General features: G+C 37.3%; 1 pseudogene; it reads left to right on the top strand.

The window, feature by feature from the left end:
* The first annotated feature begins 29,331 nt into the window (after window positions 1-29,331).
* LOC149206385 (dynamin-related protein 3A pseudogene) lies at window positions 29,332-60,800 on the top strand (annotated as a pseudogene).
* Window positions 60,801-72,089: the final 11,289 nt, after the last annotated feature.

The following is a 72,089-nucleotide window of genomic DNA, read 5'->3' as shown; positions in this document are numbered from 1 at the left end:
TGGTTAGGAGTTGATGCCTCACAAAACCAATCCAATTATGATTCCTTATTCTAAGAAGGCTTCAAAGACTCCTATCAGATAGATTTCGAGAAACAGGGGCAGAGTGGAACCTGGAACTCTTGAGGTGCAGGAGGATGAATGTGGAAGTGATGATGGTGGTGGAGGCCATCTTCAAAGACCGACACCAAAGAAGTGAAATAAGTGTCTCCTATGACTTTTTTTTCTTTTTTGGGTGCTTTTTGTTGGAAACTATCTCTATTTCTATCAGTGCACTGTAATTCATACAGGAAGCTAATCTTTAATTTAAGTAATCTGGTATATAAACAATGCTATCTTATTCTCATAATTAGTTATAATTAAGTTTACTAGCAGTGCAAACCCTCGGTCATGTAGTACACCCCTTTAGGCATGGTTCCAAGGACTGGGCAGAAGACTGGCATCACTTAAAAGGAAATTATTAATGTAAGATGTCAAGTTTGATCTATTAAACCATGATTAGTCTCCTTGTGATAGTATGTTGTAATTTTATGTTTGAAAAGTATTTTGAGATACCACACAAGAACAAAGTTTCTGATTTTGTAGTTGGTTTAATTTGAGAATACATAGAGATGAGAGTAGGGTAAGGCCAAGCAAAAATAGATGTAAATACAAAGGTTCAAAAAATTAGCTAGCAGCCCTTACCATACCCAAACCCTTTTACTGGCACTACAGGGATAGAGAGATCCACCCAGAGGCGTGTGGAGAATAAGTAGGGATATGCATGCTCTAGATTGACTAATTGCTTGATCTAGCTCAAGTAGGCACAACAAGTAGATGGAAAGAGATTGGGAATATATATCTATTAAGTATGTATATATGAGATTCATTATGTCCCATTTTGATTTTCAAGGTGGGAGGAATGCAATGGAGAAAGGGAGATCATATTTGGCCTCTATATCCCACCTATCAGGACACTACGATAAGTCCCAATAATAAGAGTTGGGTTCGCTCATAAGTATATGATTGTAAAAGGCCATCATGAACTTTATTAAGCTAAGTCATCCTTTAGTTGAAGCTTAAAGCAAGATACTCGGCCTCTTTTGGACCCTTCAGTCTTCCTGGAATAGCTACATAATAACCGTATTCAACCCACGTTGAATTCTCTTCTTGCTGTGATCTTAAACTTCAAACTTTGACCCTTCTCCCTATAAGAGCACCCAAGAACAACACTCCAAACAACCTCTCTTTCACATGTTTTACCTACGACAAAACATAAGACTTCCACGTTGCTTATAGGGCTTCTTTCTTGCTGTCTTATGAATCCTTTTTGCAGTGGCTAGGGCCTCCCTTTGACTGTTTCTAGGGCCTCTTTGAGTGCTTCTTTAGACCTTCCTTGACTACAGCTATATGCTTCTTCTTGATGGCTGATAAGGGCCTCCCTCTTGCTACGAATTAAGGCCTCCTTTGCTATGGATAAGAGCCTTCCTTTTTCTATGTATCTAGCCTCTCTTGACTACATCTTAGGCCTCTCTCTAGATTGTGTCTTAGGCCTCTCTCTTAATGTGGCTAAGCCTCCTTTTGATTGTGGTTAGGGTTACCGTTTACTGTAGCTAGGGCTTACCTTTTAACTGTGGCTAGAGCTCCTTCAAGACTGTGTCTAGGTCTCCCTTCATGTCTGTAGCTAGGGCTTCTTTGTGACCACAACTAGGGCTCGCACTATTGCACCCTTCTAGCCTCGCGCTGCCCGAAGACTCCTACACTATAGCACTCTCTGCTGCTTCATCCGCATTTGTCTCTACCCATATCCGTCAGTCCTACTACTCTCCCTTCGGGGCTCCCGTAGCAAGGTATAATCCAAGAGGTTGGGTACCTCAATTATCTTCCCCTCATCGCTTATAGTCGTCCTGACTATAGCTCGATGTCTCCCCACCTCTTCTCTAGATGTACATGAGCACTCCCTGTAGTCCCTAGCATGCCTTGGGACACTACGGCATGAGCACTAGTCCATTAACTATGCTAAAAGGTCACTTTCTTGTTAATTTGACCATGAATATCTCTTATACAAAGCAATATTTCTTAGCTTTGTTTACGTTAGTGGTTTGATAAGAACATTTCTATAGTCTCTTCATTAAATTTCTTAAAGTTTTTACATTTATGCTTTTTGACAAAAAAGGGCTAACATTTTACTCTAGCTAAGTAAGGATTCTTTAAATAACCTTCTAGCTTGGTTCCTTTTTGTTCCATATAAGAATCTAGTCTTCTCCAAAAACAATCAAGCCAAATCTTTCATTTTGCAAATTACCTACTAGTTCTGGACATATTCTTTAAAATTTCTATGCTGAAGGTGTTGGATTTAGGTAAGTGATACAGAATGCACACCTACAGTTCTATTTTTCACCTATTAGACCAGTGAAAATTATAGGCAAAACTGGAAGGGTTGGACATGAATGTTCCAAACATACTCTTATTGCCTTGCAATACATGTATTCATAACACATACCTACAATTCTATTTTTCACCTATTCTGCTAGTGCATATTGTAGGGAAACTGTTAATGTTGGACTTCATTGTCTCAAGTTCACACACTAGCGCTAAAGATGCAACGTATTGTGTGCATCCTTAGATATGTTTGACATTGCAAGCTAATTGTTTAAATAAATGCATGTATAAAACTTCTATATTAGCAAAATAACCATCAATATTTTTTTCTAGCATTTTGGGCTGAATTCACAATAGTATGCTAAAAAGTGTCATTTCAATGTCTGGAAATTAGGATATATAAATGTGAGATATATACTCTACATCTTTGGGTTATCTCCTTTTCAAATCTAAGTTTTTTTAGGCTACATGTTAATTGTTTGAACTTTGAACTTTGAATAAATTCCTGAATGGACTTCGTAAATACTCAAATGAATGGACTTCATAAGACAGTGGTACCATAATTTTGTTATTTTAAAGATTTGACTTCCATATTTCCACAAAACACAATGTCCTCAACAAACACTTATATGTATAGATACTTATGTTTAGTATTATATATGTGTTGGAGCGGTTCTTTTATGGTTTACTATAATCCTAATGCTGACAAGCTTCGGTTAACTTATTTCATCAATTGTTCATAGAATATGCAAAATATTTCATTGTCAAAATGTGGCAAAAATTACATTTCTCCTAATTTATTTTTTATTGTTCATGACAAGATAATCATGTTGCAGGAATGAGGTATCCTACAGTCTGTTTCAATTTGTGGATATTTTTTTTCCTCCCATTTTTTTACAAGGATGTAGATTTGATTTTCATGTTGATGGTTTTTGCATGTATCTTATCTAGCCCCAAATGCTGGTAATGGAGCGGATCTTGAGAAGTAGTCGTGGAAACAGATTATCAGAGGTTAATGTTACAATACTAGTTCCACTTGGTATCAATAAAAGTTTAATGGTAAGTGACATAAAGAAGAGTTATTTAATGATAGGGTTGAAAGGAAACCTCATGTCTTAGTTATAAGCCATTTATTTATGTTTCTTAGCTCTAAGTCATCTGTTTTTGAGCTTTACAGGATCAATTATTTCACTTCCAATATGCATGGATTGTATTTCTCACTTGATGCTAGTTACTTGACATGGTTTATATAACATTCAATTCTAGGCCATTTTATCTTAACTCAAAAATTTTATTGATTAAAAGATGTTCATATTTTGATTGATTTACTTGGAGCTTGATTTAATTTTTTTTCTAAATTCCATGTGGATTTTATTTTTTGAGGGTGAGCTCTTTGCACCAATAAGGTCAGATGAGTCCTATAACATAGGTATACAACAAGAACATCTTTGGCCTTTGTTTTGTATATGTTATTCTTTATATCATTGATGGATGGTTATTGATTATGTAAAATAGAGGATGGGAAGGTCCTGCTAATTCTCTTGACAAAACAAAATAAAATGGAGCGGTAGAATTGTGTTTTAAAGGGTGAGCCAGAAATCAGGTTTTGAAAGGTAGAACTTAAGAATGGCAAGTTATCTGATCTGGATCTAGAGACACAACAGACCGTGGAAAAAAAATGATGGTATTGACGAGTCTTCCTAGAAAATAAGCTCTAATTGTTATACCATTGCCCAAATTTCAGTTATCTACAATGGAAATAGTGACTCTAGCTTTATTTGTATGAATAATGACTTTGGCCATTGTCCTATTCATTTCCTATGAATGATTTTGATTTTTAAACTCCAAATAGTTTGTTGTTAAATTAAGTAAAGCTTCGATGACAAACTTATAGTTTTCAAATCTCTTTTCTAAATCTATTTTCTTGAGAAAATTTGTCTTTTTACTTTAGGTACTATAGATTGCTACTGTGTGACATATGCTATGATATGATTGCCTGGATAAATAGACATAAGTGTTGTACAACATAGTCTTTTTTAAATCTAAAAAAACAGTATTTCCAAATACAAAGTTTATTAATTAAGAACATATTTTAGACTTATTTGTTAAGTTATGATTATATTTCGGTAGGGGATTTTGTGTATGCTAAGATTGTGTTATCTCTTTGGTTTTTGTCAGGTAACAATGGTCAATAAGGAATGTGTTCGTGAGCAGCAAGCACACATCTTATTCTACTATCAATGAGAAACTCCATGGTTTTCAGGCATGGCAACAAAAACACAGATGTTAGTGGGATATCCAAAGCCTGTGTTGGATGAATTTAATACTAGTGATGATTTTGATTCCTTTTCAGATAAAGAATGTCATGAGTCAAATTCAAATAAACAGAAGTAGCTCAAGAATGAAGGTGAATCTATTGCTTTCTTTCCAAGTCAATTTCTTTTATTTGTTGGTTGCTGTCATGTTTTGAGTGTGGACTTGTGAATTTCCAAATTGCATGTTGGTTTATGTAAAGAGGATATATATATATATATATATATATATATATATATATATATATATATATATATATATATATATATATATATATATATATATATATATTGTGATCTGTGTTACATTTGCACAGAAGTTTAGATATCATTCAAATATCTAAACACCAAAAAACAACAACATTGAGATTTTTCTTTCACTCGACCTATAACATATTGCATCTGTCTTCATCAATGTTCTTCTTCCATATGTTATTAATTTATGACATTTCCTTTGCAATATTTGGTGCATTTTCTAGTTATAGGTCATTTATATATTATAAATGTCTTCAAACTTTCACTTCTAATTGAGTATTCAACTAAACATATTGATTCTCTTATACATAATTATTTTTCCCTCCACCCACTTTTCATAACTTCCATAACCATTAAGTAGGGACCTGTAGCTTCAATGTTGCTTTGCTTGTTTAGTAAAATATTGTCAAGACTTTAATTTATTGAAAGTTGAAGAATTTACAATTTATGAAGCTTCAAGGTCTAACTTTAAAAGTCTAATTCTTTAAAGGGTGCTAGCTCAATGGAAGAGCACCTGCTTTACAAGCAGGAGGTTGGTAGTTCGATTCCATCGTGCCCTAACGTGATCCATATGGAATGAGCTTTTTACCATCACCAATGAGCTTTGGTGACATTTTTCAACCATCACCAAAATATGAAATGGTGACGGTCAATGAACGCCACCATATATATGCATCAATAGTGACAAACCTCAAAGGTCTATAACCATAAATCGTTGTTGTTGATATGAAATGGTGACAGTCGATGTCCATCATTATAGTCATTATTCATGATGGACCTTGAATGTCACCATAACACCTATACTTATGGCAATGCGGCTTTTGGTGAGGGTCAACGAACGTCACCATATATATGCACCAATAGTGATGGCCATGAAAGATCCATCACAATAAATCGTTGTTCATATGAAATGGTGACGGTCACTATCCATCATTATAATCAATATTCGTGACGGACCTTTAATGTCACCATAACACCTATACTTTTGGTGACGTTCAGTTTTTTGTGACGGAGGCTATGGTCCATCACCATTGCTCATATGAAATGGTGACGGTTGCTATCTGTCATTATAAATCATTATTGGTGACAGGTTTTGAATGTCACTACAACACATATACTTTTGGCGATGCCACCTTTGGTGACGTTCAGTTTTTGGTGACGGGGGCTATGGTCCGTCACCATTGCTCATATGAAATAGTGACAATCACTATTCGTCATTATATATCATTATTGGTGACGGACTTTGAATGCCACTAAAACTATTTGGTCAATTAGTGTCCTAAATTGCTCTACATAAATTATCAATCCGAGTATCGTAAACTGATGAAGTGTAGTGCATTATTTGTGCTAGATAACCCTTCTTACTTCATTGTTTTTGTGTTTTATGTTGTTTTTTTTTTTTTGGGGGGGGGGGGGTGTGTTTGATTTTAATTCCTAATGATTTACAATTTTATTATCAAAAACTCAAATCTAACTTTCGTAAAGACTGCTCAAAATCTAAAAATGAAAACAAAGCTTAAGAAAGAAATGAAAACAGAGCTAAGAAAGACTTGGAAGCAAAGCTTAAGCAAGAAATGAAAACAAAGTTTCTATTCCTGTTTTACCATTATTTCCAAATCATGAATTAAAATTGAAAGTGAAATTTGCAACTGATGTCTAACTAATTACAAAAATAAAACTAAATGAAATATTTAGTTACTCTGCCTCTCAATTTTGGGAGAAAGTCTCCTTGGGATGACATTTGAGGGATTTTGTACTTCATTAATCTAAGAGAAAACAAATACAGAGATACAACAATAACTCATTGCATAAATGAAATGTTCAAGCACTTAGTTAAGTTCCCTTTCCCTTTAGATAGCTTACTAATAAAATTTATATTATGAACTTTACTAATTATCCCTATATCTTTTAATATAGGTTACTATAGTCCCCATTTTGATTATTTTTAAAACAAATTTGGTTAACATTTTACTTAACCAACCATAAATATTCATATTTAGTCATTAAAATATATTATTATTAAAAATACATATATTAACTATTCTAATAATATTATTTTAACTAAATAATTTATCTAGTCAAATCTAGCTGTTCTTGGTAGATTATAGTCGTTTGTCCAGCCTGGTCCAATATAGTCGTTTTCCGGTCAAACCTAGCCATTTGAAGTTCTGCTATCCCTATTTAACATGAAGCCATGATCTGATTATTCGACTTGTCCTGACGATGAACCACACTTGCTAGTTTGAAACGCGTCAATGAAATTCTTCTGATGTGATTTTTCCAAAAATATTTCTATCATATAGATTATGGATCATAGAAGCTTAAATTGAATAAAATTATCACTATTACCACTAACTTCTTCGATCCTTTACACAGGTATTTATAAGAAAAACCATATAATTATTTGTGGAGAAAAACATGCTACAGTCAAACATGTAGAAGACAGATATGTAGAATTTCTTCCTCGGCTGCTGGAGACATAAATCCAAGACATGGTGGCTGTTGGATTCGGTTGTACAGGTGGCTGTTGGAGTCTATAAGCATAGGTAATTGTTCTGGATAATGCTTCCCATCACTGCGAAACATGTTAATTAACCATGAAACATAGTCCTGTTACCTTTGGTCTCTCTGCGTTTGACTTATCCATTGACCATCGTCTTATGCCATCTTCTTTGTCGACCTGCGCTAAGTGAATAGGACAATGTCCATATCACGATGATTTCCAAGCTACCCATGTAGCTAGTTTCTCCTTCTGACACCTAGAACCTTTTAGAGCATGAAGGTTGTTGCGAAACAACCAATTAGTTGCAGAATAGGCTGCGTTCCATAGCTAATATACAAAAATTTATTCAAACAGCAAACCAGAAAATCATAACATGTAAATCACTAAATGTCCTCCTCAAGACAGTATATACTAGTCATTGGTGATGAGAATGCATCTTTCTCATGGAAAAACAAAGAAAAGGAATGAGAAGAGTTGCTAGGGAAAGAGTAATTTTGAGGCTCAACATACCCCCACTGCAAAATCATTGCATGTCCCCATGTAGTTTTTCCAAAACTGTGAACTCTTTTTTGTATTTCATCTGCTTAGATACCTCTGCCAATACATCTAACTTCCTTCTCTTGCTCTTCTTTGAATTGACATCCGTCGTTGGTTTCTTCACGAGAAGTCTGTATTTAAGGTTAATCATTGTCTTGTTCAAGTTTCTATTCTTCCTCTTCAACTTCCTATTTTACTTGTACCATAGGCCTAAGTGCAGTATGGTATTGTCATGAATGGATTTATCCAATTTTCTTTGTTTCTTTAGGGCTTCATTTTCTTTCTTAATATGCCTGTTCAATATCTTCAACTCATAGATTTCTTGTTTGAGTGAGTCATTCAGATGATCTTGTGGATTGACAGGTTGTTTTGGATTGGCTGGGGAACCTGGATCCCTTGAGGCATTTTTCTTTTCTAGTGATTCTATGTAATCATAAATTTGTTGTTGTATTGGATCTATGCTTAGGGATCCTCTACTAGGGCTGCCTTCAAAATACTGTCTAGGAGAGTTTTGAGGACTGTATGTAAATGGAATATTTTTAGGAGATGATACTGGGGTTTCTCCTTCCAGATTGATGAACTTTGTTTCCTTTGATGATACCTTCTTTAACATTCCTTTGAGCCTAGAGCTTCTTCTAAGGGGTTTTATTTTCTCCTCCTTTGCACCCTTTTTCTCTTTTCCTATCTTTTCCTTCCCCTTGATTTGTCTCTTAATCTTTATCAATTTTTCAGAGACTGGTTGTTCATCATCTAGTTGTAATGGAGATTTAGGTGTGTTCTCAATAATTCCACAAGCTTTCTATTTTATCTTCTTCCTCTACTTGATTTGATTTCTAATCTCTGTTAATTTTTCAGAGATTGGTTCTTCTTCATCATTTTTCTGTACTGAAGGCTCAAGGTTGCTTTGAATGGTGAGATTAGTCTTATTTCTCCTACCCTTTCTCACACTATCTTTTTCAGGAGATTCTGGTGTCCCTTGGAATTGGTTTCTTATCATAAAGTTTTCCCAGGTGTCCCCTATTTTCTTTAGATGATATTCAACCAAGATTTTGACCAATCTGTGGTGGTACATGGTTGTTTCCAGAAATTCTATTTTCTTTTGTACATTTGAAGCCATTCTCCTTAGGCTATTTAGAAGGAAGAAAGGGAGGTTGATGTTTTCATTGTGTAGAAAGTTCATCAAGAAATGTATATGATAAACATATATACATCCTAATCTTCTCTTATAGGTAATAAATTTTTGTAATATCAAAAGCATGCTTCTCCATTTATTTTTGAGTGTTGAAAATAGGGATTCCTTTCCTAAACACAATGACATCCATACCTGGGTTCCTAAGGAATACCTTCCATGATTCATTGTGAAATTCTTTGTTTTTGAACCACCTCTCACCAAGTCTTGGCAGTTCTGTAGCCTCTGCTATGTAAGATTTTGTTATTGCAAACTTGATGTCCCCAATCTCCACTTTTGTACCATCAAATGATCTAGCGAAAGATTTCACGATCTCCTTGGGATATCCATCAAATTTTTCAATGAACTTGAGCAATCTAGTCTTCTACAGCATCTCCTTGAGTTGGGGGTACCCTTCCATAAATTTTGCCCCTACGGGCTCTATCCTGACAATGAGTCCCATGGTGTCTATTTTGTATAATTTACTAACCTCAAAATTACTCTCACTATCTATAAAACGGGTGCTATTTAGTAAATGGAATGACTGTGTATATAGAAAATGGAAAGACTGTGTATATGAAATGGCTGCATGAATATGAGAGAAAAACTTAAGAGTCGGCATGTAATTAATAGACAATAAGGGTTTAGAGAGTCGTAGATAGGTAGGTCACATCGTTATCTTGACCGTTAACAGGTGTAGTTGTGGAGAACCGTTTGAGTACAGGTTATGGAGTTTGAAGCAAAGATTTGTTATGAAAGAATCATTGAAACCATTTGTCATTAAAGATGGAAGATATGGCAGAGACATCGTGGCGGTCAAATCAATTGATGGTTGATTAAGGAGACATGTGATTATACATACTATACAAACTTATGTTTTCAAATTGATTTTTGAAATAAATTTTTGCATTTACTTTTGGAACTTTTACCTTTCTCTTGCAAATTATTTTTTTTATGTTGATCCACAGGTACCTTGAGCATGATTGGTCTTCAAAAATTGATTTTTCTTCAATTCCCTGCATACATGATTTTATTATGAATTGTACACTTGTGCCTAAACTGATAAACAAATCGTAGCTGCAGAATCATATTAGTTGCAGAACGTGAAACAGAAAGTGAAATATGGCTTAGGATCATGAGTGAAATGGAAATGGCTATGTAAGTGAAATGAAATGAGATGTAAGACAAAATGATAAATGAAATGGAGATGGAATGAATACTGAAAAAAGGAAAAATTTATTGATGAAATATGACAATGTGATGAAGTGAAACTATAAAAATAAAATGGAGTGAGGTGAGATGAGATGATGAATTTTGCAAAATCTAAACTACATAATGACTATAGCTTTTTGTCACTACTTATTACAAAAAGAAAATGGAAAATATAGGGTGTTAGAAACCTCTGATTTTCACCCTGTATTTTTTGTATAAGTATGCCAATCAATGATTGGTTTTCAACCTTATACAATTTATTATATATATATATATATATATATATATATATATATATATATATATATATATATATATATATATATATATATATATATATATATATATATATATATATATATATATATATATATATCTGTATCTATTCATAGGAAAAATAAAGACTAAGTTAGTGGAGAAGAAGGATTCTTCTTCACTAACTTCATTTCAGAATTGTCTTGGAAAATGTTGATGAACTCCTCTTTTGAAATTGGTATCTGATATATCTTTAATATATGACCATTCACAAGAAGAGGAGTTTTACTTTCATCTATTGTTCTTATTCTCACTGCTCCATTACAAAAGACTTTTTCAATCTCATATGGCCCAAGCCAATGAGTTTGAAACTTCCCTTGAAAATAATTAAACTTTGAATCAAATAACAGCTCCCAATCTCCCACTTGAAACCTCTTATCCTTGATATATTTGTCATGCCATTTCGCCCTCTATTGTTGGACTATACCATTCCTTTGAACTGCCTCTTGCCTGATTTCATCAATTTCATTTAATTTCTCCAGCCTATGCTTTTGTGCCTCTAATAAATCTAGTCCCAATTGGACTGCCATCTTGGAAGTTCTGATTTGGAACTCTATAGGGAACAGGACTTGTTTCCCATAAACAAATTCATAGGGTGTATGTCCCGTTGTGTTCCTCCATGTAGTTCTATAGGCCCATAAGGCTTCAAAGCCTTTCTGCCCAATCCCTTCTACGTAGATGCACAGTCTTGGTGAGGATTCCTTCAATCAATTTATTTGTAGATTCCACTTGACCATTTGCTTGTGAATGATAAGGAGTAGATTTCCAATGTTTGATCTTGTATTCTCCCACAAGCCCATCCACCAGATTAGATGTAAATTGAGGTCCCTGATTTGTCACAATTTCTCTTGGAACACCAAAGCGAGTAAATATGTCCGCAAAAAAGAAATTAACTACAAATTTTTCATTAGCGAAAGGTAATGCTTTCGCCTCTACCCAGTTAGTGACATAATCAATGCATACCAATATATACTTTTTCTGCTTAAATGGAGGATTAATTGGCCCAACAAAATCTAAGGCCCACTTTTCAAAAGGTTCGATGAGTACCTGAGTTTGTAATGGCATTTCATTTGAGGGAGTAGGTTTCCCTACCCTTTGGCAGCTGCTACATCTCTTGACATATTCCTTAGAATCCTTGAAAATGGATGGCCAATAATATCCTAAAGATAGGATTTTATAGGTTGTCCTTTTGTCAGCAAAGTGGCCACCACATGGCTCATCATGACATGCCTTAGGAATCTCGGAAATTTCATCTTTCCTGACACACATTTTTATAAGATCTGGACCTGTTTTATACAATTCGTTAGTGATCCATGAATATCTTGCACTTACCTGAATAATTTTTCTTTTTTCTCTAGGAAACAAATGTGAAGGTAACTTCCCTGTGACTAAATAGTTAGCAATATCTGCAAACCAAGGAGTTTGAGTAGTTACTACAAAAAGATATTTATCAGGAAACTTATCTTCAACTAGAGAATCTTCTTTGATATTCTGAATCCTAGACAAGAAATCAGCAACTGTGTTTTGTTTTCCAGGCCTATCTAGCACAGTAATGTTGAATTCTTACAAAAGTAAAAGCCATCTTGTAACTCTGCCATTAGTAATAGGTTTATTCATCAAATATATAATTTCAAAGTGATCTATATGAACAAAGGTTTCATAGCCTGTTATATAGTGTCTGAACTTGTTAATTGCATGAACAACAACTAAAAATTTCATTTCAGTCACAGTATAATTCAACTCAATGGGAGTCAAATTATTACTTGTATAGTAAATGGCATAAGGAATCAATTCTTTTTGTCCCAATACACCTCCTAGAGCTGTATTTGAAGCATCTGTTGAAATATGGAAAGGGAGTTTCTAATTTGGACCTCTTAAAATGGGTACTTCAGAAATTTTTGTTTTCAAGGTTTCAAATGCCAACTGGAAATCATAATTCCAATTGAATTCACAATCTTTGGTAATCAATTTGAAGAGTGGGAATGCTATTTTAGTGAAGTTTTATATAAATATTCTATAGTATCCTATAAATCCCAGAAAACTTCTAACATCCTTTTGGCAATTTGGAATTGATAATTTAGAGATGACTTCAACTTTAGATTTGTCAACTTTAATCCCATCTCCTAAAATGTGATGTCCTAAAATAATACCTTCTGTAAGAATCATAAAACATTTTTCATGGCTTAGTGAAAGGTTCATTTCCTTACATTTTTTAATAACTTTTTCCAAATTTTCCAAAGCTTCTTCAAATGTATTTCCATAGACTATAAAATCATCCATATATACCTCTACACAATTATGTATCAGATCATAAACAATTCCTAGTACTACTTTTTGGAATATTGCAGGTGCATTACATAACCCAAAAGGAAGTACTCGATAGGCATAATTTCCCCATGTACAAGTAAATGTGGTCTTATCCTGATCTTCAGGTGCTACCTGAATTTGATTATAACCACTAAAACCATCTAAGAATGAGAAATATTCCTTACCTGCTAATGTATCTAACACTTGATCTATAAAAAGCAAACAAAAATGATCTTTAAGGGTTGCTTTATTCAATTCTTGGTAACCAATGCACACCCTCCATTTACCATTCTTTTTAGGCACAATTACCAAAGGAGAAACCCATTTGCTATCTGAAATTGGGTAAATGAAGTTTACATTCAATAATTTTTAGAGCTCTTCTTTCACAATCTCTCTAAGATTTGGAATCATCCTTCTCTGAGGTTGTCTAATAGGTGTACAATTTTCCTCAATATAGATGTGATGGATACAAGTCTTAGGATCAATGTCTTTCATGTCAGTGTATTCCCATGCAAATGCAACAGAATGTTTTTGTAATGTTTAGATTAGCTCTTCTTGTTGTAGTTTCTCCGAGTTTTTATTTATGTTCAATGTCCTACCTGGAAAAATTTCAATTGTAGAGCTCCCAAACTCTTCCATAGAATAGAGAGACATCTACCTAGATGACAAATATTCAACATTAGATTTTTCTTGAAATTTCTCATGGTCATATTCTGAAGATGATTCAAAATTTTCCAATGTATTCAAAATTTGACTATCTTCACTAATTTCTGAAATAGTAAAGAGATGCTGAATATCATATTCATCATCAATCAATTCTTTGTCATCTATTTCTGTAATTTCTTTTGTTGGAGGATATAGAGTAAATTTCTTTGTTGAATTACCATCAGAAATATACATGTCACCAAATCTACAGCTAATAAAAGCATCAGTTGTGGCCAGCCAAGGTCTTCTTAATATGAGTGGATGTCCTCCTAGATTGTTCTTGGGAGTTAAGATCATGAAATCAACATGATATTCCCAAGAATCTAAGGATACTGAAATATCTTCTAGCACACCATCTGGTTTGATTACTGATCTATCTGCTAGTTGCAGTAAGGTAGGTGTGTAGAGAAGATTAGGAAGTTTAAGCTGCTCCATAGTTTGTTTACTCATTATGTTTATTTCTACTCCTAAGTCAATCAATGTATTTGTAATTTCAACTCCATTGATATGTGTTTTTACAATTGGACTTCCTAGATCCACATATTTTTGTATGGCAATTTTTCCCATCATCATGTCTGTTATTTTTCCTACTAGGTGAATTCTTTTTGTTTATTTTGCTTTCTTTCCTGGTTTTTTATGCTCATCTCCTTTATTGTTTTGGCTAGAATTGGAATTTCTCTAATGGCTTGTAGCAAAGGAATTTTGATACAGACATTCTTCAATTGATTTAGAAAATCATAGTTGGGCAACAAGATCTGTTTTTCTACCCCTCTATCAATTTGTAGTCTTTCAGAGAGGTGCAGAAGTAGATGTTGGTTTCTCACTGATAGGAGTTGTGTTCACTGACTCTTTTTGTTTTTCTTTTCTGATGTTTTGGTTTTTGAGGGATGTTCCCTCAAAAATTTTATTGAGTTTTAGAGAATCTTCGTCAAAACAGTCTTGTTCCTGAATAACTACAGAAGGTCTTTCCTTTTCTAATATCCTTTCAGATCTTAGTTGAACATCATTAAGATCTAGAGGAGTAATCATGTAAGTTGGAAATTGTTGTCCTTCTACCATGTAAGCATTCTGAGGGTTTTTATTATTGGGGTTTTGTAATGGTTGGGCAGATAGTTGATTTGGTTTCTTCTGAAATGGCAGTAAGAGTTGAGGATTTTGGTTTTGTTATGGAGGTTGTTGTGGAAATGGCAATGAAAGTTGAGGATTCTAATTTTGAAGTTGTGGTTGTTGATTTTGTTGTTGAATGTATGGGGGAGGATAATTCTGATATGATGGAGGATATTGATAATATTGAGAAAATATCGCATAAGGATTTTGCACTCCTTGTGCCCACGGTTGAGATTGAGATTGAGGTTGACGCCAAGGTTGCTACCAAGAATTCAAATTTAGTGGGGGCTGAAGATACATTTGATTGTTAAATCCCTAATTTTGTGGCCCCTGCCAAGGTTTTCTAGCAAAAAAACAAAGAGGTTCTGCAGAATTTGGGACTGTTTCCTCTTGAAATACAGTATTAAGACCTGGGATTGAAGGAAAACCTTTGGTCTCATGACTTTCTGAGCAAATCATACAAGTTTATAGTATTTTTGCATCTAAAGGGCATTCCCTTAGAGCCTGTTTTTTTCTACATTTTGGACAAAATATGGCTAAAGCATCAGCCTCAGTTTTTTGCTTGTTTTTTATTTTAAGGGTGTCTAATTAGTCACTAAGGCTCCCTAGAATGTCAGTTTTAAATTCATCAAGCATATTACCAATTTCTGCCCTACTTACAGATCCAGTTGCAGATTTGTTTACTCTAACAAGAGAAGGATCTCTTAGCCCTTTCCTTGTTTTAGATTTCCCTCTTGGGAGATGAACACACAATTCTCTTATATCATTTAATGGAAGTTGAGAGATATCTCCCTTCCCCATCATGTTAAGGATATCTATCCACTCATCTCTAATGGCTTTTAATAAAAGAGCTTTCAAGGTTTCTTCATCTAAATTGTTCATCTTTTCTCTTTTCAAAATATAGTTGAATTTCTCAATCAAATCTTCTAAGTTTTCATCCTCTCTCTGCATCATTTTGAACACTTCATCTTTGTGATTGGTCGACATGCAATAATCCAAATACCTATCCAAAAACGTTTTTTTCATGTCATTCCATGTTCTAATGGACTGAGTGACTAACCCCATGAACCATTTCAAAGCAGCTCCTTTCAGTGTTGAAGGAAACAATTTAAGTTTTTGAGAGTCTTCTAGATAGTCATAAGTTCTGCACAAGACTTCAAACTCAAACAAAAATGTTTCAGGATCCTCACTTTTCAACCCATAGAAGTTTGGGAGGATAAAAGGTGAGATATTTTTCATTGTGGCATTTGTATCCTCATCCACTATAGGGAATCCAAAATAATTATTTATTTCCCTATTTCCTCCACCTTCTCCATTATTTCCTCCACCTTCTTCATTATTTCCTCTACCTCCTCCATTAGTTCCTCTACCTCTCCCTCTACCCCCTCCTCCAAACAGTGAGAATTCTCCATCTTGTTCTTCTTCTACCATTATACTTTCTTCAGAGTCAGTATATGGTTCAACCTGCAAGGTTACTTCCTCCTCCTCTATTTCTTCTATTAATGGAATATGGGAGAAAGGTTCTACTTCTTCTTCCTTGCTAGGTATTCCTAATTCTTCAACTACAATGTGTTCCCCTATGGAGGTGAAAAAGGTTATTCCTGTTGTTGGAGATTCGAAATTTTTCTCCCCTAGGACTGACTTGGTAGATGAAGTAGGAGATTCTTTTGATTGGATTTCTGCCCCTAGAATTCCAGGAGTCCTATGGCTGGGAGTATGAGTTTGGGATGGAGGTGTGTCTTTTCTTGTTCTTGGTGGAGTAGGTGGTGTTGTAGGAATTTAACTTCTGCCCCTAGCTATAAATCTACCCCTAGAGTCTCTTTCTCTATGCATGCCATTTTTTTTTAATGTAAGAGATAAGGCTACCTAGTTACACTTCTCTGGCAACGACACCAAAATGTTTGGTCAATTTAGTGTCCTAAATTGTTCTACATAAATTGTCAATCTGGGTATCATAAACTGATGAAGTGTAGTGCACTATTTGTGCTAGATAACCCTTCTTACTTCGTTGTTTTTGTGTTTTATGTTGTTTTGGGGGGGTTTTGGTCTTTTAATTCCTAATGATTTACAATGTAATTATCAAAAACTCAAATCTAACTTTCATAAATACTGCTCAAAATAAATAGAGCTTAAGAAAGAAATGAAAAAAGAGCTAAGAAATACTTGGAAGCAAAGCTTAAGCAAGGAATGAAAACAAACTTTCTATTCCTATTTTACCATTATTTCGAAATCATGAATTATAACTGAAAGTGAAATTTGCAACTAATGTCTAACTAACTACAGAAATAAAACTAAATGAAATACTTAGTTACTTTGTCTCTCAATTCTAGGAGAAAGTCTCCTTGGGATGACATTTGAGGAATTATGTACTTCATTAATCTAAGAGAAAACAAATACAGAGATACAACAATAACTCATTGCATAAATGAAATGTTCAACCACTTAGTTAAGGATGAATTATCAACTTGAAGGGTTTTTCATAAACATTCATTAACACCATGAGTCAGTAAACTAAAAATAAAATGGAAAAAATAGTAAATGGCACTGATCAGTCTAATTGAGAATTTAAAGACTAGCAAAACAGTGAATGAAGTAAACTAGATTACATTGCTGAGTTCCATCTTCTATATTACTAATAAAAACTAAAAGAGATCAAGCAAATGGAAGCTACTCTAAATTATGAACACTATTAATAAGAAAATGATGGAAATTGCATTATAAACATTGTTAGTAAGAAAATGATTATAAACACTGTGAAAGAAAATGATGAATTTACAGTTAACAAGAAGAAGAAAAATAAAATGAAATGAAACCTTCTTCAGTGCAGGGGCCCTCTGCAACTGATTAGGTTATGCTTGCTCAATCAACTCCAAGAAAACTCCTTCAGATTTTCATAAAACATGTAGTCTTCATATTAAAAACAGGGACACAAAATGCCCAGAAATTACAGAGTTTAGAACTTCGATTTCACAATAAAACTATCACTATTACCACTAACTTCTTCGATCCTTTACACAGGTATTTATAATAAAAACCATATAACCGTTTGTGGAGAAAAACATGCTAAAGTCAAACACGTAGAAGATAGATATGCAGAATTTCTTCCTCTGCTGCTAGAGACATAAATCCAAGACATGGTGGCTGTTGGATTCGGTTGTACAAGTGGTTGTTGGAGACTGTAGGTACAGGTAGTTGTTCCGGATAATTCTTCCCATCATTTTGAAACGTGTTAATTAACCATGGAATAGAGTCATGTTACCTTCGGTCTCTCTGCGTTTGACTTATCCATTGACCGTAGTCTTATGCCATCTTCTTTGTCAACCTGGGCTACGTGAATAGGACAGGGTCCATATCACGATGATTTCCAAGCTGTCCATGTTGCTAGTTTCTCCTTCTGACACCTAGGACCTATTAGAGCATGAAGGTAGTTGCAGAATAGCCGATTAGTTGTAGAATAGGCTGTGTTCCATAGCTAATATACAAAAATTTATTCAAGCAGCAAAACATAAAAGCATACCATGTAAATCACTAAATGTCCTCCTCAAGATAGTATATACCGGTCATTGGTGATGAGAATGCATCTTTCTCATGGAGAAACACAAAGAAAAGGAAGGGGAAGAGTTGCTAGGGAAAGAGTAATTTTGAGGCTCAACAACAACACCTATACTTTTGGCGACGCCACTTTTGGTGACGTTCAGTTTTTGGTGACAAAGGTTCTTTTGACCGTCACCAATGAGCTTATGGTGACATTTTTTGCCCCTCACCAATGTCCTTCTTTCTTGTAGTGTTTTCTTTGGGACTTCCTTAATAGGTGGGTGGAGATAGGAAAATTCCTCTAGGTATGGTGAAGAAATCCTAATGCATCCAAGCTTGTGTTATTTTTGGTGATCTCTAGACCAGTTTAGATAATATTACTGTAGCTTGAGGGTTGAGGTGGTTTAACCTCTCGAGTCTATGTTTGAATATGTTTTGGTTTATCCCATGAGATCCCACATTCATGCTTGGAATAAGGCATGAGGGTGATTGGGCTAAAATAAAGATTTTCTTTAGTCCCAATCTATGGTCAGGTGGTACGTGGAATTCTTTGACTTGGTTGGCTTTAGATATGTTATTATGTGTTGATTCTTCTTGAGGTTAATGAACACAAGTACTAGTTTAATGTATTATTTTATGATTGGTTTGTAATGGTTCCATTCTAGTTAAATGTTGGTTACATGCATGGTATATTTCTCATTATATGATTTTCTCTTGTATTGGATCCATTCTGTTGTAACTCATTCAGGCACAGCTAAAATGTAAAGATTTTAAAAAGTGGATTCTAGTAAGGAACCAAATTTGCAGGAAAAGGATCTATGCTTCACATATTTTAAAAATCAAAGGAAGATATGAAGGTTTCATGATAGCATTGCTCCTATCACTAAGGCATGTGAGAAAAGTTACCATTTGAGAATTATTTTTCAATACTATTCCCAATTGAAAATGCCAAGCCTAGTATAAGAATAAACAATAGTATTCTAGAGGCTTGGCCACATTGTGCTAGAGAGACATTTTTGAAGGAGAAGGGATTTTATACTAATAATAAACAAGGAACTATGGGACTATGTTCTGAAAATATATGGAGATCTTGAGGCTTACAATGCTCAAACATGAACAAATATTCAAGAAGCAGTCCAAGAAGGCTCATTTCCAAATCACAATCGGTTAGAAATTCTGAAATTGGATGGAAAGGGTAACATTTGGGCTGCTCTTAATGTTCCTATTACTAATAAAGACAAAAAAATCAGCAACATCATAATTTAGGTGTAGAATACATGCAAAACTACAGATCTGATTTGTTTGAAAAGATGCAACAAATGGGTTTGAGTCAATAGGAAGTCAAGAAAATTCTGAGGGATGTTTACAACCAGCAACCTGATAGAGCTACATGACTAATATTTGACCTTAAATAATCTGTTGATGTATATATGGATGCTGAAATAACCAATCAAAATAATGAAGAGAACTCTAATAGAGGAGAACTTAAAAATGGTGTTGAGGCAGAAAGTGATTTGTAACTTTCGTCAAATATTGGATGTGAAAAGGCTACAAATGATCTGATAATGAGATCTTAGACAATTATTAAGGTATTACACACTCATGTGCATGGATTTTCCTATGTTACTTTGTGCAATGGATCGATAAGATTGTGAAATACATAGACAACAAAGCAGTTAAAGAACATAATATACAAACACACATAAACACAGCAAGTTTAATAAGGAGTTCACCCAACACTCTTGGGCTACGTCTCCTGGTCAAGCCTTCAGTGGTGACCTCTCTATTACGTCTTCAGAAGCAGGGTTTTTACAAAATTGAGCTCAATTTGAGTCTAACACAATAGATACAAAACAACAAGGCTTTACTTGGATCCCCCAAGTCTTCTAAGTACATAGACTCTCCTCACTAAATCTTTGTCTCTGTTTTCTCTCTATCTTAGCACTCCCTGTCTCTGTTTCTATCAGTCAGTGGCTTTAAAGCCAATCGGCGTTGTCTATTCGTTTCTCCTTCTTGGACTCTCTGGCTTCCTGGCCTCTGTCTGCTCAGATCCCCCTTGAGCCTTTGCAATCATTGCTAAACGCTTTCAGGGATGGTGGCCTCCTGTTCTGTAACGGAATGGGTCATCGGGACTTTGAAATCCCCAGAAACAGTTTTCTATGTGTTCACAGAGAAATACACTAAAAACACAAGAAATTCACCAAACTACCATTTATCGGATTCGAAATACCATAAATTCCCCTTATAACTCATATCGAGTCTGCCTTTATGTCGCTTATCGCATCTTCACCATTGATCTAGAAGATCTAGATCCAACGGTTGTGGTTCATTTCGTGCGGCTCATTCGTACAGGGGTTAACTACCCGAAAAGGATAGTTTTCTCTCTCTAGGGCCTGGACATGTGGTAGCCAGTGTATGGGCTCGGGCGGAGCCCGGCCAAAACCACTTACTGCCTACGGCCACCTGAAATCCCACTTGTTTCCTTTGTATTAAAAAAATTCATTAAACACTGAAAAACCCTGTAAAATGGATTTAGACAGACTTGAAATATTATGCATATGCATTCATAAACCCTTTCAGGTCCGGTTTCATCGCATCGACGCTTTTCCTTCATATTTCGTTTATTTAACGAAAAATGCAAATACAAAGGAAAATGTTGTTTTACGAAACTCAAAATATATATGTTTTTATTTATAATCCCATCAGGTCTGGCTATCGTAGTCACATGAATCGGCCCCACTCCTCTATAATCACTGATTGCGATATCATGATTCAACTTGGGTCGTCAATCTGCGCACTTGATTGATAGTGCTCATTGACCCCACTAATCGTTGTCGCATATACCATGTGGTCTCCACTGATAGCCTCCACTTGCTACCGCCAATTGTGATTTGAGGATCGGATCTGGACCATTGATCGACCAGATCCGACGGCTCCCATGCAAAGTAGTCTTAAGCCGTCGATACTCTGTTTTTCAATGTTTTCTCTATGTTTTTGCCTCTCGATAGTGTAATCTGACTTTTTAAAAGGCTCTTCTTTTGTGATAGTCTTGAATGTTTAGAAGACTTTGAAGACTTAGAGGGTTTTCTAGGATCCATTTGGATCATGCCTTCCCACTGAGAAAGCTTTTAGACCACCAAAAGTTGGTTTTTAAGCATCAATCAAGTGAGGATACAACTTCCTCACTTGTCCAATCTCTATCCATCTTGAACTGCTTGGTTTTGAACCTTTGAGTCCGATTCTGAGGTACTCAACATCCCCTCTATGCATAGTTCTCACCTTCCTGTCCATAATTATATCTTCCTGCAACTCATTGAGATATTCAAGCAACAAATCATCAATAGGAGGCAACTGAATTTTCTCTTTGGGACCTTCAATTAATGAAGGTTCAAATAGTCTCAAGTTCTCTGCATTAACTACTGAATAGATGTGCATGTAAGCTGGTAAATCAAGGCGAAAAGCGTTCTCGCCAATTTTCTCAAGTATCTTGAAAGGCCCATACCTTATTGGCTTCAGCTTCTTACCTTCACCTTGCATTTTGTCTTTGCTGATGTACAGCTAGACTTGATCACCAACTTGGAAGCTATGCTCAATTCGATGCTTATCATGCCTTACCTTTTATTTGGCTTGGCTCTTTTCTAGTTGTTCCTGCGCTGCCTAGTGGATCTGTTCAATGAACTTGGTTGCTTTGTCCACATCACTGTGTCCATCAACTGTTATGTATTTACTAAAGACAAAATCCAAGGGAGACCTTGGTATAAAACCAAAACAAGTCTCAAAAAGAGATCTCTGTGTAGAAGAGTGTTTAACACAGTTGTAAGCATGTTGCACATAACACAAATGTTCATCCCAAAGCTTGGGATGCTTGCTGCAATAGCCTCTAAGCAACTGCATCATCGTCCTGTTGACCACCTCTGTTTGGCGATCTGTTTGTGGATGAAAGGATGTGCTCTTCTTCATCCTGGTGTCCATTAACTCCCATATACTTGACCAAAACTTCCCAACAAATCGGGAATCTCGATCAGAGAAAATAGAAGTGGGTAACCCAAAATGAACCCATACATGCTAAAAGAACAACTTTGTTGTTTGTTCAGTTGTAATCTGCTTGTTACAAGGTATTACAATACACATTTTGATGAACCTGTCCATAATAGCATATAAATAGTCATGACCTTTTCTAGATTTTGGCAATCCCCCAACAAAGTCCGTGGAAACACTTTCCCAAGGACGAGAAGGAACTAGAAATGGAGTGTACAAGCCTAGTTTTCGATTGCTGGGCTTGCTTTTAGCAAACATGGTACACCCTTTAATATATCTAGAAACTATTTCATGCATTCTTGGCCAATAGCATAATCTTTGCAGTTGTGCAACTATTTTACTTACACCAAAATGACCTGATATCAGAGAAGTATGTGCTTCTCGATTTATATTAACTCTTTCATTTTGAGGAATGAATAGCTTTCCCAAATGATATAAGAGTTTGTCCTTAACATGATAATCCAATTCTTATACTTGTTTTCCCTTACTTAAAGTTTCATATACATATTTAAAATCTACATCTTGAGCATATTGTTCAATGTAGTTTTCATGCATTATTGAGTTATGCTTAAGTATAGTAGATGCATTTATGATTGGTCTGTGTAGGTTTTAACCCCGTATAGAAATTACCTACATACGAATTCTAAAACACATAAAATAAACAATGCGAGAGAATAGCACATAAAACACATATACACAGAGATTTTCCCCTGGATCCCAAAACCAGGACTACCAGCTTGATTTTTCATCATGTTCCTTTCAATGTTACAATACATATTTATACATGCTGAAGCATCCAATACCATGGACTAAAAACCATCGCATCCAAAGCCATGAACCAAAAACCATTGCGTCCAAAAACATGTGCAAAAATCATGCACAAAACCATAGGTGGGTCCACCCAACCTAATATAGGTTCCAAAACCAAAATTTTCAGGGTGCTGCCCCAGACCCCATAGAGTGCCTGCACTCCTCAAACCCCTTGTGGCCCCCCACCTAACCCCCCAATTAACAATGTGGGCTAGTCGTGGAAAGAATATAACACAACCCAACATTCTCCCACTTATTGTTTTCTTTCCACAAGGGGCCACAAGAGAGCTTAGTCATTTATCTAGCCCTGCAATGCCCATTGTTTCTCTACACCAAGAGAATTTCTCAGAGCTCACAGATTTTGTCAATGAATCTACAATATTCTTCAAAGTGTCCACCTTTACTAGCAACACCTTTTTGTCTTCTATCATATCCCTCACAAAGTGATACTGAACATCGATGTGCTTTGTCTTTGAATGATATGCAGGGTTCTTTGCCAAGAAAATTTCACTTTAGCTGTCACAATCTATCCTTATAGATTCTTGTACTAACCCCATACTTGAATACAATATTTGCAACGAAACTGCTTCCTTGCTTGCATGAGTGGCTACCATGTATTCTGCCTATGCAGTTGATAGTGCCACTACAGATTGTTTCTTACTCGTCCAACTGACTGCACCTCCAAATAGGTTAAACACATACCCACTTGTATATCTTTTTTGATCAAGATCTCTAGTCCAGTCTGCATCAACAAAGCCATGAATATCCAACACTCTGTCCAATCCTGATCTTCCTTAGTAACACAAACCATATTCACTAGTGCCACGCAAATACCTGAAAACCCTCTTCGATGTTGTCCAATGCTCCTTTCCTAGTTTTGACATAAACCTGATCAACACTCCCACTGCATATGCAATGTATGGTCTAGTATAGACCATTGCATACATCAGGCTATCGACTGCACTTGCATATGGAACACGGGACATGTCCTCTTCCTCTTCTTGTGTGTTGGGATAGTGTTCAACAGATAACTTTACACCTACAGGAATAGGAACCTTGATTGGTTTACTATCCTGCATATTAAATCTATGCAATATTGTCTCGACATACTTCCTCTTGTTTAACCAGAGCTTCGTCTTTGCCCGATCTCTTTTAATTTCCATGCCCAAAATATAGTTTGCAGCACCAAGATCTTTCATGTCAAATTTGGAGGACAATTGGGTCTTCAAATCCTGAATAATTTCTTTGTCATTTCCAACCAACAACATATCATCCACATACAAGATCAAATAAATAACATGGTCACCAATTAATTTAAAATACACACAGTAATCTGCTTTGCTTCTGGTGAAGTCAAGTCCCCATATAAATGTATCGAATTTTTGATACCACATCCTTGGTGATTGTTTTAACCCATACAGAGACTTCTTTAAATTGCATACTAGTTCTTTCTTACCCTTCACCGCAAAGCCTTCAGGTTGCTTCATGTAAATTTCCTCTTCTGGATCCTCATGAAGAAATGTTGTCTTCACATCCATCTGTTCTACCTCAAAATCAAAAGAAATAGCAACATATAAAAGTAATCTAATAGAAGTTACCTTGGAAACAGGAGAAAAAATATCACCAAAATCAATTCTAGACTCTTGGGAATAACCTTTTGCTACCAAACAAACTTTGTATTTCTCCACCTTTCCTTCTGCATTTGTCTTCTTCTTGAACACCCATTTGCTACCAATGGGTTTCCTTCCAGCCGACAACTCCACCAAATCCCAAGCCTCATTTTTGTGCAAAGATGTCATTTCATCAACCATGTCCTCTTTCCAGAGTTTTCCATCCTCTGAATCTGCTACTTCCTTCACAATTCTGGGATCATCATCAATAATAGATAAAGCAAAATTTGAACAAAATGCAGATGGACTATACCTTTCTGGCTCCCTTCTTTCTCGAACTGATCTTCTCACACCCGGAGTTTGTGGCTCTTCATCTTCTAATTCCTCCTCTGTTGTAGAGTCTTATTCTTCCTCCTTTAGCTCAATCTCTATCTTCTCAGGTTTCTTAGGTTCCTTTGGTTGGACTTCATGTTTAATTACATCTTTCACCTCTCTTAACACCACATCTCAGTTGTACACAACCTTCCTTGTTACTGGGTTCCAAAGCTTATAACCCTTTAAACCATCCTTATACCCAATAAAGATGCACTTTTCAGATCTACTATCCAACTTGGTTCCTTTCTCCTTTGGAACATGTACATATGCATCACATCCAAATACCCTCAGATGTGAAAGAGAGGATTTCTTACTAGTCCATACCTCTTGTGGAGTCTTATCCTCCAATGCTGATGAAGGTGATCTATTGACCAGGTAACATGTTGTCTCCACCACCTCTGCCCAAAATTTTTGTCCTAACCCGACACCACTAAGCATGCTTCTTGTCCTTTCCATCAACGTCTTGCTCATTCTTTCTACAACTCCATTTTTCTGAGGTGTATATGGAGTAGTCTTCTGCCATGCTATACCACACTTCTTACAGAATTCTTCTATTTCCTTACTGCAAAACTCTCCACCGTTATCTGTCCTCAGCACCTTTATCTTCTTCTCTATATGGTTTTCCACCAAAGCCTTAAATTCTTTAAACTTGTCAAATACTTCAGATTTATTCTTAAGGAAATATATCCATGTATTCCTTGAGAAGTCATCTATAAATGATACATAATACATAGACTTACCCAGTGATGGAACCTTCACAGGTCCAAACATATCACTATGCACAAACTCTAATATTTGTTTCGCCCTCTTACCACCAGAGGGGAAACTCACCTGATTCTACTTCCCATATAAACAATTTTCACAGAAATCAAAATCCAGAGAGCTATTACTCATACCATCTATCATACCTTTACCATGAAGTATTCATAGGCCCTTCTCTCCAATATGTCCAAGCCTTTGATGCCACAACATGGTTTTCTCTCCAGAGACCACTAAATTTTCTACTCCACTTTCAGAAACCACAGAGTTGTTGTACCCATCAACAACAGTGATACCTTGCACCTTATATAGAGTTCCAATCTAAACTCCCCACATCAATACCAGTTCTCCCGAATCATCTTGCAGGTATCCTTCTCAAACACTGTTTTTACACCTGCATCATTCAACTTGCTTACACATATCAAATTTTTGGCCAATGCAAGAATATGCAGAACACCTGGAAGTGTTCTAACCCTTCCACCTTGCAAATTCAATTTTACTTTTCCATGACTAACAATTCTAGCCTTCCTATCATCCCCTAAGAAGACATCACCACCATCATATTTCTCATACTCACAGAACCACTCTCTATGGGGAGTGAAGTGAAAGGATGCACCTGAGTCAATCAACCAATCCTCATGATCTACATGTGTACTTGAAGAAGCCAAGTACACATCCCCACCTTCATTTGAGGTGGTTTTCACCTCTCCAGAAGGAGCATCATCAGATCCCTTTCCTTTATCAGGAGCTTTAGATTTATAGTCCCTTTTGTAGTGCCCTTCCTTTCCACATTTCCAGCACACCACTTTTACAGATTTTCCTGGAGATTTAGATCTCTATCTAGATTTAGATCTCTCACTTGATGACTTATTTTTGTTTCTGTTTTGGGACCATCCTAGTATAGACAAGGCATCACCATTCTGGCTCTCCATATTTTTCTGTCTCATCTCCTCCGTCAGCAAGGATGAGACTATTTCATCAAACTGCAAGGCAGTTGCATTGCTACTTATTGCAATAACTAGACTATCCCATGAATTTGGTAGAGAACACAACAAACTGATGCACTTAACTTCATCTGAAATTTTAATATCAACAGATGCTAACTGACTTACCACAGTATTAAATGCATTTAGATGCTCTGTCACCAAGTCTCCATCTTTCATCCTTAGGTTATACAGCTTTTTTCGCAGGAATAGTTTATTCACCAGAGACTTAGATTAGTACAAAGTCCCTAACTTGTCCCACAAAGCCTTTGTTGTAGCTTCCCCTGACACATTTAGCAATACTGAATCTAAGACACACAATCATATTGTGCTCTTTGCCTTCTGATCCAACTTCTTCCATTCTTCATCGAACACTCCCATTGGTTTACTACCTGGATTTACTGCAATCCACTAATCTTATCCACCAACAGATCCTCCATCTTGAGTTTCCACAACTCAAAACTCTGATCATTAAATTTCTCGATCTCTATCTTTCCACTGCTCGCTATCTTCTTTCACCACCATAATCGATCTCGCAGATCTTCCACTGAATAGGGTCTACCACAGGCCCGAGTGAAATCCCTCAGCAACAAAGGCATCCCCTTGAAGGCAAAACAACTCTGATACCAAATGTAGGTTTTAACCCTGTACAGAAATTACCTGCATATGAATTCTAAAACACATAAAATAAACAATGCAAGAGCATAACGCATAAAACACATATACACAGAGATTTCCCCTGGATCCCAAAACCGAGACTACCAGCATGATTTTTCATTATGTTCCTTTCAATGTTACAATATATATTTATACATGTTGAAGCATCCAATACCATGGAGAGAAAACCATCACATCCAAAACCATGGACCAAAAACCATCGCGTCCAAACACATGTGCGTAAATCATGCACAAAACCATAGGTGGGTTTGCCCAACCTAACATAGGGTCCAAAACAAAAAAAATTCAGGGAACTACCCCAAACCACATAGAGTGGGTTACCTGCACCCCTCAAACCCCTTGTGACTTCCCCCCCCACCCCACGCAATCAGCGCAACAAAGGGGGCCTCCGCCCCCCTCCTAACCCCCAAGTTAACTACGTGGGTAGTTGTAGAATGAATATAACACAACCCAACAATTTGGACAACATATATGCAACTTTATTGTGTATTCCCTTCTTATATCTAATGACTAGATGAAACTATTGTAGAAAACTCATCCACCTATAGTGTCTTGATTGCTGCAATCTAGTTTGTGAGTGCAAATACTGAAGTGGTTGATGGTCTGTATGGATGATTGTTTCCTAGCCCATTGATTGAAAACCTCCATGAGGCGGTCAATGGGTTAAAAAGAAAAGAAAAGAAAAAAGGGAATAAGATCCCTGGGTGAAAACCTCCCTTGGAGGCGTCCAGGGCAGGCAATTAAGGTGAAAACCTCCATGAGGCACCCTAGTTGTTTTCAAAAAAAAGAGAAAAAGAAAAAAAGAAAAATGAATTTCCAGTTGTATTGCAGGTTTGCAGAACTTCAGGAAGTAGTAGCAAGTGCCAAGAAAGCTCTAAAACCAATAACAACACCTATCCTACCTTCCCTCACCCTTCTCTATCATTCTTGACATCCTTTCCACCTCACTGTTCTTCTTTTCTGAAAACTATGTTTTCTACAAGAGAATCCTGTAGAAATTATAGAGAGCTAGAAATAGACTTCAAAATCAGTTTGAGAAAGAGGGAAGCTTCATAAAGGGTTTATAAATCCTCCTACAGTCTTCAAACCCCTCTTCCATCATTTCCATGTCTGCATTACAGCCCAAGCTCATTTTTCTTACTGTCCAAAAAAACTGCAGAATGCTCTGATACAAAAATACATAGAGTAGAAATTTGTTTTTTCCCTAGCTTGAAAACCGTGCATCCATTTAAAAAATTGTTTCATGGGGAGTTGTATAGGGATGATGGAAACATGCCCAAGTAATTTCAGCCAATTCCAGTGCACGGTTTCCAAGAAATCAGCCTCCATCACCTTCAGCCATTTTTGCATTTTCTCCATATCCATCCATCCATTTAAAAACCTGTTTCATGGGGAGATGCACATGGGTGATAGTAACCTGCCTAAGCAATTTCAGTCAATTCCAGTGCATGGTTTCCAAGAAATTGATCTCTGTCACCTTCAGCCATTTTCCGTTTTTCTCGAAATCCATGGATCCATTGACCACAATTTTTCTATGGGAGGTGCATAATGATGATAGAAACATGCTCAAAAAATTTCAGGTCAATCCAATCTATTGTTTTGGAGCTATGGAGAAAACAAGTCGTTGTCCTGCAAAAATCCAACATCAGCAGCATGAGGGTGAAAATCTAAAGGTTGGAATAGACTCTTGCAGCTTAGATCCAGCCAGAGGATACTTGTACAAGAGACATAGCCACACATCAGGCAACAAAAATCATATAACAGAATGGATACAGGCATGCAGCAATTGAATATGAGCATGCAGCAGCAAAAGAACCAAGCAGCATGCACATTTCGACTTACAGGTAAGTGTCTAAACCAGTTCCTCTATTTGCATCTGTATGATTCAAAACTTCATAAATGAATGAAATGGTTGGATTAAGCCAGAAAGGTAGCCAGTTAACTGGACACCCTCAGCTAGTTCGATTGCACTCATCCAGAGATCACCCAGCACACGTGTATAGTCAAGTCATGGGAAATTTAAAAAGAAAGTAGTGGCAGATGTTTTGAACTCCAGCACAACTGATGTCAAGTGATTAACAGGAAAAAAGCATGAAGTTTCATAATAGCACTACAGTGGGGACCAACAGTCTGCATGGGGCCAACGTAAACTTGGCCAACTCACCCTCCATCACCGGAAGTCTCCATAAACAGTCGTAAGAACTCATTGTTGAAACACTCTCACCACCTTTGTTTCCATTTTATCATCATTCCCACAGCTGCAGAAATTTCTATACTACCTCCATAGCAGCGAACCAGTCATTCTCTGCCATTTTTCAAAACACTCTTGCTTATTGAGTTCTACAGAAAAACAAACACAGTCTACAGGAGCTGAAAAATTTCTACAGGAAGGGCAGAGAACAACTCTGTAGAAGGAAAACCCGAGATTTTTGTCAAAATTCAAGCTGGAAATGAGCTAGGCTTGGGAAACCTCTCTGCATATGACTTATTTGAATAAGGTGGTGAATCAAACATGGCATTAGATTAGAAAAAGAGAGTGAAAGTCTGCCTACACATTGAAAAAAGTGAAAGTCTGCCTGCATATTTTCCCTAAGTCTACACAGTTTCTATTTTCTTCTTTGCATTCAAAGTCTATCTCTTTCTTTCTAAAATTCTACTCTAAAGGAAATACATACACCCATAGAAACCAGCCTGTGTGAAAAAAAACAAATTTGCATATCTATCTACTCGCTGAAAAGAACCTGTGTCTTTATCCTCTATTCTGTAAAAAAAAAGTTCTTTTTAAAAGCAGAGAGTCAAATTCAGGATAACAGCAGTTTAAAATAGGGGAATTATTGCAATTTGATGTTGTTAGAAGAAGCACATGGGAAATTCCTTATTTGGTTTCAGAAAAAGACGAAAATTCAACTATCCCTCTGTTTTCAGTTCTGCCTGCTTTCTCAACTGAGCATTTTGTTTAAAAAAAAAAAAAACTCAACACTACATGGAGGACAAGCTCAAGGAATTAAGAGGAGAGTTGTCCATGGTAAGGCACATAGAGAGCAGTAAAAGAGCCCAACCACAAGAAGAAAATGAACTACTAAAAAAGAAGTTACAATAGTAGGAAATTCATAAGGGAGATAGGTTGTCCATCTTGGGAGGGCAGCAATAGCAAGAAGGTCCCCTAACAGACAATGAAGCAATAGAGAAACAGTAGCAAGAGGGAGAGCCACAAGCTAATGTTGAAATTCTAATGAAACTGCTGCAAGAAAAAGAGTCTCAGGCAGCAGATGAAGTGTAGATTTTAAAACAGTAGTTACAGGAGAAAGAAGCCAAAATAGCTTGCATGGCCAGCTGGGCAATAGAAGCCTTGCAATGTAGAAGCAAACCAGCAATGAAGAGGAGGAGAAAAAGACAGGCCTTCATGTATTTCAAGGCCAAGAAAAGCACAAGAATTCAAACAAGCAGAATAGGAGTAGCAGTGGAAGGACATGGAAAAGAAGGCAGAATTTTATGGCACACATAAGTAGACCACATCAGAAGCTTGGGATGATAGTGGGGCCACCAGGGCCATTAAAGATGAAGAGATAGATTAGTTGCTCAGAGGATGAGCAACACCTTGAGTAGGGGGTGATGATGAGCCCCAGAAATGGGTAATTATATGGGCTCATTTTACCTCTTAATTCGACTTAATCCACCATTCTCATTAGTTTATTGCATGTTTTTGATCATATTTATGCTAATAGAGTGAATTGGGTTAGTCATTATGCCAAAAAATCTAATGTGTGCTTTATGCAGATTTTTAGTCAATTTTGAGACAAAATCAAAGGTTTAATGAGCACTTGGCAAAAAAATTCGTAGAAGAACAAGGGAGAGGATTTGTAGGAGGGTGTCCCCTTCATTTATGAGCCCTTACCTCGAATTCTCCATCAAAAACTCGAAGCACAAAGCCAAGGGGCAGCCAAGCAAGTCAAGTAGGACTGTTGTTATCTTCAGTTCCAGGAAGCCGAGTTCCTTGATTTTAGGAGGACTGTTGGAGGTCCCCATTTGTATAAATAAGAAGGCTTAGGGCCTCAATTTTGTTAGTCAAATTTTATTTAGATGTTAGCCATTTGATAGTCTATTTTTCACACTTTAGTGAAGCCTTGTAATCAACTCATTTTCGAGCTTCTTCTTGCAGACATTTTTTGTGATGTAACTATTATTTTTTTGATTAATGAAGATGAATCCAGCTTTGCACCAGCTCTGATCTTTCTTAGGAGACTGTAGCTCTTGGGGTTGGGCCAAACCCAAGTGCCCAATACCTCCTTTGTGTACTTTTATGTGTTTTTACTGCATTCATAGAATAATTTCTGTCATATAGGTTAAATCTTGTTTTGTTACTTAGGTTGTTTTTTATGATTAAGATAGTTGTTCATGCTTCAGGTTGATTTGATAGTTTGATAATAGAAAAGATCCACAAAAAGGCTACCAAGCAGTCCTTGATCTCCTTTCTCCCTCCTTGGGACCATGAATTGAGACCAAGGCACACTTGCTGCCACAAAAACACTGTTTTTGCCTTCCAATGCAATTGCTAGTGTTAGATTTTGAGTTGGAAAAGTTGATATCAGTTGTGTTTTCATGCTTAGATCTATTCTTGCTTAGTTTCCATAGATTTCTTGCATGATTTCCTGTCTATAAATTTCTGTTCATCACGTTTCTGGTTTTTAGGTCAGAATTAGGTCAAAATAGATAAATCTTTGTTTTCTTAGTCTTTTCTTTGATCAGTTTTGAAAAGTAGTATGCAGAACACTTGTAAAACACTCTAGCCTATTCTTCCTCCATCATATAACCTGCTTCAGTCCCTCGCTCAAGATCTCCTTCACTCATTCGCCATACTTTCCCAACTTGCCCTAATTTCTACGTTTTTGTGCAACATTGCTTCCTTCACCTTTGAACAATCCCAACCATATTCTTCACTCCTGAGCTTCATTTACCAGGTCCTAGACCCCTTAACATCCCTATCCATCCTCCATTTCCACTTTCCCACCATTTTTCCACCATCAACCCTCTAAAAACCACTTTTAGCATGTTCCTATAGAATTTCCTGTAGATCCCCTGCAGCGTCCTGTAGAAGTTCACGCGAGTGATTTTTTGAGATCTGAGCACAGTGCAAATATCTAGAAGGGTGATAGAGACCCCTTAGGTCCTCTTCTCACCTTCCCAACTTCCTGCAAATGCCCACTCCATTTCCTTTCACCAATAAACCTCTGCACAGTCAAAAATAGTTAAAACACATGCATAATAATTTTGCATAAAATTACTCAAAAATACAAAAAAATGATTTTTCCATATTTTCCTTCAAAAGTAGTTTAAACACATGCATTTTACCTTTTCAAGAGTCAATGGCATCCATTTTAGCAGCTTTCATCTCTTTTCTTGCACAAGTAGGGTTAGTTTGTAAAACTAGGGTTTGCTACAGTTTGCATTTTCTTTCAGCTTTCATCTTCTTTCTACAAGTAGACTAGCCTCTTTTGAGTTAGTTTTCATCCATCATAGTTAAAAGCTTCTTCTAAGAACTCATAGAAATTGGATTAAGCTCCTAGTGAACTTGTGCCAGCTGATCAAGTGACAGCCTGCAGTAAGAGCTAGTAGTTGCGCATATAGCATTGTCGCTTCCAAGTTTGTTACGAACTACCAGGTTGATAAAAGTAAAGTAGGGAGTCCCAGGAGTTGTAGCATCATTTTTGCAATACTGGAGCTCACCATATTTTTGGCACCATTGCTGGGGAAGCGTCAGAGTATTTGTGATTACTACTTTTCTTCTATTTTCTACTGCAACATTCTGCTAAGTAGTTTATTTCAGCAAGAGTGGAGTAGTTGTTTCATTTCCATTTTGCAATTTCATTTCTACAAAAGTAGATTAGACTTCCCCTACTTTCATTTCATTTCAGCAAGCGTAGATTAGACATTTCCTACTTTCATTTCATTTCAGCAAGCGTAGATTAGACATTTCTTGCTTTCATTTCATTTCAGCAAGCGTAGACTAAACATTTCTTGCTTTCATTTCATTTCAGAAAGCGTAGACTAGACATTTCCTGCTTTCATTTCAATTATTCAATTTCAATTCTGCAAGCGTAGATTAGCATTTCCATTTTGCAATTTCACTTCTGTAAGCATAAATTAGCCATTTCCTGCTTTCATTTCAATTCTGTAATTTTCATTTCAGCAAGGTTTATTGTAGTTAGTTGCAATTTGTTGTTCAATCAATTTCAGTTTTGCACGTACAAGCAGAGAAAAAAAAACAAAAATCAACTAAAAAGATTTCCTTTCATGCCTTGTAGGAGTAGAGATAATTCAAAAAAATGTTTGCACAACACCCCCACTGCTTCACACAGCCAACCTTCTCTCTTTTTCGATGGTTGTGATTAAGAAGAACCCTTAGGTGGACAACAAGACATATTTGAAGAACCTCTAGGGGAGAAGAAGAAGAAAACATTCCTCTGGAGCAAATGACTGAAAACATAAATGTTGGGAGCAGTACCTTTTCTTCCAACTCATCCATTGAAGGTGAAATTGGAAACATGTGGGAAGATTTCAAGAGTGAGATGAGACAGACTATTTCCATGCAAATGGATACCTTGCAGATCCAAAGGAAGCAAGAGGAAGCCGAGAGGGCTTTGGCCATCTTTTGTCCCAGGTGCACTAGAAAGCATCCTAGGAACGAATGTCCATTGCACTCCATAAAAGTGTGTTTTGTCTATGAAGAAGACCATCCTACGAATCAGTTCACTTCCTTGCCTGGAATGAAAGTTGCATATCAGAGGGCCAAAGGCGCCACTGAACCACTCTATTTCATGAACCAAAGGAGGCCACATGGAACCATACCTTACCAGCAGGGAATGCAAGGGACATCCCAAACTTATTACAACCCCTATCAAGCCACTTCCATGCCTTCTTGGGGTCCCCCCTGCTTATCCTTCCTGGTCCACACCCCCTCCTTGGTCGTATCCATCTCAATATCATGCTCAACAAGCTACTCATCCATTTCACCCCTATGCTCAGCCACAGCCTCAGTGGAATGCACCTCATCATGGGTGTAGGCCCCAGTACAACTCTCCTCCCACTCCTTTGCCTCCACCACCTGCTCAACCACAACTATCGCCTCCTGCTCCACCAAGGCAACCCCAAATGCCTGCTCAACTGAACCCGAACCCAAATAACAGGCAGGCTCAGCAAGTATATAGTGGGAAACCACCTGCCCAACCACAACCCCATCCACATCCATCTCAAATATACACCCCCACTCAACTTCCTGTCCCACCATTTCCAAACCCGCACATTGGAGTAGCTCAACCCAATTACAATGCTGAGGCAAAATATGTCCAAACAAATCCTCTTAAGCTCAATGATATTCACCATAGCTCAGGAAGAGTATTGCAAGAAAGAGATTATATTGATATCATTGAAGGACCACATCCAGCAGAAGAATATGCAAAAGAGAAGATCAAAGAACCATGGGCTGCACTTGATAAAGAAAAGATAACAGAATCAGAGATCGAGAGAGCTCCCTCATGGTTACCCTCAAATCCTCCATGTATTCAAGAGAAAAATCAACAAAAATAGGAAGATATGAATTTCATGGTAGAAGAAGACATGAAGAATGATCCAGATTAGCAAAATGACCAGGGACATCACAGCTATATTGAGATATGATTCTATATGGTCACTAAGTTGCAGCAGTACTCTCTTCCTCAACTATGCTTGATCCCTTCAAAGTCAAATCATTTGGTCTCTAAAATATGAATACCTGTCAAAGCATGCATTTCAAGCCTCCACATCATTTTGTTTATCATCTCAATGTGCACATGGCTCCATTGGAAGTATTCTTATACTTGAAAATGATTTTGTTTTTCAAGTAGAGTAGAGTAGAAGAAAAAAAGAAAAAAGAGAAAAAGGAAAAAATGAAAAATAAGAGAAAAATAAAAATGTAAGGTGAAAACCTCCTCAAAGGCACCTCAGATTGGCTCATTGACTGAAAACCTCCATGAGGCGGTCAATGGGTTAGAAAGAAGAGAAAAGAAAAAAAGGGAATAATATCCTTGGGTGAAAATGTCCCTTGCAGGTGCCCAGGGTAGGCAATTAGGCTGAAAAGCTCCATGAGGCGCCCTAGTTATTTAAAAAAAAAAAGTGAAAAAGGAAAAATGAATTTCTAGTTGTATTACAGGTTTGCAGAACTTTAGGGAGCAATAACAAGTGCCAAGAAAGCTCTAAAACTAATAACAACACCTATCCTACCTTCCCTCACCCTTCTCCATCATTCTTGACATGCTTTCCACCTCACTGTGCTTCTTTTCTAAAAATTGTGTTTTCTACAGGAGGATCCGATAGAAATTACAGAGAGCTAGAAATGGACTTCAAAATCAGTTTGAGGAACAGAGAAGCTTCATAAAGGGTTTAGAAATCCTCCTACAGTCTTCAAACCCTCTTCCATCATTTCCATGTCTGCATTACAGCCCAAGCTCTTTTTTTTACTGTCCAAAATAACTGCAGAATGTTCTGATACAAAAATACATAGAGCAGAAATTTGTTTTTTCCCTAGCTTGGAAACCATTCATCCATTTAAAAAACTATTTCATGGGGAGTTGTATAGGGATGATGGAAACATGCCCAAGAAATTTCAGCCAATTCCAGTGCACGGTTTCCAAGAAATCAGCCTCCATCACCTTCAGCGATTTTTGCATTTTCTCCATATCCGTCCATCCATTTAAAAACCTGTTTCATGGGGAGATGCATATCGGTGATAGTAACCTACCCAAGCAATTTCAACCAATTATAGTGCACAGTTTCCAAGAAATTGACCTCCGTCACCTTCAGCCATTTTTCATTTTTCTCGAAATCCGTGCATCCATTGACCACAATTTTTCTATGGGAGGTGCATAATGATGATATAAACATGCTAAAAAAATTTCAGGTCAATCCAGTCTATCGTTTGGGAGCTATGGAGAAAACAAGTCGTTGTCCTTCAAAATTCCAGCATCAGCAGCATGAGGGTGCAAATCTGAAGGTTGGAATTAGCTTAGATCCTGCCAGAGGATACCTGCACAAGAGAAATAGCCACACATTAGGCAACAAAAAGCATATAGCAGAAGGGATATAGGCATGCAGCAATTGAATATGACTATGCAGCAGCAAAAGAACCAAGCAGTGTGCACATTTCGACTTACAGGTAAGTGTTTAAACCAGTTCCTCTATTTGCATCTGTAGGATTCAAAACTTCATAAATGAATGAAATGGTTGGATTAAACCAGAAAGGTGGCCAATTAACTGGACACCCTTAGCTGGTTCGATTACACTCATCTGAAGATCACCCAGCACACGTGTATAGTCAACTCATGAGAAATTTAAAAAGCAGGTAGTGGTAAATGTTTTGAACTCTAGCACAACTAATGTCAAGTGATTAAAAGGCAAAAAACATGAAGTTTCATAATAGCACTATAGTGGGGACCAACGGTCTGCATGGGGCCAACGTAAACTTGGCTAGCTCATCCTCCATCACCGGAAGTCTCCATAAATAGCCGTAAGAACTCATCATTGAAACACTCTCACCACCTTTATTTCCATTTTATCATCATTCTCATAGCTGCAGCAAGTTCTATACTACCTCCATAGCAGTGAATCAGTTTTTCTCTGCCATTTTTCAAAACCCTCCTGCTTATCGAGTTTTACAGGAACGACAAACACAGTCTACAGGAGCCGAAAGATTTCTATAGGAAGGGCAGAGAACAACTTTGTAGAAGGAAAACCTGAGATTTTTTTCAAAATTCAAGCTGGAAATGAGGTAGGCTCGGGAAACCTCTCTGCATATGACTTATTTGAATAAGGTGGTGAATTAAACATGGCATTAAATTGGAAAAAGAGAGTGAAAGTTTGCCTGCACATTGAAAAAAGTGAAAGTCTGCCTGCATATTTTCCTTAAGTCTACACAGTTTCTATTTTCTTCTCTGCATTTGAAGTATGTCTCCTTCTTTCTAAAATTTTACTCTAAAGGAAATACATACACCCGTAGAAACCAGCCTGTGTGAAAAGAAAAAAAACAAATTTTCATATCTATCTACTCGCTGAAAAGAACCTGTGTCTTTATCCTTTGTTCTGTCAAAAAAAAAAATTTCTTTTCAAAAGCAAAGAGTCAAATTCAGGATAACAGCAGTTTAAAGCAAGGGAATTATTGCAATTTGATGTTGTAAGAAGAAGCACACGGGAAATTCCTTATTTGGTTTCAGAAAAAGACGAAAATTCAACTAACCCTCTGTTTTCAGTTCTACCTGCTTTCTCACCTGAGCATTTTGTTTAAAAAAAAAAAAACTCAACACCACATGGAGGACAAGATCAAGGAATTAAGAGGAGAGTTAGCCATGGTAAGGCACATAGAGAGTAGTAAAAGAGCCCAGCTACAGAAAGAAAATGAACTGCTGAAAAAGTAGTTACAACAGCAGGAAATTCATAAGGGAGATAGGTTGTCCATCTTGGGAGGGCAACAACAGCAAGAAGGTCCCCTAACAGACAATGAAGCAACAGAGAAACAATAGCAAGAGGGAGAGCCACAAGCTGATGTTGAAATGCTAATGAAATTGCTGCAAGAAAAAGAGTCTCAGGCAGCAGATGAAGTGCAGATTTTAAAACAACAGTTACAGGAAAAAGAAGCCCAAATGGCCTGCATGGCCAGCTAGGCAATAGAAGCCTTGCAATGTAGAAGCAAACCAGTAGTGAAGAGGAGGAGAAAACTAAGGAACTTGAGAAGAATAGTAATGAGGAAGCACCAGACATTCAAACAGAAGGAAAAGCAAAGAAGAGAAAAACGCAGGCCTCCATGTATTTCAAGGCCAGGAAAAGCACAAGAATTCAAACAAGCAGAATAGGAGGAGCAGTGGAAGGACATGGACAAGAAGGCAGAATTTTATGGCACACATGAGTAGACCACATCAGAATCTTGGGATGATAGGGGGGCCACCAGGGCCATCAAAGATGAAGAGATAAATTAGTTGTTCAGAGGATGAACAACACCTTCACTAGGGGGTGATGACGAGCCCCAGAAATGGGTAATTATATGGGCTCATTTTACCTCTTAATTCGACTTAATCCACCATTCTCATTATTTTATTGCATGTTTTTTATCATATTTATGCTAATAGAGTGAATTGGGTTAGTCATTATGCCAAAAAGTCTAATGTGTGCTTTATGCAGATTTTTGGTCAATTTTGAGACAAAATCAAAAGTTTAATGAGCACTTGGTAGCCAAATTCGTGGAAGAACAAGGGAAAGGATTTGTAGGAGGGTGTCCCCTTCATTCATGATCCCTTACCGCGAATTCTCCATCAAAAACTCGGAGCACAAAGCTAAGGGGCAGCCAAGCAAGTCAAGTAGGACTGTTGTTATCTTCAATTCCAGGAAGCCAAGTTCCTTGATTTTAGGATTGTTGGAGGTCCCCATTTGTATAAATAAGAAGGATTAAGGCCTCAGTTTTGTTAGTCAAATGTTAGTTAGATTTTAGTTAAATGTTAGCCATTTGATAGTCTATTTTTCGCACTTTAGTGTAGCCTTGTAATCAGCTCATTTTCGAGCTTCTTCTTGTAGACAGTTTTTGTGATGTAACTATTTTTTTTTTTAATTAATGAAGATAAATCCAGCTTTGCACCAGCTCTAATATTTCTTAGGAGACTGTAGTTCTTGGAGTTGGGCCCAACCCAAGTGCCTAGTACCTCCTTTGTGTACTTTTATGTGTTTTCACTGCATTCATAGAATAATTTTCGTCATATAGGTTAAATCTTACTTTATTACTTAGGTTGTTTTTTATGATTAAGATAGTTTTTCATGCTTCAGGTTGATTTGATAGTTTGATAACAGAAAAGATATACAAAAAGGTTACCAAGCAGTCCTTGATCTCCTTTCTCCCTCTTTAGGACCATGAATTGAGACCAAGGCACACTTGCTGCCACAAAAACATTGTTTTTGCCTTCCAGTGCAATTGCTAGTGTTAGATTTTGAGTTGGAAAAGTTAATATCAGTTGTCTTTTCATGCTTAGATCTGTTCTCGCTTAGTTTCCATAGTTTTCTTGCATGATTTCCTGTCTATCAATTTCTGTTCATCACGTTTCTGGTTTCTACGTTAGAATTAGGTAAAAATAGATAAATCTTTGTTTTCTTAGTCTTTTCTTGGATCCGTTTTGGAAAGTAGTGTGCAAAACACTTGTAAGACACTCCAGCCTATCCTTCCTCCATCATACAACCTGCTCCAGTCCATCGCTCAAGATCTCCTTCACTCATTCGCCATACTTTCCCAACTTGCCCTAATTTTTACATTTTTGTGCAACATTACTTCCTTCACCTTTGAACAAACCCAACCATCTTCTTCACTCCTGAGCTTCATTTACCAGGTCCTAGACCCCTTAACATCCCTATCCATCCTTCGTTTCCACTTTCCCACCATTTTTCCACCATCAACCCTCTAAAAACCACTTTCAGCCTGTTCCTGTAGAATTTCTTACAGATCCCCTGCAGCCTCCTGTAGAAGTTCACGCGAGCGATTTTTCAAGATATGAACATGGTGGAAATCTCCAGAAGAGTGCTAGGGACCCCTTAGGTCCTCTTCTCACCTTCTCAACCTCTTGCAAATGCCCACTCCATTTCCTTTCGCCAATAAACCTCTGCATAGTCAAAAATAGTTAAAACACATGCATAATAATTCTACATAAAATTACTCAAAAATACAAAAAGATGATTCTTCCATATTTTCCTTCAGAAGTAGCGTAAACACATGCATTTTACCTTTTCAAGAGTTAATAGCATCCATTTCAGCAGCTTTCTTCTCTTTTCTTGCACAAGTAGAGTTAGTCTGTAAAACTAGGATTTGCTACAGTTTGCATTTCCTTTCAGCTTTCATCTTCTTTCTGCAAGTAGGCTAGCCTCTTTTGAGTTAGCTTTCGTCCATCACAGTTAAAAGATTCTTATAATAACTCATAGAAGTTGGCTTAAGCTCCTAGCGAACTTGTGGCAGCTGATCAAGTGACAGCCTGCAGTAAGAGCTAGTATTTGTGCATATAGCACCGTCGCTTCCAAGTTTGTTATGAACTACTGGGTTGATAAAAGTAAAGTAGGGAGTCCCAAGAGTTGCAACATCATTGCTGCAATACTAGAGCTCGCCAGTGGGCTAGCCAACTGAATTTTACTCCTTTCTGAATTAATGTTCTGCACCCTGCAATACACATCAATTTGTCTAATACAATTGTCTAGCTTTTCTGCATTTAATTCTCCATCATAGATTGGCAAATCAAATCTTATATCTAATTTAATCAAAGATGTTTTCTTCTTTTTATTTTTAGGGCTAGAAGGAGGTGTTGATGGAGGAGGCTTTTCTCCTTTTCCTTTGCCTTCTGAATGGGCAAATAGAAGAGGTTCCTCTTCTCCTTTGCTTTGTTCGGGTGTTGAGGTGCTTGCACCTCAATCCTTCTTAAATTCCCGATACATTTCTTCCACCATGGCTCTCATGGTCATGAAACTGTCCATGAATTGAGAGTCTGATTCCAATGGGATCTCTTCTACCATTTTCCTTTGAGGATAGACTCTTCCAATTTCTAGATTAGCCTCAACTAGTTCTCCTTCTCCTAATTTGAGCTTTGACCTAGTTAGCATTCAACAATCTAACACAAGCTTGTCTAACCTTAGCAAACCTAAAGCTATGATACCACTTGATTTGATAATGAGGTCTTAGACAATTATTAAGGTATTACAGACTCATGTGCATGGATTTTCCTATGTTAATTTATGCAATGGATTGATAAGATTGCCAAATACATAGACAATGAAGCAGTTAAAGAACATAATAGACAAACACACATAAACACAACAAGTTTAATAAGGAGTTCACCCAACACTCCTGAGCTACGTCTCCTGGTCCAGCCTTCAGTAGTGACCTCTCTATTATGTCTTCAGAAGCAGATTTTTTACAAAAGTGAGCTCAATTTGAGTCTCACACAATAGATACAAAACAAAAAGGCTTTACTTGGATCCCCCAATTCTTCTGAGTACACAGACTCTCCTCACTCACTCTCTATCTCTATTTGCTCTCTGTCTCAGCACTGCTTGTCTCTGTTTCTGTCAGTTTGTGGCTTTAAATCCAATCGACATTGTTTGTTTGTTTCTCCTTCTTGGGCTCTCTGGCTTCCCAGCCTCTGTCCGCTCAAATCCCCTCTGAGCATTAGCAAACATTGCTAAATGCTTTCAAGGATGGTGGAAACTTGTTCTGTAATGGAATGGGTCATCGGGCCTTTGAAATCCCCAGAAACAACATTCTCTATGTTCACAGAGAAATACACTAAAAACACGGGAAATTCACCAAACTGTCATTTATCGGATTTGAAATACCATAAATTCCCCTTATAACTCCTATCGGCTTCGCCTTTATTTTTCCTATTGCATCTCCACCATTGATCTAGAAGGTCTATATCCAACGGCTGCGGTTCATTTCGAGTGGCTCATTCGTCTGGGGGTTAACTGCCCGAAAAGAGTAGTTTTCTCTCTCCAGGGCCTGGACACGTGGCAGCTAGTGTATGGACTCGGGCGGAGCCCAATCAAAACCACTTACTGCCTACAGCCGCTCGAAATCCTGCTTGTTTCTTGTGTATTAAAAATTTACATTAAACACTGAAAAACCCCGTAAAATGGCTTTAGACGGACTTGAAAGATTATGCATATGCATTCATAAACCCTTTCGGGTTCGATTTCATCGCATCAGTACTTTTCCTTCATATTTCGTTTATTTAATGAAAAACACAAATACAAAGGAAAATGTTGTTTTACGGAACTCAAAATATATATGTTTTTATTGATAATCCCGTCGGGTCCGGCTATCGCAGTCGCATGAATTGGCCTCGCTCCTCTGTAATCGCCGATTGGGATATCGCAATTCAACTTGGGTCATCGATCTGCGCGCTTGATCGACGGTCCTCGTTGATCCCGCTGATTGTTGTCGCATATACCATGTGGTCTCCACCGATAGCCTCCACTTTCCACCGCCGATTGCGATTTGAAGATCGGATCTAGACCATTGATTGGCCAGATTCGATGGCTCCCATGCAAAGTAGTCTTAAGCCACCGATACTGTTTTTCAATGTTTTCTCTATGTTTTTGCCTCTCGATAGTGTAATCCGACTTTTTAAAAGGCTCTTCTTTTGCAATAGTCTTGAATGTTTAGAAGACTTTGAAGACTTAGAGGGTTTTCTAGGATCAATTTGGATCAATAAAAGAGATGAAAAGAAAACTAGGCCATACATACAATTTAACATGTCACATGTGATAAGAGAGGAAGTAGAGGAGGATAAACAATTAAGACTCCATGAGGAATCTATTCTTTTCCCGACAGTCTCTACTTCATCTATAACTAGTGCTAAATAAAAATGGCAATCAGATTCTACAGATTCTAGAGCCAAGCAAAGGGAAAGCAGGTATACTTTTCCAAAAGAACGAATCCTTTCAGGTGCAGTTCCACAACAAAGGAACTCTCTATCTGCTTTGGTGTCTTCTAAAGGATTCCTGATTGGCCCCTCTACTCCAATGATAGGTACTATTCATGTTGTTTCTCCAGGACTCAGTTTGAGCTCTAACAGAGAAATGCATTTATTCAGATTGTAGAGAAAGACTGTAGAGGGTTTGTGCCAAATTCCTTGTGAACTCCACTCTCAGGGTTGTTGTATCCTACCAGTAGATTCAAAGTTGCAGAAATATTTTTTTTGCCCACAAGATGAATATCGTGCACAGCCATTTGTTACTTATGGTAGTAATATAATGAGTGAAAAGAGACAACACAAGAAATTGAAAGAAAAAAAGTTGAGTGAAGGAGAATTTCCCCGAATAGCGGAGTAGGGTCATAGAAATATCCTTACTGATGGAAATCTAAGCTCAAATATATCGCTGCCTTCAAAATATTTAGGGAAATCTATTATTCCCATAATCAACAGAACATATTTTCCCAGCTTGGCAGTGCCTCCACAATTAATTTGCCTCAGGTGGTCGTGGTGGGAAACCATAGAAGCGAGAAATCTAGGATTCTAGAGGTTCTTGTTGGTTTGGATTTTTCCCCCAAAGGAGCCAACATTTTTCACTCAAAGGCCTTTGGTTTTACAACTCGTTCAAATTCCTCGTAGGCAGGATGGCTCATTGTCGGAAACTGCTGAGTGGGGAGATTTTTTGCATCTAAGTGGAAAGTCATTTTTCCAGTTAAACACCATTCAAAGGGAATTCAGGCTGAGACGAAGAAGGAAATGAGGTTAAACAAGGGTGTATCTGACAAGAAAATCAGGTTAACAATGTTTTCTCCAAATTTCCTCAATATAACATTGGTCGACTTACCTAGGATAACAAGGGTTCTAGTGGATGATCAACGAAGCTAGAATCAGAACAATGATTTTATCATACATTAAGCATGAGATTTGCATCATCCTAGTTGTTTCTCCTACAAACTATGATTTTTCAAATTCAGATTCCCTTCAGATGTAAGAATGGTTGAACCTGATGGATCTTGAACCATCGATGTAATAACAAATATTGATATTATGGACAGGGGATCTGATGCTCGTAACTTGCTTCTTGTAAATGTTTCCCCCCTTCGACTTGGCTATATAGGGATTATAAATCATAGTCAAGAGAATATTATTGCAAACAAAAGCATTTGAGATGCACTAGATTATGAGGAATAATTTTTCTGCATTCGGTCTATGTATAATAGTTTAGCTAATCGATGTGGTATTCTCGAGTTAGTAAAGAAATTGAATCAGATTTTGGTAGAGCATATCAAGGAAATCTTGCCAGAATTGAAAGCCCAAATAAATAGCCAAATGGTTAGAAGGAACTTTCTTCCTATTGCGAGACCATAGATTCCAAAGCTCGTCAAGGAGCTTTACTATTGAACATACTTTTTTTTTTTTTTTCAGATGAAAGAAACATTATATTCAATCATGAAAGTATTTACATTACATTTCTTCATATACAGTAGCTGCATAGAACTAATATAAGAGACCATTCTATCAGCAATCAAAAATATTGAACAGTTCAGATGATTTTCTACAAATGGCCTTCAAAAAGATACTTATAGATCAGATGATTTTCTTTATATGACACATTTAGCATAGACCTGTATCATTCTACATAGATTAAAAAAAAGAAGGAAAGTATAAAGAGCAGCACAGATTCAACCAAAACATGTTATCCAGGAATTGGATACACCCCAACATCATACCATTTTTCTTGCATTTTGATGTTCACATGAAAACCATCTAGCTCCTCCCACAATCCAAGATTTGATAATTTGTCCGCCTCCGAATTTAGATTCCTGCATATGTGCTGAATGGATGGTTGATTAAGGGAGATCCATATCAATGTGATCTTATTTAGCCAACCCTATAGTGAGGATTTTTGGATAATGACATGTTCTCTCACATAATCAGTAACAACCTTTAAGTCACCAAAAACATGGATGTTTTGTATGTCTAGAAATTTGGTGAACCACAAAAGTCCCCACAGTGCCATAACCTCTGCCTTTGTGTTTGTTCCAAATCCCACCCCCCCAATGTACATGGTATGAAAACTCTGGATGGATATATAAGATGAAACTGCATCCACATTTACAGTCATGAGTAGCTCCATCGAAATAGCCTGCGGGATATTCAATCTCTAGAATTTTTTGTGGTCAGGAGGGCTTTTGTTTTGGAACATTTTGTAAGACAACTTCAATCTTGCTAAGAATTTTCATCAACACATCCGTCCCCAGCTCTATGTGGCTATTGAAAATAATGTTGTTTTGCCACTTCCATATTTCCCAAATGAATATAGCATGGATGAGGCACTGCTGGCCATTTTGGTTGCTCCACCATATCTGTTATAGACATTTTTGTGCCTCGCATCATGGAGCATGGAATGTCAATAATTACAGGGATCCTCAGTCCCTAAACATGTTGTTCTTACCCCTAAAAGAACAAGGTCATCAAACAACAGCACTTCCAATCAGTTCTCCACCTGAAAACACTTCAAAACAGGCTTATTTTGGATCATGTCAGCTGCTTAACTGAGCTTCTGCGCTGTAATGCAACTGTCCCACTCTGTACCTGTGCTGGAATTCAAAAGTAATGAAGGCTACCTGCGCTGGGCAAGATTGGCCAAGTGGCACAGTCATCCTGCAAGGTGTCAACTGCCCAGGAAGCTTCCAAACTGACACTTGGTTCATCAGATTTGCCTTGTGATGAGTAAGAGGTACTTGATCACCATGTGTAAGCAAGGATCTCCAAGTGGACTCAAGAACTGAAGATTAACTGAAGAGGGAGAGGACACAAGGCAGCTTCATGTCAGTCTCAAGCTGACTCATCCTCTCTTCTTCTCTCCTATATATAGAGCTCTTCTATGAGGTCTAAGGAGGCTGGAATTTTGTGTAAAGCAAGGAGGTGCTGTTGGATTACAGTTAGAGCTATTGGGTGATTGTTTTACTAGAGGTGAAGAGGAGAGTTCTTGCTGCTGGGGAGGTGCTGCTGGATTGGAGCCATCATTGGTTGTAACCTTCTCAGAACCCTGTTACTTCTATCAATAAAGTTTTGCATGTTCTCCTATATACTTGTATTACATTGATGTATTGTATTTACATGTATATTTGATTCACTCTAATCCATGCATCAGTTATGAGTACTTGTATCTTGTAGTTTCCTCTCTCGTTTTGTGCAGGGCTTGTGTGTAGCTGGACCGGCAAAGAGAGCAAGGAGCTGGGAACAAGAGACAAAGAGAGAGGATCAAGATCGACTAAGCGAAGGATACTAGGTTGGTTGATCATTTCTTCCCCCTCTCTGTACTTTCATAAAGGAAAACATCAAAGCTTTACTTTCAGTTGTTGCTAAAGACTGTCACCTTTAGAGTAGGGATAGGGTCATCCGCATCGGATACTTTTCCCCACAACAAACTGGCGACTCCTCTGGGGAGCCTAGTATCTTGTTGGTGTTTGTAGTATTTTGCTATTCATTTCTTGAAGAAAAGAGTACCAAATCGAAAAGCTTTTGACTATATCAAAAGCGAAGTAGAGGGACTGCTACTCTTGCTCATTTGCTGAGCAAATTCAAGATTTGAAGAGCTTATCTACAAAAGACTCTTTACTCTTTGTGATAGATCTTCATCCTCTTGATCATACCTTAGCCTGTACTTGACCTATAGCTTTTTATTTCATCAAAAACAGTGCATTTTTGAGCTTTTTATGACCCGGAATTCTTTGTAGACGAAACTCTCGTGAGTCAGTGCAGGCTGTACACAGGCAGCCTGCATTACAGCGCAGGTACTCCCTTCGGGAACTGCGCTGAGAGTGAAATTGGCAGACTAGAACCTGCGCTGGTCCAGTTAGCCGTTGTCTTGCTCAGTCTTCCTATTGTGTCTTGGCCCTGTTTGCACTTGTTTTTGGCTGATTGCTTGCTGGTTATTGTACTTGTTGTAAGCCACTTCTCCTTGACATTATTCCGCCTCAGTTGTGTGATGAAACTGTGAATGTTCTTTCAGTATTTCTTGTTTCAGTTACAGTTTCCCATTGTGAAAAGCGAACCAGTATAGCTGTGGCCTCTTAGATCCTGAACTGTAAAAGTGTCTTTGTGATCTTTTGAGTTAGTTTTATTACTATTGATGGCTGTTTGAGTTTGTTTGCTCTTCACTTTTATGGTTTGAATCTATACATTTCCTGTGTTCAAACAAGTCTATCATAAGGTGTCTTTTTGATTGTGGACAAGCTTGTTTATTTCTACTTGAAATTAGATTCAAAATCATACAACAGTTTCCTTTTTGTCTAGCATCAACATTAAGGATAACGAAAAGAAATACATGCATTGTGCATTTTGCATTTGACTGTATGCTTGACGATTTAGGAAGATGTGCTTTTTAGTGTGTGTTCTTTGATCTGTGGAAAAAGTTGTGTCCTTCTTTTCCCTCAAGTAGATTAAGGTTTTCAAAGTTGAAAGATTGAAAAGATTTGCTTCTCATTCTTAGATTGCATATAGGAAGTTGTATATATACATCTCGTGGCGAACCTGAAAGGCAAACTGTTAAGAAAGATCAACATTAAAATAAACTCAATTTACATAACAACGCTTTGGAATTTAACACAAACATCTAGAGGTCTAGGTAGAGACGTGTTCCGGCGTCGTTAAACATAGTGACTGTCGATCTCTACGAAGGTGGGTGATTCCTCCTGAGAGTCGGTGGCACTAACACGGACTTGAGCTCCCGCGTACCGTCGCGTATATTGGGAGACCCCTATAGGTTTTTATCCTTTATCCTTAGGAAACCGTGTCGGCCGCCCTACTGATCGCGATGCAGTGAACACAGCATTCACGAAGATCGACCACCCGTACCGTAAAACGTATTCTGTGGTTTCGCGAAAGGTTTGGCACACCCTCTGCCTAGATCTCCAGAGCAGTTTCTTTTGGCCTTTTTCAAACTCTATAACTGAAAAAGTCCAACCGAGCATTTGTCACTTCGGGCTCGTTAATACATCGAAGGCGACTAGAGTCATCTTTAGCTTTTTCTCGACTCTTAAAACATGAAAAAGCAAGTTTGTGTCTAAAAGCGTCATTAATAAAATTTATTTTAAAGCGGAACATAATCACCTGTTATTCCCACGTTGATCTTTCAGTTGAAAAGTATGGAGCCCACCAACCAAGGAAGTAACCTTGGCGGAAGTCCAAATCCCTTCTCCTCTTGGGGAGATGTTGGTGCGCCTCATATGGCTACATTGTCGCTTCCAGGATTGACAATCGGCCTCCCTGTATGGCTCTTTTCAACTAATGTAGTCCAGATCGCCACTAATCCTGAGCATTCGAATCAACAGTCAGAACAATCTAGAACTACCCACCAGCCTTCCACTTCTTATGATACTTCCTCTGATCCTTCATCTTCGCAAGGTAGAGCCGGCAAAAGTCAGCCTCCCAAGGAGAAGAAGGAAAGGAAGAAGAAAGAAAAGAAGCAGAAGGAGCCTCTGGCGAAGGCGACTGGGGGCAAGCAGAAGAAAGCTGACAAAAACCCACACACTGCACCGACCGGGCCTAAATCGCCATGTCTCATTTGCAAAGGGATCCATTTCCATCGTGATTGTCCTTGTATTCCCCGGATACTAAGGGACTGGTCCCCAAGGTTGCACAATCCGGTAGCATCAACCTCTGGTTGTCATGTTGATTGCATTCCGTCAACTAGCGAGAGTGAAGGACGAAGAAGGGGACCAAGATCACCCTGTCTATTGTGTGAAGGTCATCATGCCATCCACAAATGTCCATTCTTAGATGAGGCCAAGAGAGTTTTGGAAGATCGCCCGGTGTCACCGGTGCGACTTCCACCTGGATATCAAAAACTCGCGCCTAATCCCTCGATAGCTGAAAATCCGGTTGAACCACTCAAGTGGTCAGCTGAAGTGTCGGTCATTGAGAATGAACCTACTGAATCTAGACTAGACGAAAGTCTAAAGGTCGATACGGCAGTTGGCCCGGTTCTTCCTTCAGAGGTTCTATCGTCCAATGACCCCGTCATTGAGGACCCGTCTTCAAATGACACCGTCGCCGAAGAGTCGTCTTCATGCGACACCCTCACTGATGAGAACAAGGATGACACCATCCAGGTTCTTTTCATCAGCACCGACTCCGATGAGCATCAGGGCAATGCGCCCATTCCTTTATCGCAGGAAGGAACATCATCAGAGTCGTATCCGGCCGTATATTCGGTCCCACCGCCAAGCAACCTGGTTGTATCCTTTGATTGGAATCAACTAGGCAGACCCCGGTTACCAGCCAGTGTACCATTCAGAATCATTGTCCAGATCTATAGAATGATTATGGCTGGTACTATCATTGATGAAGGGGCGTCTGTGAGTATCCTTTCCTCTGTTGCTTGGAAAGCACTGGGTTCCCCGGCGCTTTTACCTGAGTTGAGAAATCTCTCAGGTTTTGATAAAGGAACCAGTCGACCATTAGGGATCCTCCCCGATGTACCTGTTACATTGAAGGGGAAGACCGTCAGGATGAACGTGTTGGTAGTTCAAGGACCCTTGGATTATAACCTACTCCTTGGACGCGACTATATTTATTGCATGGGAGCGATAGTCTCCTCACTCTTTAGAGTAATGTGTTTTCCACATGAAGGAAGGGTGGTCAAGCTCGTAGACCAACTTTCATTTCCAGGATCTCGCATCGCAAATAGTCAAATACCAATCCTAAATGGTCTGTTCACTCAAGATTCGCCTCCGCCCCCGGTCCTCCTTCCCGATGAGCGCGAGTGATTCGGAAAGAAAGACTAGGACCCAGGGGGCATGCACCCTGGTCTGCTTCGGGCAGAAGAAACTCCGGGTATAAGACAGAATTTCCGCAGGAGAACATGACTAGTCCGTACCCCGTCCGTAGGAAGTGGGGTTGTTCTGGAAAAATGATCTTTTGTTAAAGTTATGTGTTTGGGAATCATTCACCTTTGTCTAAAAAAGTGGGCAATGCCCGAGTAGGAATTCCCTTATTACAACAAGTAGTCACCATCTTTAAATTCAAGCCTCGCCCATCGAAACATGTGTTTTGAAGGATAAGCAGGGGCAGTCTATTAAGAAGGAGACCGTATTGTTGTGACAAAGGGTAACCATCTTAGGACAACCCAATGATAGGCACCGCCGAAGAAAGAGATTGATCTGCGGCAGCAAATCGAACCGTCTTTGGAATAATAAGAAAGAGGCAAGCCTCCCTCAATAATACCAATGTTTTATCTTTGAGTAGTGTTCTCCTATTGTCATAAATAGCTGTTTGTTAAAAGTGGGCCGACGGGAAGCCTGAGTACTGCGTAAGACCCCTTAAAATAACGAGAAGACAAGTATCGTTAGCATTAGATTAGCAAGATGACAAATAAATGTGAACACCCAAAGAAAAGCAGAAGTAGGGGAGAGGAGGGGCAGCCTCGAAATTCTATCCTATACCTGGGGGCATGCAAACTTTCTGGAGTGCAAGCTAGGGGCGGTTATTTATCTGGTTTTAAGATTAGCCGTTTCCAAACTTGCATGAAAGAAAGCCTGTGGGGCAAAAGTAAAATTTGCCAAAAGTGAGCACAGCTGTGGTAAGGCATAAGCTCTATAAAAATTGGTCCTTACGAGAGGCGTTCTTCATATGACTGGTATGTCGAGCAGTTTTAGCATATAGTTCATGCTCGTTAAAAAATAAACGCAAATCCGAGCAGTTTTAGGACTGAATTTATGCTCGTTAAAAAATAGAAAAGTGTGAGCAAAAGTTTCCCTCAGAGTTCAAGCTCATGGAAAAAATGAACCGGTAAATAACCTTTTGAGATCGTAAATTCATCAGCCATAAGAACCTTGATCGTGTTTTCATCCATCACCTCCACTGTTCATTTGGCCGATCATTCACTTCCATTTGTGTGTTTACCTCTTTTGAGAAACAGCTGCGAAGAGTGATTTCACCTAGCCATCCTTGTGACACTGCCGTGATTGGAAAATTCCAACCTGTACCTGGAATCTGTAGCTATCCCTGTTTATCACTCGTTCCTCAAAAGACGAGTCTTCTTTCAGCTCTTTTCACTGACTCGTAAAATATGAAAAGTTTGCCGAGTTTTGGCCTTCCAGCTCGTTAAATGACCGGAACGCTATCCCTCCTCTAAATTTTAATCTTTTTGGACCTGAGGGATTATTGCACAAAAGGATCGAGCGCTTGTCTTGTTCGGCTCGTTAAAAGTACCGAACAGCCATCCCTTCTGTATTGTTTTATACTTTTTCGGACTTAAGGGATTTGCTGACGAAAAAGGAATCATGGAGTTAACTTTCTGTACCTTTTCAGACTCTCTAAAAATGAAAAGGACCGAGTTTTCCTTGTCGTTAGACTCGTTAAAATGATTAAATAGCGACAAACTTGTCTTTAGACGAGAACGAGTTTCCCTATCGCTAGGCTCGTTAAATCATAGCGATGGGCTTGCCCGAAGGGCAGGTTATAGAACAAGCATATGTTATCCTCCTCAAGCTTGACAAAAATAAAGAGGTACTGGTCAGAAATGACTGGGGAAAAATTGGGAGAACATTCAAAGTTTAATGGTAGCAAGTCACTCTTGAACATGACACTTTTCCTCCGTATCACATCGGGTTGGGTTGTTTCATTCACCGGTCTCATCACCATGGTCCTCGCCAAACCATCCACATTTGGGGTAATGCTACCGATCCATCGCATCAGTGTCGTTATATGTTCAAGAGGGGTCATTCTGAAAGTGTCAACCGTGTCCCATCCACTGCCATACATTATCCTTCATCCATTCATGATCGCCACCCTGAATCATATGTCACAGTTTGTTTTCACCTCCACTAAAGTCATTAGCTCCGTTCCGTGTCATTGATGTGGGATTCATTAAGGCCCTCCTTTGACGGATCGCTTCTTGTCGACTTCAGCTCATTATCCAAGAAGTTGATCTAGGAACACCCCCATCAGTACTTTGAAGCTTGCATGCCTCAATGGCAAGTTTCTCACTTCCGGCGACAGGTATACATCAATGACCTTCGACCAGAAGATTTTGCGTGGCGTTCGACGCCAAGTCCTTTATTCACGCCACGTGAATTGTACTGCAGTACCTTGAGGGTCATCGTCATTATTGGTGATTCCTCTCGCGCTTGTTAACGGTTTACATTATTGACCGGTAATCAAGCGATGTCTTTCCATGTTCGACTTCAGCGCAATTCTCACATGGATCGACTTGTACTTAGAGTGAAGATCAAACAAGTTTGAAGACCCCGGATCTAGTTTCATCCATCCGGGCTGCGATATATATTCAGGAAATATAAAAGCATTTGCCATGTACATCATTGCAGCAGATGATCATCCTACTCAAAGGATGATAATTTCAGCAGAAAATTATCAGTCTATCTTCAGACGATCGTCTGTCATATGTACCAAAATGTATTTATAAAAAGTTGAGCATGGGAATGCCCGCCTCAGCTAGATCATGAGAATAATGATGAATGAAAAATAATGTATTGTATTGTATTGTATTACAGGGCACTCTCCTCAGTACTGGAACGAACTTCGGATCCTCTAGATAAAGCATTTCACCCGATAAACGGCCTCATACTTTAGGGGGCAACTGTTATAGACATTTTTGTGCCTCGCATCATGGAGCATGGAATGTCAATAATTACAGGGATCCTCAGTCCCTAAACATGTTGTTCTTACCCCTAAAAGAACAAGGTCATCAAACAACAGCACTTCCAATCAGTTCTCCACCTGAAAACACTTCAAAACAGGCTTATTTTGGATCATGTCAGCTGCTTAACTGAGCTTCTGCGCTGTAATGCAACTGTCCCACTCTGTACCTGCGCTGGAAGTCAAAAGTAATGAAGGCTACCTGCGCTGGGCAAGATTGGCCAAGTGGCACAGTCATCCTGCAAGGTGTCAACTGCCCAGGAAGCTTCCAAACTGACACTTGGTTCATCAGATTCGCCTTGTGATGAGTAAGAGGTACTTGATCACCATGTGTAAGCAAGGATCTCCAAGTGGACTCAAGAACTGAAGATTAACTGAAGAGGGAGAGGACACAAGGCAGCTTCATGTCAGTCTCAAGCTGACTCATCCTCTCTTCTTCTCTCCTATATATAGAGCTCTTCTATGAGGTCTAAGGAGGCTGGAATTTTGTGTAAAGCAAGGAGGTGCTGTTGGATTACAGTTAGAGCTATTGGGTGATTGTTTTACTAGAGGTGAAGAGGAGAGTTCTTGCTGCTGGGGAGGTGCTGCTGGATTGGAGCCATCATTGGTTGTAACCTTCTCAGAACCCTGTTACTTCTATCAATAAAGTTTTGCATGTTCTCCTATATACTTGTATTACATTGATGTATTGTATTTACATGTATATTTGATTCACTCTAATCCATGCATCAGTTATGAGTACTTGTATCTTGTAGTTTCCTCTCTCGTTTTGTGCAGGGCTTGTGTGTAGCTGGACCGGCAAAGAGAGCAAGGAGCTGGGAACAAGAGACAAAGAGAGAGGATCAAGATCGACTAAGCGAAGGATACTAGGTTGGTTGATCATTTCTTCCCCCTCTCTGTACTTTCATAAAGGAAAACATCAAAGCTTTACTTTCAGTTGTTGCTAAAGACTGTCACCTTTAGAGTAGGGATAGGGTCATCCGCATCGGATACTTTTCCCCACAACAATATCAACTAGTTCTCCATATCTCCAAGGTTCGATACCAAGAAAACAATTTTGTTTTCCAAGTGTTGCTAGAGTATGGAGACCTCTGAGCATGTTATAAAGAGATGTAGATTGTCTTCTGCAACATTCCCACATAAAACACAGTAACCAGGGCCAGACCAGTTCCTCTTTTGAAGATTCTCCAAGGTCAAGTTCTTGTTCTTCCATACGAGCCATAGAAAAATGGAGATTTTTATGGGGAGGTGCGAGCTCCAAAATTTAGTAAACCATCCATCCCCCAAGTGGTTTGTTTGTAGACAACAAAGTCTGTAGTAAGTATCAGCAACCTCAATATTATCTTCAGTCATATTACCATTCCAGGTAATCGAGTCACATGCCTCGTCACGGTATATACCAGCCAATCTCATTTGAATGCGGATTCTCTCCCAATCAGCCGCATCAGTGCCCATAAGATTTAATTCAGATGCTTTTTTCCAAACTGGGCAATCATTTTCCCAGGCAGTAATGATTTGGTGCCAGAAGAAGATCCCATTACGGTTTAAGCTTTGAATGATGTAGTCCGGGAAAGGGTCCATGTCCATCAGACCCCGAATGTGGTCACGACCTATAATAATATGATGCCCAGTGCCAAGTTTCCAAACCAGCATATCTAGAAAAGTTTTTTCAATCTTAGAGAAACTGCGCCATATGGCAGAGCCAACGGATTTTCCAATGTGGCCTAATCGCAACCAGACTTTGAAGTCCATATTCTTCAAGTATTTTTGGTTAATGACTTGGCTCCAAATACCAGTACCAAATATCCCACGCCATATGGATTTTAGGAGGAGAGCGTGCCCAAATCGTCGTAGATTGAGGATGCCCCATCCATCCATCTTCTTTGGAAGAGTGATGAGATGCAGCTTTGAGAGGTGGTACTTTTTCCTTTGTCTCATGTCGAAACATATAAAATTTGTTGTAATTCCATCAAGTTTCTTTATAATGGCTGCAAGCAATTGGAATAAATGCGCCCAATAGATGCTTAGTTGCATTATCAAAACTTGAACAAGTGTGAAACACCCTCCCATATATAGGCACTTGTGTTCACATCTGGAGATTTTCAAGAAATATTTGTCAACTAGCCATTGCCAGTCCATAATCCTATACTTGCAGGGTTTTAAATGAAAACCAAGATATTTTAAGCCAGAAGAAATACATTCAGAAGTGATACCAAATAAATTAGCAATATATGCAGTGGTCATAGAAATCTCCAGTGCATGCATTATAACCGATTTGTTTTGATTCATTTTGAGACCTAAAGCATTTCCAAATCTACGAAAAAAATGAAATAATTGCAACCATTGAACCCTATTTAGAAGCCCCATAATAAGTACGTTGCCCACAAAAAAATTGACATATCCGAATATTTCTTCCTATCTTAAGAGGAGAGAAAAGTCCCATGGCCACAACATCAGATATGTGCAAGCTTAATCCATCCAATGCAAGAATGAATAAGAGGGGCGATAGTGAACATCCTTGCTGAAGGCCCCTGCCCGCCCTGAAATAAGATGTCGGATATCCATTGATAATTACAGTGAACTGAACGGTTGTGACACAGGCCATTATCCAGTCAATGGCCGGAGGTTGTATACCAATCTTGTGGAGGACCAATCTCAGGTACCCCCAGTCCAGACAGTCAAATGCTTTTTTTAGGTCAACCTTCATAATAGCAGCTTCGAGATTCTTCGACTGGATGGAATGTAAGCATTCCTGTGTCATAGCTACAACATCATGTATTTGGCGATGTTTGAGGAAACCAAATTGTTGTGGAGAGATGAATTTCGACAGGATGGGCTTCAGGCAGTTAGCAATGGATTTGGAGATGATTTTGTAGACTAGATTACAGAGAGAAATAGGGCGGAAGTCAAAGAAAGAGTGGGTGATATGATTTTTTGGGATGAGGGCGATATAAGTGGAATTTAGATGAGGGTGGACAGTACCCAGAATTCGAGATTCTTAAACAAGGTTAACCAAGTTTGACTTAAATAGTTCATAGAAATGAATAAAAATTTCCACAGTCCAACCATCAGGTCCGGGACTTTTGTCACCATGGAAAGAGTGTATGACCTCGTGTATTTTTTCGGTAGTAACAGGTTTCAATAGGCCTCTATTTGCCTCCTCATCGAACATATTTGGATAGTGCTTTACCCCCCATATTAAATCTTCTGGGCTATCCAAGGGTAAATGGCAGTAGGCCGATTTGAAAAATGTCAAAGCAACCCGATTGATTTCTTCTTGTGTTTGGCATTTTGCACCATCCAAGTCATAAATCTCTAGAATAGAGTTTTCTTTTATGGTGGTTGTTTGCATATCGATGAAAAAATTGTGTATTGCGGTCACCCTCCTTAAGCCATGTGGCTCGGCTCTTCAGCTTCCAAGTCGTTTCTCTTATAAGCGGAATTTAAGATCTTCTTTTCTCAAGAAGTTGTATGTAGGATCTAGTGTCCGGTTAGAGCGTATGTGCAATCAACAATGGGCATATTGCATCCAACTCTCATTCAATATCTACAAGTTCTTTCTTGAGTTATCTTTTTTTTCCCTCTCCCACTTCTTAGTAGCCAGTCAAAGGGCCCTTAGTTTGTCCAAAAACAAACCCATATGAGATGTGGTGTTGTTAGACACGGAGTGCCATATATTTTTGACCAGGTTGGAGTAGGATGGGTCTTCCAGCCAGATCCTATTAAATTTGAATGGAAGCCCGCTCCTGAAGTCTTGATGCCTCTAGTGAAGTATGATAGGGCGATGGTCAGAAATATAACACCTAATAATGTCATATGTTACCATTCCAAGTCTGTCAATTAACATATCATGCAAGAGAAACCTGTCAAGCCGTTTTGCAATGTAAGAGTCCCCCGTCCTGCCATTATCCCAAGTGGGTGCAATATTTGATGGGAAGATGTCAACCAGATTGTGGTCCATGATTATGGTCTTTAGCGAATCCGTTATAGGATCTTCATGACAATTGCGACCCTAGTATTTGTGAACCCCAACAGTGCATTTTAGGTCCCCCGCCAGAATGAGGGATGTAAGGTTCAGGAGTTCCGACTCAACCAACCTTTGCCAAAAATGCTCTTTGTTACAAAAAGGAGCATAGATATTAAGGATGTGAATACGACCCAATAAGCTGCGAATGTTCCCTACAAGTAGAATGCCAGCAAAACATGAGAATGCCTGCAGTCGGAAACGATTAGGATCCTAGATGGAAATCAGACCCCCTGAGAGTCCATTTGTGTCAATGGCCTCCATGTGCCAAGCCGGAAGCATTCGGTGAAAATATCCAATTGAATGGAGGTCAGGGTGCATAGTCTCTTGCAATAGTATGATGAATGGGTGATTTATGGAGAATAATTCTTTTAGAGCCAAAGATTTGGGGGCGGCCCCAAGTTCCCTCATATTTAGTGAGAGAATAAAAGTCATCTGTGCCAACTGGTGGGCTGTTGTGCTCCAAGTGCCCGAGTTGTAGAATCAACAATGAGGATGTCTATGAGGGAGGGTGCATCTGAATGACAGGGTGTAGGAGGTTTACGTGGACAACCATGAAAGTGTCGGTTGTCACGTGGCTTTTTCTTCTAGACAGTAATGTTACCAGCTAATGTGGGACTGATGTGTGGTGATGGAGGATCCATTGGTTTGTATATTGTGAGGGACCGAAGGTCCAAGGTATTTTTCTGCAGAAGTTATTCTTAGTTGTTGTCCACCGAGTTTGTGGGAGATGATATTGAAGAGGTTGGGGTGGTAGGGGAGGATTGATTAAGCATATCAAAGGTCGGTATAATGGGGGAAGCACGTGGCGAGGAGAATGCCCGGACATCGCTGATATGAGTAGTTGATAGGGGGTCATTTAGAGTAGGCTGAAGTGGAGCGTTTGGTGGCGAGGATGGGAAATCTTGATAGGGATTAGACTGTTCGATGGGAGAGGTAGGTGATGGGGTCCAAGTCAATCGATGGTGGGGAGGAGGATTTGTGAATCTAAGAAGATTTCAGCAGATGTTCCACAGAGTAATGAGAGGAAAATCTAGGAGGGGAGAGTGGAGGAAAACCAGTGTGAGGTGGTGAACTTTTTCCAAGAGAGGGAGTCTGAGATCTGTCGTGTGATGAATTGCCAACACACCAGAATATATTTCGTTGGCAATTGCTTTGTTGTAGCCTGTTTGCATTTGAAGATCGAGCGCTCCATCGACGAGGGTAGTGTGCCATCAGGTGACCAGTCCGGTGGCAATTCAAACATCAAAAGGGGACAGTAGTCTAGATGCTGAACCAACTTTGAGTCGTTCCAGCATATAGAGATGTGGTCTTGAAAGCCCCCTTTGTCGTTTTTTTCGAAGAGGATCCCGGAAACTCGTTTGTTGGGTGCCCCCAGACAGCGGGGATCCACGTTTACAAATTTTCCAATGGCGTCCCCAATGTCCTGTAAAACCTTCGACGACCAAAATTCAATTGGGAGCCCTGGTAGTTTAACCCAGATAAGAAGTGGAGTATCTCTTAGTGGGTTAAAACCGATATACCAAGAATACAATGCAAGGAAACTGCGGCTTTTTACCCAAGGAATGGATTTAATCTTCTCGAGGTCTTCCTAGCATAAAGAGTGAAAATTGTACCAACCATTTAGCAAACTAACCACCGTAGGCATGGAGTCTAGAAAAACATGCCATTTAGAATGTAACCAAACCCTCTTGTCTGAGCCTTCCATCTCAGCGAAATACCATTTCCCAACCAGAGCATGATTTTGTACACTGTTAATTCTATCAGATAGTTCCTCAAATCCAAAAGTCGGATTAGGAGCCATTTCTGTTATTTTTATGGCTCGAGCGAGGTGGCCAGCAGTCGTTCATTCACTAAGTGTGGTAAAGTGGATGATGGGAGAGTCTGTGACCCCGTGGCCTAGATAGAGGTCCCACAAAAAGCCCGATCAACCGCCAATGTGGCATGAGAAGAGGACCCTCTATATGCCCGTTCAGCCACCATTGTGGCGTGGATGAGGGCAGCAAGAATAGAATTGTCAAAGTCCACTTGTTCCATAAATGATGGGGTACATAGAAAGGATAAATGTAGCCTCGAGAGTGTAGACGCAATTAAACTAGAAGTCAAAGTGGTAGATGGAAGGTGATTGTGTCAGCACTGTGAATGTCTAGGAAATCCCTACTGACAGGTATTACACATCCCAAGGCCTTGGAAAAGGAGAGGATAAGAATAACCCTGATCTGGACACCGCCATATACGTCATATATGAAGTCTAAAATAGGAAGGTAGGTTTATGGGAAATAGAGAAAAAGAATAAAGAAATGGATATAGTCAGAAAGAGTGATCCGAGGTCTGAGAAAGATAGATAACATCTATCAGCGAGAGAGATTTTGAGAGGGTTCCAATACGTGTCAATGCATAGTGACAGGTACTGAATCGTGAAATTTGAATTCGGCGAGTTTCCTTGGATAGTCCGGGTAGTCGGAAATAGTTGCATGAATAAAGGCAGTTTGAAGAGTATTGACAGTGGGTGGGGAAACGGTGAATATAATGACGTAGTCTTTAACGCGACTTTTTGAAAGCTTTTCCGGCGATTTTTTCTGGTGAAAATCCGGCAGTAATTTATTGAAATCGAAGTTTGATAACTAGTTTCTGCACAATAAAAGCGTCCCAGGGGTTTTTCAGGGTGCTGAATCCGAATATGCAGTTAAAAAACCATTTTAACTGCAACAAATCATGATTTCATCTCAATTTCTTCCGCCGGATTCCGTCACCGGAATCTCAAAAAGTCGCATTATAGACAATTCCGAATATAATTAGTAAGATTGGGTTAAATTTAAGCCATCGCAGTAGCAACAGCAGCGACACCCGTGACAGTCCACGAGCAATCACAAAGTTTGAAGCCCACCACGTTGCATGAACGCGAGACAATGAAAGAGTTTATCTAGCGGTGAAATAGGGTGTCGTAGCTGGTCGTTTTGAGGCAGTCAATATCTATTTGAAGGGATTGGGAGCAAAACAGTTTGGAAAAGTCACTCCAGATGAGCATGTGGTCGGCGTCGGGGGTGAAAAAATGGAGATCAGACACTAAAGAGAATATAAGCTGCGATGCATGCAAGGATGAAAATGTGGGCAATTTCCGAGGGATGGAGAGTAGGGGTAAAGAAAATGTTCTAATATAATTGGAGAATCAAACCATCCAGGAAAAACTAGAAAGAGGTAGAGAGAATTTAAGCAAAAAAATGAGAACCGCTCCTGTATTTACGCATATATTCAAAGTTCAAACCAGAGACGATTTATGCAGTATCATGCATGGTCACCCTGGTATAATTGCATCTTGAAGCCTTCAAGTTGCAGCGTCCAGAGGCAGCACAGTTTTTTGGAATCATACGTCCATTTTGTTTTAGTTGTTTTATCCCTGGGCCATAGCCCTTCTGCTGAGAAATGCACTTAGGGGATGCTGATATTTATGAAGGTGACATTGAGAATAGTCCAGAGAATGTGGAGGTTTCGAAGCCAATGCGTGGTTCAATTCATGACGAGGATGTATGAACAGGTCGAATTAAATTTGTAATGAAGATATTTGATTTGTTTCTTTGATTCTTCATTTTATGCGAGGAAAGTTGTGTTCATTGCTACTGAACATACTTACAAAATACAGAGAGGCATTCAATGAAATTGTGGATGGTAAAAGTGAATACATGGCAACAACAGAGTTGTATGGAGGAGCAAGGATTCATTATATATTTTAGTCCATTTTTTATAAGTTCTTAGAGAAGTTGATCCTTGTGATGATATCACTAATGAAGATATCCAAACGGCTATTCAAAATGCTACTGGCCCAAAAAATGCTCTGTTCGTTCCCGAGGTTCCTTTCGAAGTGCAGTAAGAAGGCAGATTATTTATTTATTAGATCCAAGCCTTCAATTTGCTTGTTCTATTTATGATGAGCTGGTAAAGATAGTTCATCAATGTGAAACAATCAAGCTACAACGGTTTTCTATTTTATGTAGACGTCTTGAAGAATTTGTAGGGATCTTTTTATAGGAAGGTGGAGATGGAAGCAAGATACGCCCCAAGCAATAAGACATGCACAAGAGAGCTAATGGAGCCAAATTCGACAGAAAAACAAGAAGAGACAAAGTATTATTCTGATGGAAATTTTGAAGGCACCGGGGTCATTCACTATGGTGGAAACAATTCGATGACCAAATGCCTTGGAACCAGATACGAAAAGAAACAGGATTATTGTTTTGGCAAATCCCACAGGAATCAACGACCTATATTTTTCTTGCTCAGATCCCTGAAATACTGACAACACAAAGTACAAGGAACTTATACCAAAGGGGTGCCCCAGGGAGTGGTTTGGTCGGAACCACTCATCTGCAGATTGATGGCTCATATTTCGTGTAGTCTAATGAGGTGGAAGAATTGTCCGGAAAGTTATGGAAATTCTTGTCATATTTAGAGAAGATCCGGCAAGGATTTTTGTAAATCCAGGTTATAGTTGTTAAACATCAAAATTTTAGCTGTCTTAGACATTTTAGCTATCTTAGACGTTTTTAATGGTGTTAAATCCATTTCTATCATAAAAACACGATTCAAGCACTTCCTCTACAAAAATTTTTGAAATTCTTTTACCCAGATTCCAGTCACTTTTAGGCAATTCCTCCAGGTGATTAGACGAACCCTCATATTTTCCCGACATCACTCATTCCTTATTCCAAAAACTGCGCGAGTGCTCTTGTGGAGATGTTGACGGTTTTCAAAGACAACATGCATTATGTCAACGCGTGCATGAAGATTGACACCTGGGACCCGCACTTCAACTATGATGAGAACCAACTCACCTCCAGGTTGACTTAAGTGACATTTAACAAAGTTGGGCATATGTTTTCATTCGTATTTTATCAATGTTTTGTTGGGATCCAAATTGTATCGACATTCATTCTATAATTCGTAAAAGGGAACAATTATTTGTAATCGTTTTAAGATTTAGTTTTAGAAACTAATTGAAACAGTTAGGTCCATGGAACAAAATTAAAAGACTAGAAATTAGACATTGTGGGGGTGTTCGGATATCAAGGAATTCTCGGAAAGGTGTAATGTGAAATTTTCTTCGAGATTAATGAAATGATCAGTTTGATTTTAACTCTTTGATGCATTGCAATATGTTTTTTTTATTTCTTATGTTTTCTTTTCATGCTTGTTTTTATTCATGTGAGGTTGATGTATGATGCAATTGGTCTTTCTTAAGCATTAACAATTTTATTTATGTTATAGTTTATAGCAGAAAATACGTGGATTTATTCAGAGAACTCCTTAAAAAGCACTACATGGCCTCAACAATCTCATTTTTTTGTTTGCAATGCTTCATTCATCATTGTCTTTTGAGGGTGTAAGCATTGAATTCATTTTGGCCCAATGTGAGAAACTTTGTTTATAACTATTTCTTCTTTCATTTATGAATTTGAAATCTACAATCATTAAAGTAAAGGTCATCCCGGTCCATTATGTTTATCTATGAGTTCAAGTTGACATTACATTCGAGCGTGTTTTGCCTCTGGGAAAATATTTAAATATTTATTAGTTTTGTGGATGTCCTGGGCACTAACCTCCTATAGCTAGGGGTTGTCTCGGAGGTTACAACGCATTCCATGGTTTGATGGGCACTTGATTACTTTATATGAATGAATGAGCTAATGTATGTTGTTGTAGAGAGCGAGAGAGGGAAGTAAGCATTCTTGATGAACATTTGATGAAACTAATGAGAACAATGAACAAATTGTGTATCCATGACTTATAGGTACAATAGTCACAAAGTTTTTGTAAAAACAAATAACATGTGCAAGGAAAGTTAAACCCCATTTCTGTAACTTCATCTTGGAAGTTGGGTCATGCATAGTAACTCTCAACTCGTATTTGTTGAAATATTTAACTAGGTTCGGTCTTCATAATATGTAATGTACTCTTAATTCTTGCATGTTATAAAAAGAAAAAAAAATTATTATTATTATTTTTATAGCATGGGTTTCATGCTCAAGGTCAATTTATTTTAGGTCAAGACACCCACTGTGTGCTTCTAGGGTTTTTCATAGAGTTAAGAAGTCAATAGAGTCATTGTCATATGTAAAAGACCCCATTGGGCATCTTATAACAAGTCAAAAGAATTAATTTGAGTCAAAAGTGTCAAATTACCCCTCCAAGACCAAGTCGGCCTTGGAGTGAAGAAATCATCCTAATTAAGGCTATTTGTCCTCCTTCAAAGGCTATATATAAGATACCATTCGACCTCATTTGAAGATCACTCATTCATTCACTCAAGGAAGCAAGAACAAGAAGGAAGAAGGAAAGCGAAGGTCTAGAAGGAAGACTAAAATTTTATAATTTTTATCCTCTCTCTCTCTCATGCGAAGAAGGCTAGGTTTTCTGTAGCTACAAGATCAAAATCTTCAAGTCATCAAAGAAGGGCCAAAATTGGAAGAAAAGAAGTCTGTTTGGTCACCTACAAGCCTTTGAATAGGAAGCGGCCCAAGAAAATGAAGGAGGAAGCCTAAAGAACCCTATTTCATCGACACGTGTGAAGTTGGAGCTTGTTGCAGGGGGGCAAAAATTTCATACATGCAGTGAGAGTCAAAATTTGTAGTTGGGGGTCGACATTCTACACATGGAAGATATTTGACTTGGTTTGACTTGGTAAAAAGAAGCAAATCCTCGAGAATGTTTGACTTGGTCTTGGAATGGTCTTTGTCTTGGTTTAGAGGTCTTGGAATTTGTCATTTGAAGAATCTATAAGAAGAGAAGAGATTTTTGTGGGTTTTCCTCTCTAGGAGAGGTTTTGGCCATGGCTAACAGCCTATATCTTGTGTCCTTGTGTACTATTGATCTTCATGTTTTGTTAGTTGTTTGATGATAAGAACAACATAATAAGAAGAGAAGAAGATAATGATAAAGAAGAGTAAAAACATATCACAAGTAGTTATCAAGCCTAAGAGACATCACTCGAATTCTAGTCCTATTGTTTTCTCAATAATATTTACCTTGGAAAGTATGTTTAGGTGGGTAAATGTGGGGTGGGATGTTACATCAATAGAGCGTGGTCATATTCAAACCATCATTAGGGAGCACTTCCACTAGTAGAAGACTTCAGCTTCTAGCTAGATTTTAAACTAGACCAAGAATTGCTTCAAGTTTTAGTTCCAGTTGGTGGAAAGCCTTAAACCACCACTAGTAGGGACCTCGAGTTCTTCTACCTCACTTGGTTTGTGGTCTTCCTTAAAACACCTTTTAGAGAGCACATCCAACCATTAGCTTCCATGCATTTTTTTCATTTCAGTGCTCTTCTTGGACTTAGATATATCCTTCAGATTAAGGGGGGGAATATTGGACATCTAATCCGCTAGGGTTATGGTGTGGAGTGTGAGCCATCTAGGGAGTCCAAGACACCTTGGAAGATGAAACTAATGGTCATGAATATTGTATTTCTATTTCTATTATCTTAATGAAAACGTAATTCACACTTAAATTTCATTCTGGTATGCATAATCCAACACCTTCTTAACATTCAATAGATTATACAAGTCTTAGTGGATGTTAATCATCATCATCCTCATCATCAAAACATCAACAATTTCAGTCTCACTGTATCACTTCATGGTTGATATTACAAGCTAGTATGAAGAGATGTATAACTACTTCTGCATTAAATATAAAATAAAATAAAATATTATGATATCAATATTAAGTAACATAATTTCATATTAAGTTTATATAAAGATAAAGTAACTGAAAGTTAGAAAAAAATTACATTTTCATTTTCAAAAACACCTTTCTTAAACAAAACACTTAATTATCTATATTAAAATAACAAAAAAATACTAACCATAAAAAAATATTTAAATATCTACCTTCAATAATAATAATAATAATAATATATATATGCGCTAAAAAATATCATAAATTATTATATATCCCACTACCTAACGAAACAAACATATCAAATTAACTCTCAATTCGGCATAAATATAAATGAATCTATTCAAATTTGATTCAAAAATTCATATAATTTTTAAATTCTGCTTATTGGAACAATTTAGTAAATATCACTCTGAATTATACTTCTTCGAATCTATCGATGATTTTTATATGAATTGTTGTATTGAAGCACAAGGTAATAAAATTTCTTTTGATTTCATTTTCCTTTTAAAATCAGATTTAATCCAATTCATAGGTAAAGCTTTATATAATATAGCTATATCTTGCTTATTTGAAATACAGTCACAATTTTACAGCCTGCGATGAGCCATAATTTGGTTTTGTTGGAATGTTCAAAAGAGACTCAGGGCACAATGCAAAAGAAACTCACGAGGGCACCCGTAGGCAGCTACCTTCCCCATAGAAAAATCCACTAAACATCAATATCCTCCTTAGAACGAAAGCATAACATAAACTAAAATATACTCTATATGTTTATGAGATAGGATTTTGTTAAGGTTATTTTAATTTTAATTTTATTTTATATACAAAGACCTCAAGTTTTGGATGTTTAATTCAGAATTCGGAGGTGGTTTTGGGAAAAATTGTTTTGGGATCAATTTCATATCAATAAAAATAGGTAGCAAAATCTATTTCATATTAATTAACAATTATGTTTGAAATTGAAAAATAATATTGATTATAATTAAAAAAAATGAATATGTTGTAAAAGTAATTAGAAGTAAAAAATTTGTGAATTATGTTTAAATTTTATACTTTTCAAAAATATTTTAACAAAATATTTAAATAAATTACTTGAAAATTTAGGTTAACTAATTTATGTGGATATCAACTTCATATATATTTATATATAGAAAAAAGTTAAGTATTTATGGCTAAATTTTTTATTTAGTGCTATATAAAATATATTTAGCATTAAAAAATACTATTTAAACAATGAAAAATAACACATTGTATTTTACACTGTAATGTTGCTCAAATTATTTTACTTGTAAAAAATTTGTTTCCTTTCCATTTTTAAATATTTGCAATAGAAATATAATTCTCTCTCACCAAACCATTTTTTGGTTTTTTATCAGATTCATTTTTTATATTTTTATATTGTTGTTTAAACATGACGATAATGGAAAGGCCCAATATCCCTTTTAGCCTCATCTCAGAAATCTGGTTCAAAAATGGTCAGAAATCTGCTTCAAAAATGGTCTGTTTGGGAGGACTGGAACACAAATTTAATGAATTGCACTGCAAGTTTAGCTAAGCTTTTCTAAATTTAGAGCACATAATGGAAAATGGAAATTCTGAAGCAACTCTGCTGAAAGAAGACATTGATAAGCTTTTTTCTGGGTTAGGTGGTTTCTCTGCTTATAACATCCACTGGATTCTCCTCATCTGAGCTCGGCTGCAGAGGTTTACATAATTCTAGCTTATGCTTTTCAGCTCCGTGTTTGGTAGAAAAACATATAATTTGATTTCAATTTTCTTAATGCTGATTACACTACAGGAATTGTTGTACCAACCTCACAGTTCTTGAATTATCTTCTTCGGTCTATTGTGTTCGGAAATCTAGTAAAATATCGCAGGAGATGCCTTGAAGCCGTAACGCATTTATCATATTTTAGTTATTTTGAGCTTCTTAACTTTGGTTCAATTTTCCTTTCCATCAAAACTATGGCTACATTGACCCTTAAAAATGCACTACAAAGCTTCTTGATTTTCTACAATAAATGATGTTCCTTATTGATGGAGAGTCCATGCTGACTCCATACAGAGTAAATGTCTGTATTTCCTGTCACTCAGTAGACCTATTGTTCTATATCTACAAAGTTGCAATATTAGATATTGACAATAATTTTGTTTGATTAATATTGTGAGAAAATTTAAATCAATTTAGAATTTTCTTAATTCAAGATTTATTAAGCAATCAAATCTTTTGAGTTGCAAATTTTTTCTCAAGTTCTACAGTCAAAAGGGAAGTTTACAAAAAAAAAATCAATGTGGACCATAAATAAAATGTTTTAATATGCAAAGTTAAGTAAAATATTTCAATATAGAGAGATCTTTACAATATGAGCAAGATATTTTACAAAGTGTTTATAAATATATTAATAACAAAAAAAATACATTTGAATGTGTACAATGTGGGATATAAATAAATTATTTCAATACTAGAATAAAATATTTCAATATCAATTATGTATATGTTATATAAAAAAATTGAAAATAAAATATTTCAATTTTGATGTTAAGTATTCAAATATGAACTATGTATATATTATATAAAGTAATTGACAAAGGATCTTAGCCTGTATCGTTTTGTGAACAATTTGTTTGCCCAATTGGGTGGGTTCAAGTCTTTAAAGACATGTTGTAAGTGTCATGTTTGTGGCACTTATGGAATAAGTGTATTTGGTGTAAGAGTGGTAGCTCATATTAATTGTACTTAGAGTAATAGTGGCAGTCTAGAAACTCTTTAATGTAATAGTTGTAGCTGATATTTTGAACATACCAATTCTCTAGAAATTATGGTTCCAGTTCTATTTGACATTGGCCATTTTGAACAATTCTCGATAGAAATTCTAGTTCCATATTTATTTGACATTGACCCATTTCAAAATCTAGTTTTATTTGACATTGACCCATTTTGAACTTATCAAAATTCTTGTTCTGGCTTTATCCCACATTGGAGCTTTTCCAAGTACGTTATAAATTTTCAAATCCAATAAAATTAGGGTTCCAATCTAAAATCCAATAAAAAAAAGGGGAGTTTTAAGATGAAGAATCAATTTATACATTCAAAAGTACAATTTAAATAATGAAAAATTACAATTTGACAAAAAAATGTATAGCGAAAACATTTTATTGGAGTAAAGAAGATGTGCAATTCCATTCACTATCATCATAAACTTAAACTTCATAAAAAATACATATATAAATATTTATACATAAAGAACCAACATTATTTGGTTTATTAGGCATCAAATCAAATATTTTTAAGTACAAATCTTTTCCAAATTTCACTTTGAACTACAATAATTTGTCCAATTTTCCAATTATAATAAATTAAACTAAGTCATAAAATTCCCCCTAAAGAGATATTTGATCTCTTTAGTTCAAATGAAGCAAATAAACACTTTCAACCTTTCCTATTTTGACCTCAAGGACACTGGATTGGATATATGTTGATTTTGAAAGAACCAATTTTCAGAAAACTTGTTTTTCTATGTTTATTTTTTAAACTAAGTCATAAAATTCCCCAAAGAGATATTTAATTCAAATGAAGCAAATGAACACTTTCGACATTTCCTATTTTGACCTCAAGGACACTGAATTGGATGATTTTGGAAGAGCCAATTTTCAAAATATTTCTTTTTCTATATTTATTTTTAAGTCATATAAAATATGAATGTTGATATAAAATATTAATTTTTTCCTTTTGGAAAAAAAAAAAAAAATTCTTAATTGAAAATGTTGACCAAATCTTTTAAACATCATATCAAACCATTTCAAATACCAGCCTTTTTCCATAATTTACTTGTGAAGTATAATTTGTCAAATTTTCTAACTATAATGGACTAAAGTAAGCCATGAAATTCCCCGAAAAGGGATATTTAGTTCAAACGAAATTTCCAAGTTGGTTCCACTTTCACAAGTTGAAGATGCAAGCTCAACTTGAGTTGCAAAAGCGGTTACGCAACCACCTCTACCTATAAGTGTCTTTCCTAGAAGGTTCGATTGTTTAACAAATGATCACAAGCGATAACGCAACTACATTTCATTTTTGAGTATATAAAACGCCCACGTATCAACTTTAATATCATGCATTGAACTCTACCGTCAATGTCAATTCACCCTTTTCGTTCGTTGGCCTCTAAAAGGATGAGGGGCAAATCCAAAATACAATTACTTTCAACAGACTCTCGTTAAAGATAAAGAAGGAACTAGCGCAAATTCAGAATAACTTCAATTACTAATGACCCCTCCTAGGGTCTGTAATTGGGATATCATTCTATTCACTGCAACATCACCCTCTAATGGAAGCGGCCCTTCTATACCGCCATCAAGAGACACAAAAGGTATTGGCATTTAAGTTATGAGGGAAATCTCAAGGGAATTTGCAATGCAATTCAGTAATGCAGCAGATTGTTGTTTGGTGCAGGGAAAAGGCAATTGGGGTCGGTCATGGCTGGTGTCGTTGTTGCGATGGTGTTAGTGTTAGTGTTGGTTTTTATATATATATAAAAATAAATATATAAACAATTTAGTTTCAAATTCCTCTTTATATTTAAACAAATTAGGGTGCTATAGAAAATTTTCGTAAAACTATAAATGAATATTAGTAAGTGATTGAAATTTATTTTTAATTATGGAATATAATCTAAAATTATTTTTAGCTACCGAAAAGTTAGTCTTTTTTAAATATATACAAAATAACAATTAATAATTCACGATCTATAGATATCTTACCAATCAATGATAGAATAAATTAATAGTAAATTGTTTCAAATAATTATTTTTTAATGATAGAATAAATAATAGTAAATTGTTTCAAATAATTATTTTTTATTTAAATATAAGAATGTCATTATATATCTAGATCTTAAAATTATAGTAATAAAGATAAATATTAATAATAAATTTCTCATATATGATTTTTTAAAACGTATTTTTGTCATTTTGTAATATTACTTTTTTCCGGTCTTGATTATGTCTTAAAATTGCTTCTTCTTGGCTAAGAGTTGGCCTTCCTCAAACGGGTTGATGCCCCAAGACATAAAGACATCTAACAAAGTAGAAGCCTCCGGTTAGGGATCACCAACAAGTAATTCTAGGTATTGTGGTTTTCCTTGAATAACATTTATAAGTTAGGTTGCATTCACCAATAACTAAATTGTCTCCATCACTAATTTGATAACTGATTTTTTATAAATTTTCTTACTCTATAAAAAAATGTATTTTCACTTTATAAAAAAATTATTACTTTTCTTCGTGAAGTTTCACACTCACTATTATTTTTCCTAAATCAAAAGAAAAATTTATAATACCTTAATTGAACAGCATTAACTTTAGGGCATATTTATCTGATTGCCGATTTGCCGAATATATATTCTGCAAATCAGCAATTAGAGAGACATAGGCGCGGTCAGAAATTTGATAAAATATTAACCACACCCATGTCTATTCCATTAACGAATATTCAAAAAATAGGCAATCAAAATAAGCTTGAGTTAACTTTATTACCATATTTTATAGGGTGAAGTTTTGTTCTTCAAAGTGTTTTTGCTAGATTTAGAAATCCATATATTTTTATATACTAGCTTTTAGATTTGGAAATTCAAATTTTTTTTGTGTAGAAACTTTTTCCATAATTTTACTTAGCTATGGTTTTTTATTTATTGTGGTTTTTTTTTAATCGAAGAAAACCCTAATTATTTATCTTAATTAAAAAAACCATAGGGAAAAGATAGAAAATAGAGAGTTGATTTAAAAAAAAAAAACTTATAGGGAAGAATTAAGATTGCATGAGTAACCTGGAATGTCAAGCTACTATGGAATAAATGAAGAAGAATCACAAAGCCATATAACCATATGCACAACAAATTAACACACAAAAATTAATCTGGCAGGAAAGGTAGAGAGCCATCATGTGGTCTCTCATGCTCATGTAATTCACATTATTCAAAAAAATTGATAATACATTTAAATACATGAGTAAGTGGTCTTAATATAATGCGTCTATCTTAGACTCACTTGGTTGAGACAATTTCTCAACTTACACACTAATTTAGGAGACCTAGTTGGAGAGAATCTCTCATCCAAACTAGACTCCTTAGTTTGAGTAATTCTCATGATTTTATTTATTTAATTTAATAATTGGATTTATTATTGATTTTTAAGAGAGTGAGGCTAACATTCTCCCCCTCAATGATAAATCCAAAATGAACAAGGAACCATCTTCCAAGTTCTCAAGTTGATCCTCAAAACAACATTTGCCTGAAAAACTGCTAAAGCTGGATGTTGAGGAAACTACAATATGAAGAGACCATGAGTTAGTTGCATGATTGATTCATCTTTGAATGTTGCTTAACAACTCCATCGTGTGCCAAGCCATAAAAGGATCCAACTGTCCTTTGCTTGAAAACAACATCTGGTGTCCACTGACACAATTTGATAAACACCCACTCGTGTATTTGTTGATGATGATCGCCCACTGGCTGATGGAGATGCCCACTGGTTGCTTCGCAGATGTTGTCAAGACTTTCAGTTTGACAACCACTTGTCAATTTCATTGGCATTTTCCCCCCTTTGTCAGTTGAAAGGAGAGGCAATCTTCTCCAAAATATATCTGAACTCCCCCTTGTAGGTGGGGGAGTATTTCACTGGTGTACTCCCCCGTTCAACTACAAGAGAGTACCATCTTCATTTGACTGTTGGTTGCACTATGTGTGAGTAAATCTGATTGTAAAACTTGTACAATCTTCTAGTTGTGGATGACCATTCCCAGGGATCTATCCATGAATAATTTATCTTCAATTTGGCTGACTGTTGTTGGTTGCAGTATTTCTCTAATGTATGATTTGACTTGCCATAATGGTGACAATGATGGAGATCAAAACACTGATCTTCTATATGACTGGTTCTTTGACAATGAGAATATTTTAGTTTGTCTGCAACTTGAGTTTGTGTGCATTTCTGTTTGTCTGCAACTTCAGTTTGTGTGCATTAATGTCGTCTACAACTTTCTCATGGCTTGTTGATTGTAGTTGATCAAGAAATCATGTATTGATGAACTTGACCAGCTTAAAATAATTGGGGATATGCAAGTTGTTTTCATCTTTTTCATATCCTAATCCTTGTCGATTTTTGTTACTTTGAAGTTCTTCCCATGGCTTGATGATTGGTTTGGAAGAAAGTTGAATTGGATCAAGGACCACTTCGACACTTAAAGTTGGTTGGATCAGTGACTTGGAATCAACATCTTTATCTGCATCTATACGGATGAAAGACTTGGAAACATCACTCTTTTGTTGCAACTCATCTCCTTGAAGTTGTGACTCCAATTAAAGAAACTCAATCATTTCATGTGCATGTTGAAGATGCACTTGAATATCAACAAGAATTGTTTTGCTAATGTTCACCATGTCGCCAGCTGATGATAAAATCAAATTGTTAAGAATTTGGTACAGTTGAATGTGTGTCGCCATGTTAGCTTTCTCACTTTGAATTCAGGCTCGCTTGTACTGTTGCTTATTGCTAATGCTTTAAACACTTGCTAGAGTTTTATAACTTGGGTGCTTGAACTCTTTATTTCACGCTCGCTTGACGACGATCGCTTTGCTTGAA

The sequence above is a fragment of the Pinus tabuliformis genome, chromosome 1_2 (assembly GCF_031772625.1).
Source record: "Pinus tabuliformis cultivar Carrire ecotype Pingquan chromosome 1_2, CPIR1, whole genome shotgun sequence".
Classification (NCBI taxonomy): domain Eukaryota; kingdom Viridiplantae; phylum Streptophyta; class Pinopsida; order Pinales; family Pinaceae; genus Pinus; species Pinus tabuliformis.
Note: the sequence above shows the minus strand (reverse complement) of the source record. Positions and strands in the feature narration are given on the sequence as shown.